The 72,089-nt window shown below is 39.5% G+C and overlaps 3 protein-coding genes and 1 long non-coding RNA gene across 4 annotated transcripts; 1 reads left to right on the forward strand and 3 right to left on the reverse strand.

Annotated features, from left to right (window-relative positions):
* Positions 1 to 15,834: 15,834 nt before the first annotated feature.
* Positions 15,835 to 25,697, reverse strand: LOC308073598 (uncharacterized protein; the record flags this gene model as incomplete). The annotated part of the gene is made up of 7 exons (XM_080412599.1): positions 25,506 to 25,697; positions 25,261 to 25,408; positions 25,001 to 25,110; positions 24,624 to 24,802; positions 22,410 to 22,551; positions 16,781 to 16,887; positions 15,835 to 15,940 (listed from the first exon to the last, which is right to left on the reverse strand). Exons 1-7 carry the CDS (start codon positions 25,671 to 25,673, stop codon positions 15,835 to 15,837), a joined length of 960 nt encoding a protein of 319 aa, XP_080268725.1. The 5' UTR covers positions 25,674 to 25,697.
* Positions 25,698 to 26,840: 1,143 nt separating this feature from the next.
* On the reverse strand, positions 26,841 to 28,848 carry LOC308102782. Its single transcript, XR_013934693.1, has 4 exons — positions 28,741 to 28,848; positions 28,554 to 28,640; positions 27,446 to 27,573; positions 26,841 to 27,039 (listed from the first exon to the last, which is right to left on the reverse strand). It is a non-coding gene; the product is annotated as an uncharacterized lncRNA (long non-coding RNA).
* A 9,502-nt stretch (positions 28,849 to 38,350) lies between these two features.
* Positions 38,351 to 42,685, forward strand: LOC308073800 (uncharacterized protein; the record flags this gene model as incomplete). Its single annotated transcript, XM_080412957.1, has 8 exons — positions 38,351 to 38,363; positions 38,725 to 39,146; positions 39,903 to 40,587; positions 40,686 to 41,146; positions 41,249 to 41,325; positions 41,421 to 41,598; positions 41,904 to 41,980; positions 42,356 to 42,685. The coding sequence occupies 8 exons, from the start codon at positions 38,351 to 38,353 to the stop codon at positions 42,372 to 42,374; spliced, it is 1,932 nt and encodes a 643-aa protein (XP_080269083.1). The 3' UTR covers positions 42,375 to 42,685.
* Positions 42,686 to 45,815: 3,130 nt separating this feature from the next.
* Positions 45,816 to 49,171, reverse strand: LOC308103193 (putative ATP-dependent DNA helicase Q1). Its single transcript, XM_080453090.1, has 3 exons — positions 48,542 to 49,171; positions 47,653 to 47,735; positions 45,816 to 47,336 (listed from the first exon to the last, which is right to left on the reverse strand). The coding sequence occupies exons 1-3, from the start codon at positions 48,988 to 48,990 to the stop codon at positions 46,084 to 46,086; spliced, it is 1,785 nt and encodes a 594-aa protein (XP_080309216.1). The 5' UTR covers positions 48,991 to 49,171; the 3' UTR covers positions 45,816 to 46,083.
* Between the last annotated feature and the right edge of the window lie 22,918 nt (positions 49,172 to 72,089).

The following is a 72,089-nucleotide window of genomic DNA, read 5'->3' on the forward strand; positions in this document are numbered from 1 at the left end:
GTCGCCAAGCAGTTATGTGACTTTTTACATAACAACAAGCTATTTGAAGCTTTTCAGTCAGGATTCAGAGCACACCATAGCACTGAGACGGCATTGGTGAAGGTCACAAATGACCTCCTGATTGCATCCGATAACAACCTTCTCTCTGTACTGGTTTTGTTGGACCTCAGTGCTGCATTTGATACTATTGATCACCATATTTTGTTGCATTAAGGGTGCTGCATTGAACTGGTTTGAGCCTATCTGTCTGACAGATTTCAATTTGTAAGCGTTAACGATACACCTTCATTACGCGAAAAGGTTAAATACGGAGTCCCACAAGGCTCTGTACTTGGACCAATACTATTTACTTTATATATGCTTCCTTTAGGTGAGATAATTAGGAAACACTCTATACATTTCCACTGTTATGCAGATGATACACAATTATATCTATCGATGAAGCCAGATGAAACAGATCAACTGGCTAAACTTCAAGCATGTCTTATAGACATCAAGAGTTGGATGACCCGTAATTACCTACTCCTCAACTCGGACAAAACTGAAGTTATTGTACTTGGCCCTAAGCACCTCAGAGATAAATTAGCCGATGAGAATTTTACCCTAGATGGTATTACCTTGACCTCCAGGGCCACTGTAAAGAATCTGGTTGTCACGTTTGACCAAGATATGTCCTTTCAGTACAAATTTCAATAAATGCCTTTTTTCACCTGCGTAATATTGCAAAAGTTAGGCACATTCTGTCCCAAAATTATGCAGAAAAACTTGTTCACACATTTGTTACTTCTAGGCTGGACTATTGCAACGCTTTATTATCAGGCTGCCCAAGTAAGTCCCTAAATAGCCTGCAGCTAGTCCAGAATGCCGCTGCGCGCATACTGACAGGAACCAGAAGAAGAGATCATATCACTCCTTCATTGGCCTCTTTGCACTGGCTCCCGGTTAAATACAGAATAGAGTTTAAAGTTCTCCTCCTCACATACAAGGCTCTCAATGGACAGGCACCAGTATATCTCAAAGAACTCATCGAGCCCTATAAACCAGCCAGAACACCATTGCGTCCACAGTATGAAAAAATGCTTACGGCTCCAGGAAACCCCAAACAAGTTAGAACAGGAGGCAGAGCATTTAAGTTTCAGGCACCTCAGCTGTGGAACCTTCTCCCAGTCGCAGTCCGTGAAGCAGACACACTCTGTATATTTAAGACTAGATTAAAAACCTTTCTCTATAAAGCCTATAGCCGAAGTGTATAGACTCAGTCACCCTATAGTCATCCTCTCTCCCCTCCCCTCCCCACCTCCCCCCTTTCTCCTCTCTCCTCTCGTCCTCTCTCTTCTCGTCCTCCCTTTGGTTGTGTGGGTTTGTGTCCCATTGGTACAATCGTAATTAACCCTGTACGGATTCACGCTCTAGTAAGGCCTGCCACTAATTCTACAACCGGGGACCCGCTCCCCGGAGTTTCTTTTATTTCCCACGTCGCAGGTCCATGGACTGTCACTACGGACCCCCAGCTGTGGCTCAAGACTGTGACTGCGGACCGGGCCTCTCCATGGAGCACGACCGTGGATTTCTACTACACTACACTATACCACTACACTATACTGTATATTATCTTAACATTCTTATATTATACCATTATATTATATTATCATATACTATCTTACACTATTATATTTGCTACTATTGTTACTGTTACTACTTGCACTGTATCTCTTTCTTTCTCTCCTCTGTCTGTCTCTCCCGCTCTCTCTCTTCTTTCCCCCGACACGGTCGAGGCAGAAGGCCGCCACCCTAGAGTCCAGTACCTTAACCCTATTTTTTAACATTAACGATACGAAGCTGATAATAGCGCCAAATTTTGCATGAGGCTTCTTTAGGACCTACTGATGGATTCTAGCCTTGGGTACCAAACTTTATTTTGAATATTTTCCATACAATTAGCCATTTCAATATCCATAAAAAAAAACAGGCCAATTCACTTTTTGGCCTATAACTCTTGAACCGTAGGTCATAGCACCAAAAATCGTTTGTCACAGTACTCCTTGGCTCATGACGCAACTTCTTAAATAGGTCCCGCCCCTTTTCCGATTTCAAGATTTTCCGCCATTTTGCGTTATCTTCAAAACACATATTTTGCTACTACTCCTACAGATTTTGTCCAAAACTCACACAAATCGGCACACACTCTGTCTTTGGTCATGTGATCAAGATGTGTCAGTCAGATTTTTCATATTCCCTTCGGATTGGCTACGATTGGCTTCTGTAATTTGTGGGAGGGTCCGTTTGCCAAAAAATTGCACAAATCATGAACACAGCGTCCTATCTGTCCCAATTTTTTTATCATTGAGGGGCCACTAATAAACACAGAGCCTATGCGATTTCACTTCCACCCATAGGGGGCGCAACTAATTCTACAAATGTTGCTGTTTTTGCACCAAATTAAGTACAAATGGTCTTGTGAGTCATGTGACAATGACCGTCCAACAGGCTTTTGATATTCCATACTGTTTGCCTGTAATTGGCTTCAAAGAAAAAACATTTGATGATTATGCAGATGACGTTTTCATCCCTTATGCTGAAGCAGCTGTAGGAAACCAAGCGGTTGGATGTTGTATGGGACACATATATCCCAGATAGTTTGAAGGAGTCCACCCGCGAAAGGAGAGGACAAGGTGTTCGCAGGATAGTGTCAGGTCAGACAAAGCTACCAGGCAATTGGATGGATTTTCTTCGTGACCCAACAAATAAGAAGGAGCTGTTTGCCTTTTTGACTTCCAGGACTGAAAAGTTCAACAGGCCACCATCCAAAGCTGTTTATGTGAGGATAATCTGTGTCGTCTTTTGGTTCCATTAGTACTATGACCTGTTGCAATCATGAGGAGGTAGACACCAGGATCCTGGTTCATATACGGCATGCACTGGAGCAAGGAGCAAAAACTATCCTTGTGCGTACTGTGGACACTGATGTCATCGTGATCCTTGCAAAGCTTGTTCCATGATTTAGTTACGATTCAACCTTTGGCTGACATCTGGTCTTGGTGGCTTTTGGCATGGACAAACAGAACAAGTTATTCCTTCCCCACATGAGTATGGATGGATCAAGGAATCTGAGGCATGGGTGCCAGTTTGGATGACAATTCCAGAAGTCTCCAAAGCATGCAGAGAGCTGATCAAATGTTCTTGTAAAGGGGACTGTTCCACCTGCAAATGTGGCAAATCAAATTTGGACTGTTCTCCACTTTGCAATTGCAAATGTTTGACTCATTTGTACTTAATTTGGCGCAAAAACAGTGACATTTGTAGAATTTGTTGCGCCCCCTATGGGTAGAAGTGAAATCGCATTGGCTCTACGTTTATTAATGGCCCCTCAATAATATTAATTTAGGACAAATAGGACGCTGTGTTTATGATTTGTGCCATTTTTTTCCAAACAGACCCTCCCACAAATTTCAGAAGCCAATCGTAGCCAATCCGAAGGGAATATGAAAATTCTGACTGATAAATCTTGATCACATGACCAAAGACAGAGGGTGTGCCGATTTGTGTGAGTTTTGGACAAAATATCCTTGGACTGACAACTATTAAAACCAACAACAAAGGGACAGAGTTCGGAGTCGTTCATAAAAGTGTGCGTGTGCGCGCGCGCGCGCGCGCGTGTGTGTGTGTGTGTGTGTGTGTGTGTGTGTGTGCATGTGCGTGTGTGTGTATCATTACAATTACATGACACTGTAGGTTGCTGACTCTAGATTTCTTGGGCTCCTCATGCTGACTTGTCACACATTACATGTGTGCGTGCGTGTTTTGGTGAGTGTGTGCATGTGTGCACGTGTATGTGCCTGCACCCGTGAATGTGTACATCCATGTGCATGTTTGGGCAGTAACAGAACACATTCTGATTATGCTACAGGATTAGAAATACTGTATTATTGTGATTATAAAGGTGATATTAACTGTATAGCGTGTATATAGTATGTGTGAAAGAAGCAACTGCTTACATCTATCTATCTATCTATCTAGAGATCAACATATTTGTTATGATATTTTCAGATGTATAGATATTAGTGAATGTAATTTAACATGTATTAGAGGTAGGGCCTACTCCGGCGTGCAGGATATTCAGAAATAAATCTCTTTCTTGTCTGAAATTCATACTGTATGTTGGGAGAATAACATGAATGTGTGCGTGCGCGTGTGTTTGTGGCACACACAGGCACGGGCAAGTTGCAGCAGGCCTTTCTGAAGCTGGGGTTCTTCTCAGCTTCACCTTTTAACTAGGAGGAGGAACTCTCCCTCTGTGTGTGTGTGTGTGTGAGAGAGAGAGAGAGAGAGAGAGAGAGAGAGAGAGAGAGAGAGAGAGAGAGAGAGGAGGCTGGAAGAAGAGGATGAGGCTAGGGGGACAGAGCAAGGAATGTGGACTTTTTTCAAATACAGATTCCTCGTTTACTTGACCCCCCCCTCTCTCTCTCTCTCTCTCTCTCTCTCTCTCGTCTCTCTCTCCTTGCTCGCTCGCTCCCTGTCAGTGCCTTGTTCCTGCAGTTCATTGCCTGGCTGATGACAGGGCTGACATGTGCCCCCTACACCCCCACCCCCCCATCCCTGCATTAGCCATGACAGGTGCTCCTGTGTGTGTGTGTGTGTGTGTGTGTGTGTGTGTGTGTGTGTGTGTGTGTGTGTGTGTGTGTGTGTGTTTGTGTGTGTGTGTGTGTGTGTGATACAGAGGAGCAAAGGCCAGATAATGTGCTCAGGTTCTCTCTCTCTCGCTCACACACACACACACACACACACACACACACACACACACACACACACACACACACACACACACACACACCCTCCATAAGTATATATATTTATATTTCCAGCCGTGTATGTTCTAATTGCGTGTCAAGTTCGGTATAGGCCGACTCTCCTGCCACCCTGTTCGTCTCGCGTATCCATTACCGCGCGTTGGATTTAACTCCCTCCCTCCCGGCCCACCCACTCATATTGTCACAACCCACCCCCCCCCCCCACCCCCCATCATTCTATGCTAACTAGCCTCTTTTCGGGGGTACTCTCTCCTGCTGTGGCTGGTTAAGACCGTGCCACCATGCAGTCTTTGGGTGGAGTCAGCCTCTTTGTCGAGACGATGACTCTTCCATCAATACTGCCGACAACGCCAATTCTGAAAGAGCGTAGGTCCAGCCCTATGGAATGTATGAAATGCATGTGCAAATTAAACCATAGGAACTATTAACCCATTGACTGCCGGAGTTAAACACCGTCTATAGCTGCCCTTGCCAGCGATTCCGAGTGTTTTTTACTAACATTTGAAAAATCATAGAATATTTTTCTTCACAAAGATCCACCCGCCGATCGCTTTAAAAGACGTAGCCGAGTCCCATATAGAATCTGAAAAAAACAATTGTGCCGCCGCAATAATCCATTCCATAGTTATGGGCAGTTGAATGTGGCTTGTCTTCACCAAAAAGCAACAGAAAGAGGTGCTCGGGTGGCACAGTGGCAAAGTCACTGCCCACCACTACGGAGGTTGTGTTCGAATCCACCGTGGTGCATCCGGCTTTGTCGAGCGTCTACACGAACACAGTTGTAAAGGCAACAGGTCCAACTGTAAAATAATCACTGGATGAGGGAACGTGTTATGTTTTTGGGGCAGTGAGTCAAATGCAGTGTTTAGTTTTTTATGAGTGCAGTTAAAGTCAGCGTGCTCCGTGGTCAAATAAAAATACCCAGAGCCTAACCTGGGATGTTAAATTCATCACACTATGAAGGGCTACAAATATAACGATTTTGTAGGCAGAAAATATCTATCTCTATGGATACTGACACATATCAGTCACTATTTTTAAGGTGAATAGACGGTAAATCCCTGCCCACAGGGGTAGGTACAGTTGACAAGGCAAGGCAAGTGTATTTGTAGCCTATAGCACACAACTGTCATGCACTAGGGTTTTACATGACAAAAGAAGGGAGTCCACACAAGATGCAAACATTTTAACTTATATTTATTTGACTATAACTTAAGAAATAAAGCAATAAACAAAAGGAATGGAATAAGGTGTGAATAAGTCAGTAGTCAGTTATGTATGCAATGTGTGAATGTGTGGAGTGTGCTGTGTGAGTGTTGTATACATAGGTTTCCGCGCGACGTCATCACAGAGCAGAATGCGCAATCTGCGCATGCCCGGGGTAGAACGAACCCGGAAGTGCCCTTCACTCTGTTGTTGTGTTCGGGAGTTAGATAGGCATAATGCTGCTATTATAGGCATAATAGGCATAATGCTGCTATTGTATACAAATAAAAGACGAACAGATCCAACTTCCGACAAATCATTTTTATTGAGTAAACAAGATATTACAAACTGCATAATTTAATCTACTTTCATAAACCCGGTTGTGACAAATGCACATTATATTTATTATATTTATCTGCTTGATCTATGGGTGTTATTATGTCTGAGTGATATGTAACATCTGATCGAAGTTTATGCATGTTATTATATACGAGTGATATGTGACATGTTGGACACTGAGCTATATGGACATTTCCTATTCACTTGAGGGGTAATGGGGCTGAGTGCTGTGGGTGATTGGAACATTGGTGCCACCCGACTTTACAAATAGAGGGTGTGACACGGGGGGAGGGGAGATCAAACAAACAGCCCGAGCACTAGTGTGAACGGGTGGAAGAGCGGAGCTCCGTGGCGCCAGTGTTACATGGTTAAGTTACAGAATTGACTAAGTGTAAACTGCGGCCTGAAGTTGAGAACTATCGAGCCCAGCGGGAGAGGAACATAACGTTGCTGCTGCGGGACGTCGAGTGCTGGGGTTTTATGAATGAGACGCCGGTCGGTGTTTGGAGACGGGAGGAGCCGCGGCCGGTGAGATAAAACCATTAAACCAAGCGTCCAGTTCTTTTGGATTACAAATACCAGGGGTACCCCGAACTTATTATTATTTTGACCGTCGTCGCGGACGACGCTTGCTTTTCGTTTTGGAGCTAAGGAACTACAGTGCTAGACACTCGGGACCGCGGTAAGAAGTATCCGTTTGGACCTAAATGTGGGACTGTATATTAGCCTATAGCGAGTAAACGCCGTTCTGCTATAACAACCTTTTCTTACGAATTGTTTATTGTTTACGTTTGGACTTGTGAATTGTTTGGGTTGGGAGGAGTGTTTGAAGTGACTATTGAGTGTTGATTATTGAGTGTTGATTATTGAGTGTTGATCCGTTTGGTTGTTTGTTTCATTTGTTAGGGACAGAGTTAGGGACAGAAGCCAATTTAGAAGCCCAAAGTGTATTATTTGATTACCACTTTGTGAGGACATTATTATTTTTGTGGCTTAAATAAATTCACCTAAGTTAAAATCCTGCCGATCCTGTTGTTTTCCTTTTTAGTTAATAATTAACCTTTCAGTTAAAAAGGCCGATTGTTACATGTGGTGGCCCGTACGGGGATCGCAGGTTAAAGGGGAACTTGTTGAGGCCACAATTTAATAATTGTTTCGAAAAGGTAAAGTAAAAAAAAAAAATACACTGTAAAAAACACAACCGGGGAAAAACGGGAAAAAAGAAAGGGAAAATTACAATGGAACAGAATGGAAAAAAAACAAAGCAGGTAGTAGAGGCGGCAGCCTACTTTGAGGGAAGTGAGGGTCCTGATTGCACAGTGCAGCAACAATTGGCCTCAATAGAGGACAAGTTGCAAACCTGCAAAAATGAGGTACAGCAGGTCAGGGGGGATTTTGAAGAAGCAATGGAGAGTGGCATTAATAGGGAACTGAGCCTAAGGGGGTACATAGCTCGCAGGATGCTAGAGATGGAGACTCTCATAAAAACCTCAGTTGATCGACTCCGGAAAGAAGTGGTTGAACATTGTACGAGGAGAGAGGAGAAATGGGGCAAGGAGGTGGCGAAGGTAAAAAGAGCCGGTACATCATCACACCTAAGCTCCCAAGCTCTGCAAAAGCCAGACATTCGTTCCTGTGGAACACGTACTCCTCAAGGTCGACCCACCAGTACTCCCCACAGTCAACCCGCCGGTGCATCTCAGGGGCCACCCGCTGTTGCCTCCCATGGCCGGTCCTCCAGCACCCGCTGGAAGAAGATCAACCGACGAAGTGCCTCACAGCCACCGCCCAACCTGGCGTCGGCGCAGATGTGTGAGGCTGTGCCGGGGTTAACATAGAGGGGCGGTGACGGTGTCACCCTGGGACCCCGATCCCGAAGTGTCCCACCGGAGGTGGAAGGCCTGATCCAGAAGTGGCCGTCGGGGTTAGCCCTTGCGGGCCTAGCCAGGGCTCAGCGTGCAGATCCCAAAGTCCGAGAGCTACGGGGGAACCTAGGCCAGTCCGACCAGTGGACAGACCGCATAGGCTACGAGAAAATTCAAGGAGTCATATACCGAAGGCAGCCGGCCAAAGACCGTGGAGTGAAATATCAGCTGGTGGTGCCCGACAGCCAGGTCCACCGCTTCCTGGAATATTTCCATGACCGCCCCACGAGAGGTCATCCAGGTAGGCTGAGGACACTCCTTCGAATCCTTGAGGTGGCCTGGTGGCCGACGATCCGCAGACAGGTGTGGGAGTACGTCAGTAGCTGTCGCGTTTGTCAGCGGTGCAGGCCGGAGAAACGTAAGCCGTTCGCCCTACTACCGTCCACTAAGGCTGACCAGGCAGGAGAGGACCTGGGGATCGGCTCGGCCAGGCCGTTCCCGAGGGGGAAAAAGAACGCCATGCTGCTGGTCACCATTGACTATAACACCAAGTGGGCCATGGTCAAAAAAGTTGAGCGAAGGGTGGGTGTTTCTCACACCAGGCAAGCCAAATACGACAGTGCCTGGCGGAACACGCGCAGTTCCAGCCAGGCGATTTGGTCTGGACGAGAAAAACATTCACTTTCAAAAGCATCAGAAGCCGGCTCGTCAAAGCTAGTGCCCCCGAAAAGGTCAGGTCCAGCTAGAGAGCGAGTCAGAGAGGCCCTAAAAATTACAGAGTGAAATGGAAAGAGTAAAAAGTGGATACATTCTAATGTGGTCGACCTCGACCCCTCCTTTTTGGAGGACTTGGAAAAATAGCTTCCAGCTGGGGGGGGGGGGGACTGTGACAAATGCACATTATATTTATTATATTTATCTGCTTGATCTATGGGTGTTATTATGTCTGAGTGATATGTAACATCTGATCGAAGTTTATGCATGTTATTATATACGAGTGATATGTGACATGTTGGACACTGAGCTATATGGACATTTCCTATTCACTTGAGGGGTAATGGGGCTGAGTGCTGTGGGTGATTGGAACATTGGTGCCACCCGACTTTACAAATAGAGGGTGTGACACGGGGGGAGGGGAGATCAAACAAACAGCCCGAGCACTAGTGTAAACGGGTGGAAGAGCGGAGCTCCGTGGCGCCAGTGTTACATGGTTAAGTTACAGAATTGACTAAGTGTAAACTGCGGCCTGAAGTTGAGAACTATCGAGCCCAGCGGGAGAGGAACATAACGTTGCTGCTGCGGGACGTCGAGCGCTGGGGTTTTATGAATGAGACGCCGGTCGGTGTTTGGAGACGGGAGGAGCCGCGGCCGGTGAGATAAAACCATTAAACCAAGCGTCCAGTTCTTTTGGATTACAAATACCAGGGGTACCCCAAACTTATTATTATTTTGACCGTCGTCGCGGACGACGCTTGCTTTTCGTTTTGGAGCTAAGGAACTACAGTGCTAGACACTCGGGACCGCGGTAAGAAGTATCCGTTTGGACCTAAATGTGGGACTGTATATTAGCCTATAGCGAGTAAACGCCGTTCTGCTATAACAACCTTTTCTTACGAATTGTTTATTGTTTACGTTTGGACTTGTGAATTGTTTGGGTTGGGAGGAGTGTTTGAAGTGACTATTGAGTGTTGATTATTGAGTGTTGATTATTGAGTGTTGATTATCGAGTGTTGATCTGTTTGGTTGTTTGTTTCATTTGTTAGGGACAGAGTTAGGGACAGAAGCCAATTTAGAAGCCCAAAGTGTATTATTTGATTACCACTTTGTGAGGACATTATTATTTTTGTGGCTTAAATAAAAGGAGAATACCGGACAAATTAAGTGTTGCCTTTGATGTCTCGTTACTTACCGACCGACGTGAAAAGTGGCGTTCTTTTTTTCCATAGATTCCCGTGTCGTCATTTTTTAAACCCCCTCCGTTGTCAGAATGGGAGCGCGTGGGTCAGGGAGATTCGTCTATTGTAACCGAGGCAAAGTTGTTTTTCTCTCTTCTGCTCGTCTTTGTGGAGTCTCATGATAGTCAAACGTGCGTTGAAATGTCCTGCGAGGCCACCGTTAATGGCGAACGAGTTAACACTGGTTGCTTGTTTCCAGAATCTGGCAACACGAGTTGCCAGGTTCTGGAAAGAAACAAGCATCCAGTGTTAAATCTCCCTGACCCACGCGCTCCCATTCTGACAACGGAGGGGGTTTAAAAAATGACGACACGGGAATCTATGGAAAAAAAGAACGCCACTTTTCACGTCGGTCGGTAAGTAACGAGACATCAAAGGCAACACTTAATTTGTCCGGTATTCTCCTTTAAATAAATTCACCTAAGTTAAAATCCTGCCGATCCTGTTGTTTTCCTTTTTAGTTAATAATTAACCTTTCAGTTAAAAAGGCCGATTGTTACACGGTGAAGACTATTTCTTTTATGAATGTAGATTTGACCAGAGCTGCTGCGGGTAATAGCGCCCTCTATAGGCTCACCCCTCCACTGCGCAAGCATATCCTCTCATGTTTACAAACAGGAAACCCGTCTATACACAGAGAAAAATGCTGGGTTGTTTATCTACCCAGATGCTGGGTTATGAAATGGTTGACCCATTATGGGTTATGGCTGACCCATCATGGGTTAACCATAACCCATATGGGTAATTTTGTACAACCCATTGGGTGAGTCAACCCATGTACTCAGTACATGGGTTATGGCTGACCCATGATGGGTTAACTATAACCCATAATGGGTAATTTTGTACAACCCATTGGGTGAGTCAACCCATTTACTCAGTACATGGGTTATGGCTGACCCATCATGGGTTAACCATAACCCATAATGGGTAATTTTGTACAACCCATTGGTTGAGTCAACCCAAGTACTCACTATGGGTTGTTTTAAGACCACACTGTTAACCCAGATTTTGTTTCTACTCAAAAAAAATGTACAATGCACAGACTATTTAAGTTTTATTGCATTAATAAAAATAATAAGTATATTCTACTTAGCATTTAATAGTAATGCAATGTGTAAAAAACCTTTAGTTCAAATGCATTAAAACGTTTGAGTGTAAAGTCTGTCAAACTTAAAATGACGAAGTTGTCAAGACCACACCCCTTTTTGAAGCAATGATTGATGGGAAGAAGACAGCTGTGAAGATTATTGGCAGGTCGCCATTACACATGTTGTTTACAGAGTCTTAGAGAAGTTGGACATAAGCATTTGTTTGTTTCAAGGTCTTAGACATTTTTCATCCGTTCGTGGAGCGTTTCTCACTCGAGGAGGTTCAGTTTGGGAACACGTTGTGTCCCATTTCAACAGACAAGCGGCTGCTTTCTAACGTGCGTCGCCCAACAAACACGAGAGGGGCTGCTACCATCTATTCTGGTGAGTAGTCACTTCAAACAGGGCAATACTAAATATATCTACATTTGGCTAATGAAATAATGTACTGGTAGATATCTCAAAGATACGTACACACTGGGTGCGGATTTTTCAGCACCAATTCTGCTAGTCATGGATCACACGACGCTCGTCAGCGTCATGGCTGAACTTCAACCTGGTTTTTGCACTTTCTCCTTTTACATCTGTACATCTACATAAACGTTCAGATTTCAAATATAAAGTGTTAACCTCATGGCCATGGATGTTACAATTATGTACGGGGCCTCAGAAGTACCCGTATCTTCCGTATTGTTCAATAAAAAGCATTTTAATCCGATCGGTGGCCATTTTCTCCGTATTTTCTCCATGCTTTCAACTATGTGACCCTATCTGTTGGGAGGTGTATTGCACTCTGATACATTATAACTCTTATGAGAAAATGGCCGCCGATCGGATTAAAATGTTTTTTATTGAACAATACGGAAGATATGGGTACTTATACCCGCCCGAAGTGAATTGTAACATCCATGGCCATGGGTTCAGCACTTTATATTTGAGATCTGAACGTTTATGTACATGTAAGTTTCGTCATGACAAAAATAAATTTGGTAGCACTTTAAACGAACGTCCTATTAACAAACATTAATTAACAGTTAATAATCAGCTTATTAACAGTTAATAAACAGCTTATAAGGTAGTTATTAACTTTATTACATGTTTATAAACGTTTATAAAGAATTGAACGTGCTATTAACAAACATTAATTAACAGTTAATAAACAACTCATTAAGTACTTATTAACAGTTAATAAACTACTTGTAAGGTAGTTATTAACCTTATGTGTTTATAAACGTTTAAAAAGAATTGAACGTGCTATTAACTAACATTAATTAACAAGTAATAGACAACTTACTAAATACTTATTAACAGTTAATAAACTACTTTTAAGGAAGTTATTAACCTTATTATGTGTTTATAAACGTTTATAAAGCATTGAACGTCCTATTAATTAACAAATAATAGACAACTTATTGAATACTTATTAACTGTTAATAAACAACTTATGAGATCGTTATTAACCTTATTCTGTGTCTATAGACGTTTATAAAGAATTAAAAATACTATTAACACTACACTTATTGACAATAAATGAACAACTTATAAGATGTTTATAAACCTTAATCTTTGTTTATAAACGTTTATAAACACAGAATAAGGTTAATAATTATCTTATAACTAGTTCATTAAATGTTAATAAGTATTTAATAAGTTGTTTATTAACTGTTAATTAATGTTTGTTAATAGTGGGAACAGTGTCTTATAAACATTAACAAATCCTTACTTAAGTATTTATTAACATTTAAGAAGTGTCTTATAAGTTGCTTACTAACTGTTAATTAATGTTTGTTAATAGGACGTTCGTTTAAAGTGGGAACAGTGTCTTATAAACATTAACAAATCCTTACTTAGGTATTTATTAACATTTAAGAAGTGTCTTATAAGTTGTTTATTAACTGTTAATTAATTTTTGTTAATAGGACGTTCGTTTAAAGTGGGAACAGTGTCTTATAAACATTAACAAATCCTTACTTAAGTATTTATCAACATTTAAGAAGTGTCTTATAAGTTACTTATTAACTGTTAATTAATGTTTGTTAATAGGACGTTCGTTTAAAGTGGGAACAGTGTCTTATAAGCATTAACAAATCCTTACTTAAGTATTTATTAACATTTAAGAAGTGTCTTATAAGTTGCTTATTAACTGTTAATTAATGTTTGTTAATAGGACGTTCGTTTAAAGTGGGAACAGTGTCTTATAAACATTAACAAATCCTTACTTAAGTATTTATTAACATTTAAGAAGTCTTATAAACATCAACAAATCGTTAATAATGCATTATTAACACTTTTTGCAGCTACCTGGTCTAAAGTGGGAACAGTGTGTCTTATAAACGTTATCCAATCCTTAGTTACATATTTATTAACATTTAAACAGTGTCTTATAAACATCAACAAATCGTTAATACTGCATTAATTAACACTTCTTTGCAGCTTCCTGGTCTAAAGTGGGAACAGTGTCTTATAAACATTAACAAATCCTTATTTACATATTTATTAAGATTTAAACAGTGTATTATAAACATCAACAAATCGTTAATAATGCATTTATGAACACTTTGTGCATCTAGCTGGTCTAAAGTGGGAACAGTGTCGTATAAACACTAACAAATCCTTAGTTAAGTATTTATAAACAATTAACCAGTGTCTTACAAACATTAACACATTCTTAACCATGCATTTCTTAACAAATAGGCATTTTGCATCTAGAAATATATGTTTCAGGCCCAGCTGTTCCGTTCGATTGCCTCTTTGTCTCCAAGCGTGTACCTTTACGCTACGCCAGGCTCTTTCGATGTGCTGTGTTTGAGCACCTGTTCTACAAACCACCTTGAATGGTTGACAGTTTGGTGATTGTAGCCCAACTCAGAAAACTCCTACGATATGGACGCCATTCATCGCTCATGATGGTAGAACCTGTCCTCACATGGTGCAGAATCAAAGGGAGACGGTCTTTTCGACCTCTTCTTTCCACAAGCCGCAGCACTGGCTTGGCTCTCTGGTTGTGCTGCACACCAACCATGCCAAACACCCATTTCTTTGCCAGACCCAAGGGGTCGGGCTTACATGAGGCTTTGTATCTGTTTCGTCCATACATGGTATGTCCTCATTTGTCCTCCGGCCCCAGCCAAAAAAAAGTTTGTGACGTCCCCTTTCGTAACGAACTATTCATGACATCATGAACTTCAGTTATAAAGTGGTTTGTAGGTGTGTTACATGCTAGGACTTCATTTTGGGTCTGGCAGAACCAGGTCTCCTGGTCTTGTTCTCTTGCATACTGTTGTGATGACAAAAACAAATAAAGAAAAAGAAAAGAATGAACATCACCAGTCATTTACAACTTCAAGTCAAACATTCTTCAAAAGTGAAATAAAGCCAGAACACAAGATCATGTATTAAAGCTACAACACAACTCAAAAAATGTTGTTAGGTCAAGTTCCAATCTTTGATTTTTGAAAAGAGTGAATGGAGCCAGCCCCCAGTACCATTAGGCTTCTATAGAAGATACTTTTGAACATGTACTCTATCGATTGTTTTACAAATTCAAATACTCTTTAATCTTCGGATATAACCTTATTATCCATAATTAATGTTGGGCTTTACTTTTCCAACCATATGGGTTAGGGTTCTGCCTGATTTATATTTGTCTGCATGCAAAGCTCACAACGCACTGCAGTAGAGGGATGCGTTAAGAAGGTCTTAGAGCCACAATTCTCAATGTGTGACGCTAGCGACCATCCTTTAGACTAGAGCATGGGTCTTCAATAGGGGGTCCAGGTTCTCTAGGGGTCCTCATAGTTACAATTGGGGCCCCCCAAAGTTTTTGTGTGCTAGGAACTTAATTAACCAGTTGAACCCAAGCATCATTATCTTATTATATATAACACAATGTTCTAATTAGAACATTATCAGAAAATAGCCGATCTACAAGCTCACAAGAGCATCCACTGTGATGCGTTGTGAGCTTCAAGATCGGCTATTTCAGGAAAATAAATTTGGCGTAGACTCTAGGCTCTTTTTCTGGAAAAGAGCAGACCAAGTCAAGCGGCACGGTATTGAGGGTTTAAGTGTCAAAATATTGTCCGAATTATTATATTTTAATAGAAAATATGTGGCAACAATCAATTTAATTTACACAACACTGATGATAAGTGGTGTCAAACAAGTTAATGGAGCCATTAATAAAATATATGAAAATGTTTATACTGCAACACAATTTCAGACAATATGTAGTGGGGTCCCTGCCTCATCTCTCTCTCAGCTAAGGGGTCCTTGGCCTGAAAAGGTTGAAGACCCTTGTTTTAGAGAAAGCAAAGAGAAAGACATGTCGACTGTATGTCTTCCAAATGACTGAAACCAGTCGTGGACTCATGGCAACTGAGAACTTAGTCCATCCAAGATACATGTCAAGCCCAGTAGTTGAGTTTACATAATTTTCAATCAGAATGACAGCTTGATTGCAACTCTACACACCTTTCTCCTATGGCGGAAGAGACTTTCATCTATTACGGCAATCTCTCTTCTTCTGCCAATGAGCAGTCCTGTTCGTCGTCTCATCTTTTCCACAGCCCTTCTACAGATCTTCCTCTTTTTTGGACATCATGGACAGGCTTGCACTTCTGGCAGCAATCTTGTCATCCATAATGTCCACCTGTCTGAGAAGGAGGCCCTGTGCGAATCTGTAAAACACATACAGCACATAATACATTTGCAGGTTTAGTTCAATTGATTTCTGAAAAAAACTAAAATTATTTAGCGGTCTAAAATGTTTTAGATGGCTTTCATCCAACGTGCTTTACATAGATTGGGCATTACATTCACACACCGATGGCGGAGGAAACCATGCAAGGCACCAACCTGCTCATCGGGAGCAATTAGGGGTTCAGCGTCTTGCTCAAGGACACTTCGACAGTAACTCTGGGGGAACCCGGGATCGAACTGGGAACCTTGCAGCTTCCAGTTCATTCTACCCGGCCACTCTACTCCTGAGCCACTGCCGCCCCCTACCTAAAATGTACTGCATCCACTGAAAGAGGTTAAGTCTGGACCCTTGGAATAAGGACTTGGGCCTGTTCAATTTTACAATTGCTTTCCCTCTGTGCAGACTTTTGAATAGTTCGTTTATCAGAACATAAGTAAATGTAAGTAGCGGTAGGTGGTAAAAGAAGGCTTTGGAGGTCACCTAAATGAAGGCATCAAATGTTATTCATCAGAGCCTGAGCTTGGCCAATGATAAACTGGTACACACACACACACACACACACACACACACACACACACACACACACACACACACACACACACACACACACACACACACACACACACACACACACACACACACACACACACACACACACACACACACACACACACACACACACTATAGCATGAGACCTGAGAGAGATAAATAAAATGGAATAAAAAAGATGACTTTAACAAGGGGGACAGTGAGGGTTGCTGAGGAGGAGAACAGAGACAAAGCATGAATGAGTGTTTCAATGACCTGATTGAATAACTGTAGGAACTTGGGAATCATAATGTTGAGGGGCCTGTTGAGAGCATCACTGTCCAGCCTGTTGAGAGCATCACTGTCCAGCAGCTCTGACGAAGCCCCGAAAGAGCGCTGAAGGACAGACACATGGACACACATGTGCACATATGTGACACAAACAATTAAACCACAAGCAGTAACAGCGGAGACAAATTTGTCATGTCATACAGTATGGAGTTCAAGGCTGGATTTCACATAAGCATTTGAAAGGCATTGTGCACGTCACTTGTGAGCATGTCTTACCTTGCCGGTATTATAGCGAGTCCTCTGAATTGAGCAGGTTACAGAGCTGGGGCAGAAGCTCGGGCCAGGTTAGCAGCTCTCCTTTGGGTGTAATCATTATGATCAGGATGCCTAGACAGCCAAGAGAGACGGAGGTCACACAGTGTGTGTGCGATAAAAAGAAGAGATTACCCTGTATGTCAATAATCATAGATATGAATTTCATCAGAGACCCCACATTCTTCAGTGCAGTCAGTGTACAGTCAGGGGAATGGAGAGGAGATGAATTTGTAGCAATTGTAGAAATATTAGGCCTTAATTGTCCAATGTCCAAGTGTGTTATAGTGATGTGTACTTTACATTACTTATTATATTTTATTTAATATAGACAATCCAATGTCCAAGCGTGTTCCAATTATCTGTATTTTACATTACTTAAAACCATTATATTTTATTTCATATAATGTAGACAATTTAACATCTAATGTCCCCTCTTCCATGGTGGCCAATTTTCCTGTTACCTTTATATAAAGTAGGCTACAGTATGTGTGTGTGTGTGTGTGTGTGTGTGTGTGTGTGTGTGTGTGTGTGTGTGTGTGTGTGTGTGTATATATATATATATCTATATCTAACTATATATATACACACACACACACACACACACACACACACACACACACACACACACACACAGTCTGCATGATGTGTGTATACACATATACACACACTAACTGCATGTAATGAGTCCAATGCTTTATTTTGCTTTCATGTCACTGGTTAATTTTCTGTAGATTTCTTTAGCACTTAGCATAAGGCACTTTTAGTTTATTTTTGGAAATGTTAAACCACAAGGTGGCTAAGTCATATTACTGATAAATATGGGAAAAAATAAAAGCCTTCCTCTGAATGTGATAATACCTTTGTGCATGTTTTGCTTGATCTTTGAGAAATAAAAAGAGATGCATCATAAGTAATTAATAATGAAGAATTAACATAACACAATGTCAAATTAGCTAGCTTAAAGGAAAATTAAATAAAAAAAATAATAATAAACATACAAATTTAGCTCAGGATTCAGGATCCCATCACAACGTCCACCTGACAAATGCAGCCGATGTAAACGTATTATTAGCTTAGCTTAACTTCTAAGTTAAGTTAGCCTAGAAGCTAACTTATGTCCCACCAACACACAAAGTAGCTTGCATGGACATGTGAGTGTTAAGTCACAATGTTATTTCAACTATATTCCGAAGCTGTACATGTAGATAATAATAATAATATTAATAATAGTTAACTCCATTGCTTTTTCTCCTTAGTAGTTCGTGGAATTCAAATATGGGACCGTTGTAAAGACCGGATGCGTGTTGCCAGATTCTATGAGAGAAATAAGCAACCAGGTCTAGGAAAACGAGCCCAAAAGAAGCGACTATGGGCCACATGAGCACTTTAAACCTACTGTATACATCGGCTATTTGAAAATAGCAGATCTACAAGCTCACAACGCGTTGCATCACGAGTGACGCGTTGTGAGCTTGTAGATCTGCTATTTTCCAATAAAATGTTGGAGTCTAACTTATAATAAAAAAACCTGGATACACTGAATGCAGTACTCGGTCACGTGTTAAGGGACGGCCAATGAGAGCACAGCTGTGGTTGTATTGTTTAGTTTGTTGTTTCCCCAAGCTCAAAGCTAGTACACTGGAAATAAAAGTTCAGGTTGTGGATCAAGCGATGTGGCTGACCCCTGTCCACACGCGCAGTTTAACGTTGATAAAGTTTCGAAGGACACCTATATTTGCTCCAAGGTAAGTTATTTGTTTTTTAGACGATTGAATTAGCCATTTTTTAGTAAAAGATTACGTTAATATTATGCTTTAGTAGCAGAGTGAACGACTGAAACACAACAGAAGCTGGCTTGGTCTGGACGGGCAGTCTAGTATCAAGGCTAGCCAAATATATAGCGTTAATAAGTAATTATTAGAAGAACTGTGGTGTTAACATCACTAGCCTCGCGTTATCCATATGAATAATAAAATATCCACATGGAGCCTATAGGCTGTGGCCATAGTACGATAAATGGAGACAACGACGCTCAGCTAAGTGGCTAATGTTAGCATAACAAAGTGTTCACAGGCCAGACAGATTAAGAATACGCTTAAGATAGATCAATGTTGAGATATTCATTTTTCAAATGTCAGCTGAAGTAGGTCAAATTGATGTAGGACTTAACTTATCCATGCATGTATGTATAACGTTTGGAACATGATTTAAATTAAATAAATAAAGTTAAATGGGGATATATTTTCTGTGTGTATGTTATTCTAGCACTACATTGATGGGAAGCCAACAGCATTACACCCTAACCCAGTTGATGCCGGAGTTTCACACCTTACATGCAGACCATCTCCTAAAAAAAAGGTAACCTTATAACATTGATGCGGATATAAAGCTTAAGCATAAGCAATATAATCATTATGGGTGTACCAGCGATTGTACACAATCAATGAAACATGCTATGCACCAGCTGGTGAATAGCATGTTTCCTTGATTGTGTCTTGTTTATTCAATATATTCTATGCACTTAAATTAGAACTAACAGCATGGATTGACTCATAACATCACTCCTAAAAATACATACACATGCGTGTACACACACGCACACAAACTATGTTTTCTCTGTTTATGATGCCAAGTGCAATATTACTTACCCTGTGGTCCCCCCTTCATTTAATAATTTAATATTATTCAAGACTTTCATAAGATCTATTGTATGTGTTATGGATGTTTTCTTTGACAACAGACTATGATGACTTGAGTATGACTGACTAATAGTTTGACATAATGTTGCACAATGTTTCATACAGCGACAATAAACAGCTTATTAAGTGTACCCTCTAACTATTATTTTCTAATAAATTCTACTCCAGGTTCAAGCCATGTTTGCCAAAGAGGAAGCCTGCCACAGAGCAGGACACCGAGCAGGAACCAGCAGAAATGGGTATGTATGATGTATGTGCAAAAGCAGTTTAAAAATCTGATTGGGGGGGGGGGTAGGGGGTCCGCGGCCAAATACATATCTTTTTGGGGGTACTTGGCCCAATTTATTTTTGTGAACCACTGATTTAGAGGTTTTTTGTTGAATCGGCCTCGGGTCTCAATGTGCAAAAACAGCTTTTAATACTTTTCTGAACATTTCTGCCACACATGAGCATCACTGCCTAAAGTGGCCAACAGATATAGTGTACTAACATACAGTACTAACATCTCATTTCTTGCTAGTAAAATGGTTAACATGGAATTTGTGGAGCTGCACAATCATGTTATTGATAAATGCTGTCTCTGTGCACTCTGTCAAAAAAACACATCTCTTCTTTTGTAAAGCACAAAGTCACAGAATTCTAGGCCACTCACTAGCAGCTGACCTTGAATCTGGTAGTAGCACGGGTGAGTTTTAGAGATGGTCAAGGTCTCGCCCTCTTTTACGATGTAAAAATGTTTTATTGTTTCTACTGCTTGGGCCACCATCATGTCCCTTGCAGCAAAGGGACATTTAATTTCAAGCAACCCACTGCCACCACTGCCATCGCATACAATGCCATCTGGCGTTGCCCCAAGAAAAGGCAGATTTGGTTGCATTAAAAGGCCACAACTGTGCAGGTGCCTTTCAGGAAAGTTAGCACGGTACTTCTGCCTGGCCAAAGACTCGTTCTGTGATCCAGAATTAGTTGCAGTAGATTTGAATGGCTTGGGATAATATATATCCTGTACAAAAGCCTCTGTAATTTCTTTACGTTTGATCACCATTCCAAATTTTGAGGCTGTGATTCTACCCTCCCTCTGTTCATGCCACTCTGGATACGACGCTTGCTTTTTTTTGGTGTCCTGTACTTTGTGGGCATTTTCCAAACTGAAGCTGGTGGTGTTGTGCTCTGGTACGCAGACATCACTGTCAATGGGCAGGGTAAGATTGGTTTTGCCACATAAGGGTGATGTTGCACTTGTGCAAGATGGTGCTGGTGGCTATGCTTTCTCCAAGAATGGTAGCTGGGAAATAATACAAAATAATTACAACCACACAACCTGATGAATACAAAATAACCTATGACGTTGCATTAAAATATTAAGATTTTAACTCAAATGTTACTTTTGTTTTTCTTTTTTAACTAGGTTGCTGTGCCCAGGATCAATCCTGTGCCGATAAAGAATCCCTCGTCGAGAAAGCCCTGGAGCCATGCCATGCTGACTACAACACCCAGGTCCAAGGCCAACCCCAGAGCGAGGAAGAGGATACTGAGAAGGCAGAAGGAACTGCTCAAACTAATTTATCATTTAGAGAGAACTATCAGAAATCAAATTGAAATGACCCCAGAAAGAATTCAGCACCGTACCATTCAACATTTCTTCCAGTATAACACAGGGTTTACCTACGAGCAGTTTAGTAGCCTGTGCACAGTATTCAGCATTCCTAACAGTGACAAAGCTCCCCCACAAATGGCACCCCTAATTTACAAAAGAGTTTAACAGCAAATAACTCTCATGCCCTTGCGTCAGCAGCTCCTCATAGTTTTGATGAAATTACGTCAACATTTTGATCATAAGGAGCTCGCTTTCAAGTTTAACATAAGTCATCTAAGTGTAAGCACTTTGGTAAACTCTTGGATTGATTTTATGTTCACCTCACTTGGGCGACTTCCGATGTGGCCCCACAGAGATATACTCACACAGAAAATGCCACCCACGTACCAGGCTGAATTCCCTACCACATTTGCAATCCTGGACTGCACAGAGATAAAAATTCATCAACCAAGCTCGTTGGCGCTACAGAGCGAAACGTATTCAAATTATAAGTCTACCAGCACACTAAAATCATTGATTATTGTTGACCCAAGAGGCTCTATTATGTTTTGTTCTACCCTATTTACAGGTTGTATATCGTATCGTATCGTATCGTACCTTAAGCAGGGTGATGGGCTTATGGCAGATAAGGGTTTCCTAATAGAGCAAGATGTGGAGGACTTGAGGCTAAAATTGAACATCTCTCCCTTTGTCCGATCCCCAATCAGAATCCCCAATGTCCGCTTGCACAACATAAATGAAATCTGGTATGTTGTGAGCATGCTCTCCAACTTTCAACCAATGTTACTGAAAGGTTAGCACCAGAGTTGAGCAGTAATAATGGAGTAATTTAGTGAGGGCTGTTGAGATCATGTGTTTCTGTGTAAAAATAAATCACTATGCTATATTGTGTGTGTGTGTGTGTGTGTGTGTGTGTGTGTGTGTGTGTGTGTGTGTGTGTGTGTGTGTGTGTGTGTAACTGCATAATGTGATTTTTTCTTTCTTCTCATCCCAAAAGTGCATTTAAACCATTTTACCAGGTAGCTCAGGCCACAGCCCATGGGGTACATTTCCTCTCCAAGAGGTAACAATACAGGAGTTTTCTGGACCAGGTAGCTGACTGGTGTGGTGTCCAGCGACTTTATCTCCTCATAAGTTTCCTCAGACACTGAGAGTTTACTTGAAGAAGAAAAAAGATGTATCAGGTGTACAGCTTTCTGATTAAAGCTAAAATCATAACCATTACCAGGATATGTATAGTTGGTGTGTGTGTGTGTGTGTGTGTGTGTGTGTGTGTGTGTGTGTGTGTGTGTGTGTGTGTGTGTGTGTGTGTTTATTACCTGTTGCATGTGTAAGAGGAAAATACAGGCTTCCTTTGCGCTTCAGTTTAGCCTTTGCCACCACACTGCAAAAAATGGCCATCTAAAAATAAGAAAAAAAAAATGTAATACAAGTGTATTTTGATTGAAATAAGCAATCTAATCTGCCAATGGAACTAGTATACTTTAGCTTGTCAAGATGTCTTGAAATAAGATGTGATATGTGGGCTTTCAAGATAAAAATACATCTTGGAATTAGTAGGAAAAACTAATTGTGAGCTATATTAACTAATATTAAGTTATATAATAGATCAAATATTTCTTGAAGTTAGCTGGAAATACTCAAATTAAACAATTGTTACTAATATTAGGAAATGCTTTTTGTGTCATAATAAGACATTTTGTCCTGTTTGGCAAGCCTATTCATTTCAAATCAAGCATATGCATCTTATTCTAAGCTCTACAAAAGTGATATTGTTCTAGATATAAGACCCATCACCCAGTTTGGCAAGCCTATTCATTTCAATTCAAGCGTATGCATCTTATTCTAAGCTCTACAAAAGTGATTTTGTTCTAGATATAAGACCCATCACCTACTTCAAATAAGACTGAAATAATTAAAACAAGTCTTGCATTAAAGAAATACAATTTATTTTCTATGTATACCTTATATAAAATACAGTACGTGCAGCATCACATGGCAACTTCACAGTATACATACAGTGTGTCTGACTGGAGCACCATTCACCCTTCCCTCCAACCATTGACTGGACTGAGGCCATTCACAACATAAAAAAGAAAACATAAAATAATATTGCACTGGCATTAGATGCTTTCAATACTTTTTGGCTCACAGTGTACTGAATTAAAATAAATACATGTACACACAATATTGAAAATCACAGAACATGTCAAATGTGTATAACATTGAGGTCATACATGACCAATGTCATGTCCCTCAAAACACGTACAAAGTGCTTACTGTATATTTTCACATTCAAATAGGGCATTTCTTTAAAAGGGCAAGAACACAAGGTAGGGTTGCCTTGGCATGATACAACTCCAAGGTGGACAAGAAATCCAAAATAGTCATTAGAAATTGATCAATATGCTCCTCATTGACTTACATTGTACAGTGAAACAGCTCTCAAAGTCTCTCCTTTAGCCCGTACACAAACAGCTGATTCAGACATTATAGAACATCACAAAACCCATGTTTTTCCTTTTTAAATTTAAGATTTCAACTTCCACTTGATTTTACTATTTGAAGATCCGGATGCGGATCCAGTCCAGGTTTTGTTCCTCATAAAAATAGTTTTATAATAAAAAAAGGGGAAAAAAACAGTACTGGGTTTTATGATGTTCCATTTTGTCTTAATCAGCTTTGTTTGCGTTTGTTTACGTGCCAAAAGAGTGACTTTGAGAGCTGTTTCACTATACAATGTAAGCCAATGAGGCAATGGACCAATCATTTTTGATTTCTTGCCTACCTTTGGAGTTGCATCATGGCAAGGTAACTACACAATCCAAACCTCTACCAATATTTCCTCTACCCTGATATTTTAAGATTCAAAATAAAGTTATTGCTTTAACACAAACAGCTGGTTAATATAACACATTCCTCAATATAAAGTGCAGTGTAATAACATTCAAATTAAACGGTTCGGTATTGAACATGTACTGCTCGGCTAACAAGGCTACATAGAATTTAAGGCTGTGGATTGCAGCCTAGAATACTATCTAGGCTGTGGATTATAGCAAGGATGGGGATGGGGGTACTTCAGTCCACATCTGACCATAAGCTTTAGTGGCCGATGAAAGCTTTCCAATCGGCCATGAATTTCTTGTAAGATGGAGTGAGGTCTCCCTCATGGATTTCGTCCATGAGGACCTCCGTTTGTATGACAGAAGGCGGCTACACACTTGGGGTACCTAAGGTGTAGGGCATAATAGTAGGCCATAAGGTACAAAACACCCTCTGCTACCTCACATTTTGGGAGTGTATGTATGGGCTCATCTCCTATAGCCAGGAGGAAGCCGGACTCACTCACAATCAGCACAGGAGAGGATAGAGGACGCTTCTTCAAGTACACATTGGGGTCTTCTTTTTCCTTTAACACAAAACACACACATCCGTCTATCAAGTAATGCACTTTTGTTTCAATGATCATTTCATTTGTTAAACCTGAGCCAGCTAAATCCTGATTATATTATTATATGCAGGACCTTCAGCTATAACTATTTCAACACATCAGATTGTGTTGCTTTTGACAAGTGAATATTATACTGTAATGTTGTACACAGCTCACCTCCAGGACATGCACCAGAGCCTCACTCGCGTCTCCTAGCCTCTTTGGAGCAGCAGTCGTAGAGGGGAACAGTGATGGCAGTGCACGGAGGACCATGAGAGCCTGTTGAACTGTTGAGGAAAAGATTCATTACATTTATACTTAGATAAAAATGCACAATCAATGATCTACAATAGATATCTCTATATATATTTAAGACAAAAAGAGAGATAGAGACTTGCACATCAACGTGATATATCCACCCAACATCAAGTGCTTACTTTTGGTCATTCCCATTGGAGGTTTCATCATCTTTTTCGACACGCCATAAAACTGCAGCTTCTGGCAGAAGTCGTGCCATCTTCCTTTCAGTTCATCAATGTAGTCGATGTTATTCTTGTCCAGGATGAGGCGAAGTTCCTCCATCACCTATGAAATATTCAATATATAAACACGTTTGAATGCATCATCTAGGAGGAAATTGGCAAAACATTGGTAGATGTTTTGAATTATGCCTTTCACTTACATGTGCAATGAAATGGAAGCACGGATATCCCTCTATAATTTTGTTGTATTTGTCCTCATCGCGAACGGAATCTGAATCGATGAATGCTCTTCTGGCTTTGAATTCCAAATCCTGGAGCTGAGAAACAGACTTGTGGTTTGCCTGTAGGGTTTTGTGGAGCTTGGCCATGGTTGCTGGACTGTCGGACTCGGAATCAGGACTGTCGATATCTGCCGGCTTGTTAGCTAGAAGACACAAAAATACATCATTAAAGTCAAGTAGCTCTATATTCTGATAATAATCATAGTGTGTTTGTTCATTAACAGGGTTCTCCTGTCTCTCTACTAAACATAAAATGCATTTTCAGTTTGGGATACCAATTTTATCAAATCAGAAGAGAGAACTCATAAAGGATAAACACGTGAAATTGGAATTGATGACACAAAGTAGTGAGGAGACAAAATGTGTGAACTAGGACACTATAAAATTCTAGCTGAAATGGGTACCCTCTCCTGATTGCCTAAAATTGGCAACACAACTGTTAAATGTATGTTCTGTTTATTAAAGAGCTGGAGAGACACGGTTGTGTTATGCAAACACAACATAAAATAAATACATAACATTTGATATGAATGAGTGATTATAAAGTAAAGTAGTTGCTGCACATGATATTGGATGATTCAGGTCTCTAATAACAGTCAAAGCAGAATGCACATTTGCCAATACTAACCCTTCTACTTTATTTTACGAGTGCATCATGAAAACCAAATTGTGATATGGGTTAATTAGACCTGTAAACATCACAAAAATATGAACCCCTACACGGGTAAATGTGTAAATATAAATTTGAAGGTCACCTCTTTCTGGGATCGTATTCTCCTCTGAGGAGCAGTCTAGAATGATGGTCGAGTCACTCGAAGAATCGATTTCCTCTGTGTCAGTTGGCTGCTCCAGACGGGGCATCATCGGCTGCGGGCGGTGCTTCTTTGAAGGTCTCCCATCTGGAAAGATCTTTTGGGGGGATCTCAGGTTCTGCAATCGTTTGAATAGCTGTCCATACACAGTGACCTGCACAAGACAAAAGTAAAGCAGTCTAAACTCCACTTAAAATGCCAACACTGTAGTCATGAACTGGATACATTTCACTTACCCATGTAGTGTTATTGTTCAGGTCCTGCAGCATGGGGTAGTACAGGACTATTCTTTTTGCCATATCTGTGACTTCTGGTTGTGATGGGTATCGGTCAGATTCAGCATCCCCCTTTGCCCTCAGGATTGCGATCATACTGGTCATGGTGTTACGGATGAGCCGGCATCTAAGGTCCTTGGACATTTCACAGTTCCGCTCTTCACCCCTCTTCGCCAACACAAAGTATCGTTTTCGGACGTGCTCAAGTTTGCTGTCTGTGTATACGTAGCCTGGGATGGATATCTTCACAACCTTTTCAGGGGTTGTGTAGTTTGCAGCTGGACATCCTCCAACAGGTGTTGAAGTCTGTGGCAGTGGTGACTTGTTAGCAGAAGTAGAACCGCCTGAGTCTTCTCGGCCAGATTCCTATAAAATAAAAGATTATGAAGTACTGGCAAAACCAACATTTCCTTTTTACTGTGTTGTTAAACTGCACTGACAACATAGCACAAGAATGTTTAATGCGCCAGCTAACCGAACACCAATGAATATCTGAACCAGAGGATATTGGAGAAATTAATTAACAATTGTTGATCATGGTTTGCATTATTACTCTGTTAAGCAGAACAATAAACAGTTTTGTGGTATAATAAATCAATAAAAGGTAGGCTTGGAGAATGCCTAATGGTGTTACAGCCTAAACAAGTACCAATGCAACAAAGTTAACTTAAAGTTAGTCCATTTAAAAATAATTTAACAACTGAACACTTCTATAAGCCATCATGACTTATATAGGTTGCTACTTAATGCTGTGTTATTGTTAGAAACTGACCTCGACATCAACATGACCTGAAGACTGCCAGACTGCTCTTCTCCTCAAGAAGTTTTCTGGGCCTGGTAAAAGATCCCGCAAGTCTGAACGAGTCAGGGTGCGCATCATTGCCTCACTGATGCTTGCAGCTATAGGAAAATAGGTAATAAAAACAATATCAAATATTGCCAACTGGAGTCTGGGGACTGGAGCTGCAAATATTATTAAGTATTCTAATATTTTTTAGAAGTGTTTTTATAATATTAATTAAACTGATTTGATCCAGGGGGTCGTCAGCTAAATGACTGATAATTAGGAACCAAATGGACCCTTACCGGTCCATTTGTACACAGTTACACAGGTTAACAGGTCTGTAACCCTCTGAGTTACTGCTGCATCCATAAATACAATAACAAGCACATAGGTGGCTTTATATCTAACCATCTATATAAAATTCGAAATAATAGCCCTACAAAAAAGGTATATAAAAATAATGTTTAACTAGAACTTTGTCACTAGACAAAATTACAGGTTAATGAGAGTAAATACAATTATTTTTGTATACTAGCCTGCATGTTCCAGTTATCCAAAGGGTTTGGCATATGCACAATGTCCCATTTCACAAGTTTCCAAATGAATAAAAACCTTTGAAAATAGCAGATCTACAAGCTCACAACGCGTCACAAATGTGAGCTTGTAGATTGGCTATTTTCAAATAACCAAAGCATCTAGGTCTGAATTGGTATGTTTTACAAAGTAACTTGAAACTAAAGTTCTCAAATAATTGTAGTAGAGTAAAAGCATAACATTTGACTCGGATGTAGTGGAGTAGAAATAAAGTTTTGAAAATTGGAAATACTCCAAATAAAAGTACTTCAAAATACCTCAGAATTGTGCTTAAATACAGTACTTGAGTAAATGTACTTGAGTTACTTTCCACCACTGCTTTTACTTAAGTAAAAAAATGTAGTACTTTTTCCACCACTGGTCATTTCTCACATCTATAACAAATCAAACTTCATTAAAAGCGTCAGAATAGGTACAATATGATGGACATGCCAAAAAATTACAGATTTACAAGCTCACAAGTATCTGACATTATGTTTAAAAATATTTGCATGCATATTACCCCTTAAAGTCGACACAGTGAAGTCATCCATGTTGTTATGGCAGCTAGCTGGTTAGCCACTTAGCCCAGCTTCTTGGCTGCATTCTGCTAGTGTGTGCAAACAAACAGATGCATTTCAGACATAAATAACATTCACCGTTAATGTAATCAACTTCAAAAGTAAAATCTAATGTTGTATGTAACTTACCAGCAATAACGTGTGGTTTCAAATCAGGTTCGTTGGTAAACTTTGATAAAGTTGCAGAAAAATAAGACGGTGTTCTCATCATCACCTGGGAGCTGTAATCAAGCTCAGCGCACAGCTGTGTGTGTGAAACTGACGTCAAAGGAGCCGCCCATGGGTCGCTACCATTTCCAAAAGGAGGGGGGATTTGTGACACTAATTCATTCATGAATCAATTTAAAACGCATAGTTTCTTAATTGATGAGGGGTTTATAACATATGTGTACGTAAACATTAGTTTTTGTTCCCTACATTTTGTGCAGTGGAATTAAAATGAAAATATAAGATAACTGAAATATAACTATACCCTACATAGTCTGGTATATTATGGACCGGCAGTGGTGGAAAAAATGACTAATTTTTTTTACTTAAGTAAAAGTATCAATACTGCAATGTAGAAAGATATACTCTGTTAAAAGTAAAAGTCTGGAATTCAAAATTTACTTGAGTAAAAGTACAAAAGTATTGGTATAACAATGTACTTAATGTACCAAAGTAAAAGTAGTCATTATGCAGAATTTCCCTTTTCACAAGTTTTCAAATGTATAAAATGTATACAAAATCTTTTGAAAATAGCAGATCTACAAGCTCCGCACTGTGAGCTTGTAGATCTGCTATTTTCAAATGGCCTAAATGTATATAGGGTTGAAGGAATACAAGTCAGGTGGCCTGAGGTGGGCATCAGGGCACCCATAGAGTTATAATATATCACCATATTTTTGGGACAACTGGGCACCAAAACCATCTGAGCACTAGGGACATGTGGGCACCTGGACGAGTGGGCACTTAGGGGTGGAGACATGTGGGCACTAGGGACCTGTGGGCACCTGGACAACTGGGCACTAGGGACATGTGGGCATTTGGGCAACTGGGCACTAGGGACAAGTGGGCACTAAGAACATGTGGGCACCTTCACAACTGGGCACTAGGGACATTTGGGCAGCTGGACAACTGGGCACCAAAACCATCTGGGCACTAGGGACATGTGGGCACCTAGACGAGTGGGCACTTAGGGGTGGAGACATCTGGGCACTAGGGACATGTGGGCACTAGGAACATGTGGGCACCTGGTCAACTGGGCACTAGGGACATGTGGACAACTGAGGGGGTCCCTGTTTCATCTCTCTCTCAGCTAAGGGGGCCATGCTTTATCTCTCTCTCTCTCAGTTAAGGGGGTCCCTGTCTCATCTCTGTCTCAGCTAAGAGGGCCCAGATGGTTTTGGTGCCCAGTTACCATCTGAGCACTAGGGACATGTGGGCATTTGGGCAACTGGGCACTAGGGACAAGTGGGCACTAAGGACATGTGGGCACCTTCACAACTGGGCACTAGGGACATTTGGGCAGCTGGACAACTGGGCACCAAAACCATCTGGGCACTAGGGACATGTGGGCACCTACACGAGTGGGCACTTAGGGGTGGAGACATGCTGTTTCATCTCTCTCTCAGCTAAGGGGGCCCTGCTTTATCTCTCTCTCAGTTAAGGGGGTCCCTGTCTCATCTCTGTCTCAGCTAAGAGGGCCCAGATGGTTTTGGTGCCCAGTTATCCCTAGTGTCCAGATGGTTTTGGTGCCCACATGACCAGTTACCATTTTTTGAAAGTCATCAGTGGTTTGATTGATTGATTGATTGAATATTGTATTAGGCAAACAAATGTAAAACAGCACAATTACATTTAAAATACTTTGACTAAAAGGTCCGTCCAAAAAAGTCCTTGCGGTCTAGTTTCCATTGAGGTCCTTGGTATTCAATTCATAGTCATATATAGTAGCACCAAACAGTTCAAATATCAACAAAACAAAAAAATGCAGAGTTTGGTCTTATGAAAAACATTTATATTGTAAATTCATCATTGTATTGTTTTGAATGCCAACCTCTCTCTACAGTTGGGTGGAATGATCAGTATTTAGTGTATGAGGTAGAAGTTCCTTACCAGGCTCAAGCCAATATTTTTGTTGATCCTGGAAATCTTGTTGATTATATGCCATACTACTATGTGACATTAAATAATAGAAAGTACATGCCGATTAGGTATAAGCTCACAGACGTCATTGCACATGCTTAATGTTGTGTGGGGAAGAAAGAAAACTGACTTTTCCAATAAAGATGTCTTTTCTGGAAATAAACTAAGTCTATGTCTTGATATGAGAGGATACATCTTTTACAAATAACACAACGCCTTAAAAAATGTGTGATATGCCAAAAAAGCTTGTTTTATCCAAGACATGACTCAATACCAGATAATTTCAAGATGTTATCACTCACCAAGACATTCAAGTTACACTGTATGAAAACAAGCCCCTATATCTCACAGAAATAAGACTGGTTAGATGATTGTACCTTATATTAAGTGTGATGAGGCATTTTGAATAGAAATAAGCCAGATGTACTTCATAAGATTTTGATTTTTTGCAGTGCACAACTTTAGTGACCGGCTGTGCCTCCAACTTCTTCCCTCTCGGCTTGTGCCACTGCTGTGGAAGACTTGTGGAACAAACCTCCACCTCTGCATTCTTAGAATGCTGCAGGTCCAGGTATTGAAACAAACCCACAATGTGGGAGCAGTAACACACTCCCCTGAAGAATTATAGTGAGAGAAGATTTGTTATAAATATACCTGTGATTGTGTTTAGCTGGGTTTGAACTTTAACATTGCATCTTTATTCACTGGGCCTATAGAGTGATAAGTTAGAGGGGCATATACTGTACTGTATGCTGCAATGGGAGTATTCACTTAGGTAATGACAATAATAGGTTGATTATGACATTGTAAAGGTACAAATGAAAAGTCAACAATGATACAATATTACAGTGTTGTGTTGATGTTACTTGGGCATCCTGAATCAATCTGAATTAGATTAATTTGCATGGTAACACATTTTTGATAGTAAAAATCTGAGTAAAAGTTACAATGCTGAGAAACGTGCAGTTGCCTTTTTGTATTTTGATGCCATATGTGAAGGTACAAATCATGAGACTAACAAAATGTTCTTTTTGCATCCTGAATCAATCTATTAGATTGCATGTTAATATAAACACTTTTGATAGAAGTAAGGTAAACAACACAAGTTAATGCTCAATGATACTAATACTGATATTGACATCGTCACCAGTGTAACTAAGTACATGTACTCAAGTACAGTACTTGAGTACATGTACCACCAGTGGTTGAATGTAACTAAGTACATGTACTCAAGTACAGTACTTGAGTACATGTACTTAGTTACATTCCACCACTGGTTACTGGAGAACTGAATCACTCATTTTTTGATTATTGAGCATGTTGGGAAACATGTGCAGTTTCAGCCTTTTTTTTTTTTACCTTTTAAGTAGTGTATTTGTGATAGACTATATCTGGGACTTCCAAAATAAATCACGATGTAAGCAAGCATGCTTGGCAGAACGTTTTGGTCACTAGGTCATAAGTTCAACACACCACCAGGGAATCATGTAGCAATGTACCACTTGTTAAATTATGTCCTCATTATGCTTGTCTATTAACTAAGTACTTATTAGTTGTTTACTTACCCTGCGATACATGAACACTCCTGTCCGGTGCTACTGTTGTCAACATAGTTAATAACTAAAAGATGAGGTTTCTCCCTCTTTCTTTGTGAGTGATACACCTTTGCCTCTATTTTGTTGTTTGAAACATGATTGTGTATTCCTCCACTGCATATTGCTGGCCTTGATGGTGAGATTTAGAAGAGATTTTGGAGCTCTTCCTCAAAAAATCATCTCCATTAACAGGATATTTATAGTTGCTGACCCCCCCCCCCCCCCCCATATGTCCATATAAGGGCACACCCACATATGCACATATACTGATAACATCAGGATCTCCATATATAGGCATAAAAGGGACAAGGACAGACAGATATAGAGATCTCCATGGGCAGAAAAGGGATACAAGCAGACAGACAGATACATGGTCTTCAGAACTGTATGGAGCATATGGGTTGATGCATTATAATGAGGGCAATCTTTTCCTCTCTTATTTTTACTAAATATTTTTCTCCACGTCCATCCTTCTGCACTCACGCTCACTGAATAGTAGTAATGTAGACCACCATTTGTACTGTAGTAATTAGGGTTGTAGTCGAGACCACCTAAAGCGAGTCCAAGTCAGTACCAAGTCCGAGGGGGGGCGAGTCCGAGTCAAGACCGAGTCCGAGAGGCCAGGGAGGGGGTCGAGTCCGAGTCAAGACCGAGTCCGACGGGAGGCGAGACCGAGTCGAGGCCGAGACCGACCGGAGGCGAGACCGAGTCGAGACCGAGACCAGATTTTTTTTTTATTTTTATTTTTTATAGAAAATGTTCAAATCAGCCTCATGGTGGCGCTATGACAGGCCACAGGAAACTTTGCACACTCCCTAGAGGCCAAGGAAAAACCCTTGCCCTGCATTTTTCACATCTGCCTGTTAGAGCGCCACCAGGAGGCTGACTTTTGTAAAACAAATTTGTTGCTATTAGTCCTTCAGATTCTATCCAAAAATCACGCAAATCAGTACACAGTATCTCTATAGTCATGTGATCAAGACGGATGTGTCCGATATTTCATATTGCATCCTAATTTGCTAACATTAGCTTCCAAAGTTTGCAGGATAGATCAGTTTGGAACAAAATGCCTCAAATCATAAACGCAGCATGCGATTTCCGTGAAATTTTCCACACACATTCCCACTAGAGAGGAAGAAATGCCGCCCTTTTCACATTGGCCTGTTATAGTGCCACCAGGAAGCAACAATAACCTACCTGACCTGGCGGAGACCTGTGCTCCGAGGAGCACTTTTTCTAGTTTTGTTTTGTTTTTATTTTGACATTTAAAACATTCTTTGCATCTTTTAATGAATGGCAGAGCAATTAGCTATTTAGTTATTTTTACTGAATTAATTACATCTCAATGGTAAACCTAGACCAAACAACAATGACCAAATTGACCAATGAGCCATTATCATCATTACACATTAATGTTCCTTACAGACAGAACAATGAAAACTACTCCCCTTTAATGACAAGGAGCCATCATTACATAGCACATCGATATGTGCTACTTTAATGACTGAATTACATGTGAATGGTAAAGTTATTGACCAACCAAGTCTCACACCCCAGCAATGAATCAGTGTTTCAAACACTGGTGAGACATTCGATTTAAACGCACTGTCATTCAATATGCGTTTGCATCTTCAGTTTTAAAATATGTAAACGTCATAATAACAGGCTACAGTAGTTATATATATATATATTTTTTAAAGCAGATCTACAAGCTCACAATGCGTCCCATGATGCATTGTGACCAGGCCTGGAATTTCATCATTTTAGGCCAGGGGCAAGGCCACTTGGCCTTTTGTCATTTTCTAGGGCACAAAGGCCAAATGCCAGGGCATTTTTTTTAAAGTCCACGGACATAATGAATTTAATTTGAAGGTTAAGGATGATTTTATTTTAATATAGTACAAGAATAGTATAACTATCTGTGTAATATAACCCATATTGGCAAATGACCAATATTTGTACTAAGTTATATTGGTCTCAATATTTGTCACATTCAGCCCTGGACTTCACTGACTGAAGTAGGGGTCATATGAATCACATTAGATTCACAGATTTTATGTATTTTCCCCACAAATTGTTTTCATTCAAATTAAATGTGATTGAACTTGCACTAACAATGACTTTAGTTGATTTTGCACTATTTAAAATATAATATTTCTTAATTATTAATAATTGAAGCTTGTAGATTGGCTATTTTCACCAGTTTTTAAATAATAATAAAAAAAAAAAACATACAAGGTTTCCACCCAACAGCGACGTTACTGTATCAGTACATGAGTCAGTTTTAGCATATTTCATTCTAATTGGCTACGATGACTGCCTATGAATTTCATGGCCTGGGTAGGTAAACCTGGCCTGGCGGAGATATGCCCTGTTGCGCACAGCAGAACAACAGGTGAAGGCAATGAACTTAAACAAGGACTGTCACATAGCTGAAATAAACTTTCCATTTAGATCATTGTTGACAAACAAACAGAACATGGATGTTGTTTGCAAAAGGATTATTTATTTCTTGTCCATTTGTTTGTGAGATGAGATCACAGCTTCTCTCTACTTTTGTGTGATATTGATAGCCTATAACTTTGAATTTGTTTGCAGTTCATTTCTATTGCTTACTGGATATTAAGACTAATAATTTTGGGATTTCGCTGTATTTTGTCAAATGTATTAATCTATATTTTTCTGTTGATCAAGCCTCGGGTTTTGTGATTAGATGCGCACACGCGCTGTCAGCCACTGGCAATCAATAATGTGCGCAAGGAAACCTTACTGAAAGCCGTCTCTAATCATCTTTAGAGAATCTCGTTTATTAAAACAACCACAGGCTACACAGTGAACACACAATAAATAAATAAATAAACACCTGGAAAGCTTGCGCTGTTAGTGGAAATAATTTAAAAATAAAATAAACTAGAGGGACATGGCAGAGTGTGTTCTGCTGCTGCTGCGCTGTCAACCACGAGATGATGCGCTCCAAATATAAAAGGATAAAGGATGGGCAGTTTCCCTCGCCCTGGCCTGGAAACGGATGGGCTGAGAAAAAAATAGTGTGGGCAAACTCTTCTTTTACTTTTCAGTTTTTATTTATACAAATTCTATTTTCTCCACTTCCACCCTTCTGCATTCGCTCTCACTGAATGGCAGTAATAGACCATCATTTATTATTGTTAATATTATTATTATTACTATTATTGTACTTCTTTTACCTTGAACAGAACAGTTTTTTGATTAAAATAAATGTAGGCTAATTGGTTAATAATAGATGTCACCACAGGTGTTACTTAATGTGTTTGTGAATTCAGTTAATGTTCAAAAGGGTGTTCCTAAATAATGTTTTATGTCTTCTAATGATTATTTCGGTTTGGTTCAATTTTATTCCAGCTGATCGATGTTGCATTATATTTGACCAATTTGTTACTGTTTTATTTAAGTCTGCTAACTACTGTAACTGTAGTGATGTGGATTTGTTTGCATGTTTGAATGTATTTATATGTCTATGTTAAGTTAGTCTATGCATGGGTAATTTGAAGCTTGATTCAAACTTGAGTGTTATACTGCAAATAAACAACCTTACCAAACTGGTTCGGGGATAATGTAGAAAAACAAGTTTCATTCATCCTCTAAGACTATCATTAGAAATGGTGTCTCTATATTTGGAAATAATCAGAATCTTTATTTAAAATGTTTTACTTTGAAGGCAGATAAAAAAAGGATGTTAAGTTGATTTCCTGTTATTTAACACAGCTGTGCCGTATCAGTAATAATCACTCATCATCATCATCAACTCCAGGAGACGACAACCTCAACCTGTGAAAAGTTTTAATCAAAGATCGTAATACAACAATGGACGAAGAACCAGAAAATCTTTCTACAACAGCAAAAGACGATGAAGTCGTCTTAGTCTCACGACAGACGAAACCACGCACCACTCGGGGTGGTAAAAAACCCGTTAAAAGGAAGAATGTTGTTGAGAGTTTCGGTAAGTTTTGAAGCAGGCTAGTTAGTCGTTAGCCACCACCAGCTAGCTAGCTACCACACTTTTCATGCAGAATGACTCATTTCACAAATTTTTAAATTTTGGGCTACTATTGAAAAGATGTAAAAATCACTGCAATCTTGCCATCAACTGGCAAAGGTGCTGCTGAATTAAAATAATGTATGAGCTACTGGATATCTATACAGTTAGTTGTACATTAATCACGTCTGTAACAAATTCTATAAGCCATATTTATTGTCTGTTAAATTAAGCGTTCTAATGCTACAATCATTGATATTGACAGTTAGTGTTTGAGCTTAAGAAATTTTAATCTAGAAGCTGATAAATGGGCAATACTAGGCTCTTATTCACAGCATCCACATTGGAAAGGCCCAATTTCTTTCCAGTATGGCTGCTGTGCATATAGCCTGTTGGCAACTAAGGCTGCAACTACGAGTAGATTAAATAAAAAGAAATAGATCACTACATTTGTTCCCAACGAATTTGGTTATCGATTTTCACCCTCAACGAATCTCCGGTATTTTTTTAATCAACTGCTGCTGTTTTTCCACTTGGAAACACTATTTTGTACAGTGCTAGCCGTAGCTATGCTATGGAATGAACCTTCTCTGTTCCCTTCCAATCTGATGCATGGGCATGACCACTAAGCAAAACAAAAACAATGGCGGCACGCATACAATTTACCGAGAGCTTTTCACCAACAACGTCGTAAAGAAAATGATTACTCTGCACTTGTTTTGCATGGTAGTAAGTCCACAGTGTAATGCGTGACCATTTCAAGAGCAGGCACGTTGCATTATTCAGTAGATCGCCTCGTTGTGCCCTCGTTAGCTTGTTAGCTAGGCGCTAGCCAGGCGAGCTGCCTTTGGACACCGGGTCTCAGTAGCGGGGGACCATTACATTATTATGAATAGTATAAACCACACCACACAAAGCCCAGTAAGGGGGGAACTTAAGCAAAAAATAGCCGATCTACAAGCTGCTACGCGTTGTGAGCTTGTAGATCTGCTATTGCGGTAACTAGACGCCCATTAAACTACTTTTAACTGTGTAGGCTACTAGGTATATCTGGGCACCGTGATGTATAAATGTCTATTTAGTCCAAAATGTAAACAAATAATATACTTTGTAAATGTTTTTAAGTAGAGTATACATGATTCGAACATGCTTAAACATTATGGAATTAAGGTATAATATTTATACAATTGCTACAAAACCCTTTTATCCTGTCCTTTTGGGGCATAAACTATAAATTGACGGATAAAATTAAGTCTGATAATGATGTACTGTGCATGTCACTTCATGTATACTTTACAGTACTTAAAAGCCTAGTGCCCAGTGGCCACCTGGCAGCGGTGGCCTAGTGGTTAGAGGGGCGGCCTTGATACCGGAAGGTCCCTAGTTCGATTCCCCAATTCATCACATCAATCATGAATCACCGCTGAATAGCCCTTGAGCAAGGCTTCCATGCAGGGCCTGGCTGTAAATAAGTGTTAACTTAGTCCAACACCCTGGGTAAACAACAAACTTTGCTTTGCTTTGCTTTGCTTTGCTTTACCTATCCTGTATCCCATGCAATCCTGCATATGACCAGGACCAAAAATATGGCTGAAATGTAATAAAAAATATATATATATTGAAAAGAAAATGGTACTGTTACCCTTGAGCCTATGTTTTTTTTTTATAAATCAGAAAGATGGTGTAACATGTACTTTTTAATTAAATATTCATCTTTGTCTTTATTGTTATTTGTTACCTTTGGCCATTTTCCTTTTTTGTTTAGTGTTTTACCTGATTCTCCATAACTTCATGAGACCTTCATTGAGTTCCACCTGTATGGTACATTAACAATATGTACTGCGATTTCATTGCCAGCTGCAGACAATCAGGAGATGGATCTCCCTGCTGCCAGCTGTGCCAAGTTAGCCTGGCGTTGACAGACTATATCACTGCGTGGATATGAGTCTGGTGCTTCTATGAGGAATTTTTTTTTCCAAGGGGCGGGTTCTAAACACGGAAGATGGACGCTATTGGTTAGACCTACAGCCAATCAGAGCCGCACAGCCTGCTACGTCACGCACAAGCGCCGGTGGTGAAAAAGTAAATAAAGATTAAAGAGCAGAACATAGTTAACTTTGTCTGGACTCGACGTAAAAACTTATTGAAGAACAACAGAGAAAGAGAGAGAAATGGATGCTGTTAATGATTATTGTCGCTTTTGCAATCATCGTTTACGCAATGAAAGTGGACAAATTCATCACTCTAAACTAATCTTTGATAGAAAAAAGACGGAGAAGGACAAAAATATTTTCGTGCGACTTCGCGATTTAGGCTTGTCTCTGTCTGACTGTCGGGACAAATCCTCCCGATCCTGTGTTAAGTGTGATACCTTAGTAAAAAGGTTAGAAAGTGCATTGCCGGCTTTCAGAAAATGGAAAGAGGACGAAAAAGTATCTGGTTCGAATCCAGCAGCGTCGGCCGCCAAGACATCAACATCTAGCCACGGTTTGAATGTAGCAGTTTCGTCCACCACCTCCGCCTCTCCAACACCATCAACATCTATCCACGGTTTGAATCTAGGAGTTTCGTCCACCACCTCTGCCTCTCCAACACCATCAACATCTAGCCTTGGTTTTAATCTAGCAACGTTGGCTACCTCCGCCTCCCCAACACCGTCTAGCCATGGGTCATCATCTTCTGATAAAAGGCCCCGAGTGACACCATCGAAAACGCCAAGGACTTTGAAGAAAATACGTCCAAATCCGCCAAGTCCTGCTCGTACCACACCAACCTCCGCCCGGCGAAGTATAACTGAGGTAGGAATCTTTTAAAGTGGCGTGAAACAATTATATTCTTACTTCATAAACGTGAAATAATTATAATTTGAGAATAATATACTTGCATTTTTAGGCTAACAGGCACAATGTTCATATTTAAGCTTGGAATTATTTATCTATTCTGCCTAAACGAACAAGCTGCCCCTTGACCAGCAAATACTAATGCACTTTTCTATTATTCTTTGTTATTGTCAACATGTATGCTTACCCTAGGAGTTGCATAGAAAATAACAAAGAGAACCATGTTACTACAGTGCCCAACCAACACACAGTACCTAGGCTTTAGCTGTGTCTTTCATCTTGTACAGAGATTAAGGTTGTGCTTCATTGTTACATCTTGTGTACATGTACATAAGAGTAAACACATTTGTTTGGCTTTCTTCAGACAATTCAGCTGCATAGATAATAACAATAATAATGTTATGAGTGAGTGCAAAACAGATAAAAAATAAAGAAAACATCAGTGTATGTACACATGCATTTCATCTTGGTATAATATATGTATACACCAACAGCATTTTTAAAGTAGCTGCCACCAAACTTCATGCAAACAACTCCACAGTAAATTCTATATACAGCAGATTTAGATAGGAAGAGTTCAAGCATAATAGTGTAAGAAAAGGAGGGTTGGGTAGTCACTTGAGACTGCTTTGATGTTAATTTTAAAGGGAATCAGGGCAGTGGACTTTGTGATACTGGGATGATGACTGATGGAATATTTCATTTATGTTTCAGGTGATCACCAAATTCCCCTCCAAAACTGTTGCCAAGGTCAGCCAGCCAGAAGAGGCTGGGATTGTGACCAACATCACCAATCAGAACTGGAAGACGGCTGCAGCCAAAATTCTGAAGCACAAGGACCTAGCAGAAGAGGTCAAGATAAAGATTCTGGATGTGATTGAGAGTGAATGTAAAACCCTCTGTAACCGTGACAATGGTTGCATGCTGTGGAGGTCAGCACCTGGGGATCTGAAGTCTTTCACTTTTGAACACTTAGAGTCAGATCTCAGACGTCTATCGCCATTCTTGCTCTCCATAGTGTCCACTATCACTAAAGATTCTGTGCCTGCCACTTGTGCTGCAGCCGCTATTGCTTTGAGAGGAAGAGAGCCGCGCATGTCAGCTTTTGCATATTACATAGACTGCATACTACAGTATGGCGGGGCAAAGAAGGCTGTCTTTGAAAGGCTGTCCAAAATGGCCATCACAACAACTCATAATAATGCTGTAGGGAAGCAAAAGGAGTTGGCTCACACATGTGGAGAGGCTGTTCAAGGCTTGAAGCTGGAAAATGAGGAGTACCTGAAGCAGCCGGTAGCAGCTGGTGTTGAAGAAAAGGACTCGGAGACGGGCTCTGTGCCAGAGATGGAGCAGGAGCTGGCCAACCTCAATGAAAGCATGGAAGAGCTAAACATTTTGGGTGAGATTTCAGCTTTCACATCTGTTTTTATTAGGTTAAATTGAAAAAGCAAACTAAAAAGTAAAATGTTCTAAATGTTTTTTGTATTTATCCAACAGACTCGAATGAGGGTGGCGAAGACACACTAAGCATGCTTGACCGTGGTGAAGCTGTTTTACCATTCAGTGACCTCACTAACGAAGAAATGATGGTGACTGTCAGACCGCCCCCACCAACCTATTCTATTATTTTCGATAACCTGGACTTTTTTATAAGAACACATCATCAGTCCTTACAAAAAAGCAACCTCTCTATGCACTGGATCCACCACATTGCTGTACGAGACAGAATCCCCATCTATCAGCTGAGCAATAGAAGACCAATCCAAGACCTCCTTCAATATGATGTTGGTAACTCTCTCCCCTCAATCAAAACGCAAGAACACATGCGGAATGAGTTCATTGTCATTGGGAGTCGAATGCTCACCAAGCACCTGGCTGCTTTCAAGCCTTTGGAAAAGGTCGTAGTGCATCACATCCCACACCAGTACTCTGATGAAATGGCACAGCGCTCCACAGATGTAAGTACTGTGACCTACATGTATGTCATATATGCCTTAATATTATGTATAATCCACTAGCATGCTTATAAGACTAAAATGTCTGTCTGTCTTTGTTCACAGTATCCCCTGGGTCTTATTTTCAAAAATGAAAATATAACTGCGGATTTGACAGATGTACTGTTCCAGCTTCAGAACAAGTAAGTATTTAATCAGCCTCCACTGTCACTTTTGGGCAAGCGGGGAATGACCGTTGATTAAGTTTTGAGCCCTCATTTTTGTGTATTCTCTTTAGGTATGTGCCAAAACAACCGGGAGGGTTGTCTCCAGTGTTCTTCGGCGGTGACCGGCTGAGTGAGGCAAACTCCCGAAATATCCAGTGGGCCTTCAACCAGGGAGAGACCCCGGAGAAAAGACTGGAGGGCATGCACTTCAAGTTTGAAGACTGGCATGCCATTAGAAATCTATTTGAAGTGAGTGTCATTAAAGAGAGGATATGTTATTTTAACTGTATTGTGATAAATGGTAACACATATATCTATATATATTATAAACATTTTAAATAAATGATCTAACTACTTTATGGTGCAAAACAATATAGTGTGTTTTATTATTCAAACTATATTGTCCTCACTAAAGGAAAAAACCTTCACCGCAACTGTAGTAAATAGCATCTTTCTACGAAGGGACATACAGAACTCTTTACTACAGTTGGTGTACAGGTAATACCATAGTAAGTTATAACGGTAACTCTAATTGAAAAAATATGTCATTTCAGATCCATCATAAGATTTTCTACAAGGAAGCGTCGGCAAAAGAACATGGTACTCTTATTGCTAATATGAACATGTTAAAGTAAGTTGCAATGCATTTACCTTTTTAAGAACCATTTAAGAAAGTTACAAGAATTCCAGTGGTTTAAGTATTGTCTCTACACCTTAAGGCTACCCATCTACCCACAGGAACCCTAGCATCACTATTCTGGGAGTGGCATACATGTGTACTAAGATAGTCTACCATTCTCCCAGAAAATCTAACTCAAACATTTTGCACTGTCATGAGTTGTGAGCTTGTAGATCTGCTTTTTTCGCCACCAATAACATGGTTGGGCAGAAAAGGTCTATACAGACGCCTGGAGGACTATGTAGGCTAGGGTATAGTGATTACTTGTGAAATGTCTTGTATGTAGTATAAGTGATGTCACACATTCTCTAATTGTTTTGTTCACAGTGGTTTGTCACCAGAATGAATTGTTGTACTGCAAACTGGGATGGGAAATGCAGTGCTGTCAACATGAAATTGCCCTAGTGTTGCCTGGGGAGGTATGGATAGCACATATGTGGGCAGTTGTGACTTTGTGTAGAACACATTGAGGCCACAGATTACAGGGTTGTTTCATACTGAGGGCTTATGTCCCCATATGCCATAGAATCTCAGACACTTATTAAAATAAAATGGAACAAAACTTGATATGCTTAAGGCCACTGACCCTCAAGAGTTGTTAAAGTAGAAGTTAAAATTAATAATTTCCTGGGCAAACCCGGAAGTAGCATGCCATGAAGTAACCCTCTGTGTCTCTAGACTACACTTGCAGAAAGCCATAGTGGACTGCATGTAAAGTGCTTCAGTGAATGAAGTCTGCACAATGGAATCAACTGCCCCTGTGTTATTAATTTTCTAAAAACACTGTGTGTGAGAGAGAGAGAGAGAGAGAGAGTGAAGGAGACAGAGGGGATGCAAAGAACTATGTATGTGTTTATGTGTGTGAGAGAGAGTGAGGTGAGGGAGACGGAGGGATGCGAAGAACTATGTATGTGTTTGTGCGTGACAGAGTGTGAGGTGAGTGAGGGTGACCGAAGGATGAAAAGAACTATGTATGCGTTTATGTGTGTGAGTGAGACCGGGAGATATTTTGTAATGAAATTAAAATCCCAATTTCTGATTGACAGGTGCAGCAATGCTAAGCAGGGACCACACAAGGCATACAATGCCTACAAAGAATTCGTTTCTAAAGACACAACTGCACTGTTCCTGGCAGCTGCAATGGAACACCTTGGGTTGGCAGATGTAACAGGTATATTAGACACTACATACTATACAATCTCTCAGCAGTAACCTAAGTGCAACTATGCTAGATTTAATATTTGTTTTCAATATGTATTAGACCTTTTGTGATGCTTATTTTGTAAATAACACTGTTGTTTTTGTCAACCATTTCTTTAATATTTCAACAGAAATCCCAGCTGATTTCATTCCACCTGCGGTTCTTGCTGGAACTCGAGAGGAGCAGAGGACGTGGCTCTCTGACATGGTAGCTGACGTTGTAGACAGATTTGTCAAGTTCAACGATGACCCCCGCTCAACGCCACTCCAACGGGACCACAAAACGGAGCACACTGAAGCAAGACTTAGCTTTGGTTTTTTTCTCCTAAACATGTTGGATGCCGTGAAAGAGGGAGATGGTGAAAGGCTGATGAGACTGTACCTACTGGCACTGAAGTTGTACAGGGCATATGGACACACACAGTATGCGTACAGTACATTTCTTATGACTGTACAGCTCAAAGCCACACTTGCGCCCCGCTTGGCTCACAGTCTGACATGGAACAGATTCTGGAATGGTAGGGGGGGCAACGGGAAAAACATCTCTCTTGACTTGCACCTAGAACACCTGAACAATTTTCTAAAGTCTTTTTTGAAGGGTCTGGGGCCTAATATTTCAGAGCAGTCAGCATCAAGGATCAGCCAGTCCATAGGTGTCCTCAAGGAGATGATGGACAACACGGACAGAGAGCTAAAGTTGTCCAGGCCAACTGGCATTCACCATGCAGTTAGACAGACAGAAGATGTTCTGACCCTGGTTAATGTTTTTAGGGAGGCAGAGCTATTCAGACCTCAAAACGGAAGACAGTTCCTTGCATTCCCAAAGTTCAGTAGGGATTTGTTCTCAAATCTTCACTATGATAACTATTGTCAGTGGATGAGGAACAAGCTTAGAGAGTGGAGGAAACTCCAGATTTAAACTGTACTGTGGATGTAATGTAAATATGTGGTAGACAGAAATTATACCTAGGGCTGTGAGAGGAGAGACATACACGTCTTCTGAGTTTCAGTTTTCAGCATGCACCTTATGTTGATTCAACATTGCAATTTTCAAATATTGCTGCAATTATGTTTGTTGACTATTGCACATTTGCTGCTCTTATATATATTTTATTCCTTTGCACTAAACCAAAAATTGTATAGTGTCTGAATATCTGGCCATGCCAAGCCACCTTTGCACATCGAAGGCTGCTGCTCTTCATTACATGTATACCTTAATTAACATTGTGATTTTGAAAAATGTGAAATTATAAGCTTTTGTACCTGTCAAAGACAAGATTAATAAAACCTCCTTGATTAAATTCCCTGAATGTATTAATTTCATGCATAATCGTGATGCAACATTGGATTCCTCATTTAAATTTTAAGGCATTTAATGTAGTCATTGTTCTTCAACAGATCAAAAAACGGCTGTAATAAATTCACTCAAATTTAGTTTATATAGCATAACTGTATTTAGGGTTACTTTGTAGTCACATGCCCTAATCATATATTAATGACAGTATTTATTTTAAAAATGATATTCTGAGTTCACCCTTGGCTCCTTTAAATGCATTTTTGCTAGGCTTATATTGGAAACATTTTAACTTCATTGTTGTTTAATGAGATGGTTAAGCATGGATTACACATGTCAATAGAAAATACAGGATTTTTAATCCACACCTTAAATTTAACTTGTATACACATTGTCTAGTTCTTATATGTTGTGTATACAGTCTTTCACATTAGAATAAGAGGTTCCATGAGGGTTGGGGTCACCCTGGAAGATGTCCTGTCCTTTCATCAATGTTTGTACATGGTAATGTCTCACTGCCTGCTTCCTGCATTCCTGCATCCTGCTGGTGTGACCAAGAGGCCACTATCTGATCAGACTGTCTCCAAGTGAACAATAGAATTCTCATTACAATTTACACCCCTGTGCTCTAAGCTATCAGCCATCTCTTCTTTAGACAATTGGTCAAGATTAACATAGTGTATCTGATTACCTCAGAGATGAAGACAGCCATATTCATGCCTGTATGTAAACATGGACTTTAGTAAAGTCATAGTATAGTCATGGTTTTAGATTTAGCTTGTAATGTCTGATAAATAAGCAGCTTGTGGTCCATAATATATGATAAAACCAAAATGAAATCTCAAGACTAAACAGTTTTGTTTGGCCTACTCCCAATGTGACTTGTGAAGCAGCGTTGATCATTGAACAGCATTGTCTGGAGGTGAGCGGCAGGAAGGGGACCCCCATTTTAGAGCTAGAGCAGTGATTCTGAACCATTTTAAAACCCTCAGGACCCTCCGTTTGACATGCATTACACAGACCCTTATTTGATAACATTTTTGATATTTGAAACCACAATTTACACAGTAAAATCTGCTTCAATTTAACTCTGAGTGTATAAATGGAACCAAATGGACCATTTGGTTCCATTTACACACAAGAGTTACAGACCTATGGGTCCTCGTTTAGCTGGGTGTCCCCAGACCCCACTTTGAGAACCACTGCCATAATACACTTCCATAGAAAACATGCTAATGACTGAAATCAATGCATTTTCAAACATTTGGTCAACTTTATTTATGTTTTGGCAATACAGGTGATACATTTTTTAGATACTTATCCATGTTTTTGCTAAAAAATATAACTTACATGTTTATATACTTATCATATTGTCTTTGTCTGTTGAAAACCATGAAAAATAACCTGTGTTCAACTAATACAATGTAGTTATCATTTATTCACAAGCTCCTGTTATCTTTAAGGCTTCTGAAGTAATACAATTTCAACTAACATTCTGCACGATAGCTATGAACAAATCTGGGAACAATACTTTGGTCTGACACTAACAATAAAATATTTTTCAGTCAGAGGAATGCAGTGATGCCAATCCTGACATTACAGACATTGCAGATTCTGAGCTGCTGAGTGGTGTTTGCAACTGGTCAACATCATCTGGTGCATCAAAGTGACCAGTGTAATACATGTCTGGCTGGTCAAAACAAGAAGAGTCTCTGATCTCCGACTCCAAGTGACTGGTCTCCAAGCCGTCAATGTCCTGAAATACCTCACCAATAACTTTCAGAATTAGAATAGCATGGCGCTGAAAGAATACTGGGATATTGCGCTTTATGTATGCCAAGTCAAATATATTGTGACTGTGTTCTACAACAGCATCAATAAGTTCTATGCCAAATCCAGTGCTACCTTTCTCGGTGGTGAACAGATGTGCATTTTCAGGCACCAAACTGTCCTGGTATACATTCAGCTTCTCCCTGATTAACCATTTATGTTCTGGTAGTACCTGCCTACATCTAGTAGAAACCTCGTCTTGCAACAACTCAAAATTAGGTGTCAACTCTCCACAACCTTCAGTGGTGCAAGAACACAAAGAGTGGCAATAGGTGCAACAGAGATGTCCTGGCTCAACCCTTGTTGTATGTTCTTCAAAGTTACTGTATAGGGCCTTTCGAAAACAGCCAATTTTGCATTGGTGTAGCAACTCTTTAACTCCCTCATCAGTCCTTCTATGCTGTTTAACAACATACAATGCAGCATGTGACTGTGAGCCATCTCTGCCTGCCCGGCCTGCCTGCTGAACAATTGATTCAACATCATCTGGTACCCCATACATTATCACATGAGATACATTTCGAAAATTTAAGCCCAACCCAAGAGCTGTTGTTGCAACAACAACTCTGCAACTCCCCTCTCCACCTAGAGATGACAGCAATCGGCTTTTGTCTTCTGCATGTGTGTGGCTGTGAAACATTCCTATCAGCAGGTTTTCTGACTTTTGTTCAGGGTCCCTTTCAACCCACGCATCTTCATCTAGCTCTCCTTTGAAATAATTAAAAACTCTACCAACTGTCTTTAAGGAGCGGCAGTAAATAAGGATGTGAGACATGGAAAGCCCCTTCTCTTTAACCTCCCTCACAACCCAGTCCAGGCATTCCAGCGTTTCGTCAGAAACTGACATCAGTCCAAGTCTGATGTTTGTCCGGTTGGGGCTAACTGTCACAGTTTTTGTATTGACATTGTCCATGAGCAGCTGTTTCTTCACCCTGGCTCTGGAAGCAATATCAGCTGATGCGGTCAGTGCCAACACAGGTGTACCTGAAAAGACAAACAAATGCACTAATGTTAGCTTGTATTGTAACACAAATTTGTTTAGAAAAAAAAATCTATTTTTTAAAACTCACAACTGGTTTAAATTCATGAACTACCCCTGCTGTATAAATCATCATTTCCTATTCTATCATAATCATACTGTCACAATACATTTCTACTATTAAAAAAGCCAATCTTTAAGCTCAGAGCACATGAGCTGTGAGAGTGTAGATCTGCTGTTTACACTAAAATAGGAATAGTAGGGTTCAAGTGGTTATGAAAATATTACATTTGTTGTCGTTTTATATATATATATACTGACCCTCCTTGACGATCGATCTCAAATCTCCCAACTTCGAGAAGCTCTCTCTGAAGGCTGCGACCTCCCCCTTTTTGGCCTGTCCCCTGGGAAGGATAAATGAACATTAGAATGTTTTATAGAAATGTATATTTTAATTGCTGTAATATACAGATTAGTGTAAACAGAAAATGCACAGAGCAAAGATCAGATGAAATAAACTGTAGACAAAGTACAAAAAAAAATTGTGTTTAAATGTCTAAAAGCACATTAACATGAATGTGTAAATAAACAGGAAACAGTATAAATTAACACATGTGTTCACATCAGTATTAATTGCTTTGTGGGTTGGTTTTCAACTAACATATTAATAGAAAATAATATGTTAAAACAAACTAGAAAGAACATTTAATTAAACACTGCAGTACAAATGTCTTTGTAGCTTTGTTTATACTGATATGTATGGCTATCTCTACAAGTACTATCCAATAAATGTACCCTAAGGATCCAAGTATGCTTGGACAGATTTAAACTTTATTTAAGAATAATGACCATTGAAAATGTAGTTCTTGGACGGATTTAGGTCAGTGATATTTGACGGTCCCAGCCCAACACAACAATAGAAATTATGGTTTACAGGACAAGCCACGGCAACTTGAACGTTTTAATGCTCATTCCCTGCCGATGTCCTTTTGAGGAAAGTTTTATCAAATACCAAATGTTAATGATCGAAGTGTATCAGAGGCTCTTGCTTTGTTTAATGGCGTTGTTCCAGCTCAGCTGCTAGCAGGCGAGTGTCAGCCTAGCCATGCTAAGCATCCACATGTTTGTTGTTTGTAACAATATTAGTGGCTTCTAGTTCTACACAATACACAGACGTTAGGCATGAGAGTATTTAGCAACCAACACTTACCATTTGTACGTTAGGTGAACCTCATCTACGACAATCCCCATTAAATTGTCCTTGAAAACAGCCGAGGATAACATGCCTCTCCACTTATCATTCAGCAGCCATAGTTCTGGGCTACCGAATATAACTTGTCCACGTCCACTGAGGATTTCAGCGTCGTCGTGGACTCCGAGCTGAAAGGCGGTGAGTCCAAAATTAGTAGCTTCTCTGATCTGATCCTCCATCAAAGCGTTCAACGGGGATACTACTATAACTACTGGGTTTTCACTCAGTCCCAACTTCTTTGCGACGAGCGGAGCCAGTTGATAAATTAAACTTTTCCCGAATCCAGTAGGCAGTACGGCAAACACATCTTTCTTTTCAACGAAAGCTTTAAGAGCAATTGTTTGTTCGTCTTTTAGATACGATATAGTTTCCAATTCGTCTACTACGGAGGCTATAGCGGCATCCATGTTTGTTGTGATTCTGAAAAACTACAGTCCCTTGCGTAGTACGTCATTTCCTATAAAGGGGAAAAACCCGCCCATATTTGGATTCTGGGCCCTGATTGGATACCCACGTCTTCTGGAGCAGGAAATGGATTCTCTATGGAGCGGTGCCAGACCCAAATCGCAGAGTGCATTTTTTTTTTGCACTCGCAGATTCGTCTGGTCCCAGGCTAGTGCCAAGTGCCTCGTGCTCGAATCCATGCTTACAGACATTACGGAGGAGGAGAGATTACTTTAAAAAACTAAATGAACAGTGTAAGTCAAGAATTAATATTTTCCACTGACATGTGTACTCATTGATCTGCTGTCTTTGATTGAATACTGTATTAACAATTTTTTAAATAGTACAGCAAGTACATTTATACTTGTAAATGTTAAAAGGATGACAAAAAAGCATGAGGGCTTTCCATTGTTTATATATTCAAGTCAACATGACATGTAAGACATACAATACAGTGCAGCATATCATCAATGTAGGCAAAAAAAAAAAAAAAAAAAAAAATACAGACTGCTAAGACTTATTCATGACCTATTGTAAGTAGCTGACAGGTGCTCTTTTATGGTTCTTTTGAAAGAGGGTAGGGAGTCACTTTTTAATGTGTGATGGTAGGTTGTTCTACACAATGGCAGAAGAATGGTAAAAGGCCTTTCACGTTGTTCTCATGTTTGAGAAAAATTGAGGAATGATCAGTGGAGCTCCTTCTGGTGTTGTACCCATGAGTGTCATTCAGATTGATCATTTCAATAAACTTGCTGTGGAAATGCATGTGGACCACCCATCTGACCACTTAACTCATCAGCTGACAAACTGCCAACCTAAGTTGTCAGATGGGTGGGCCGCAAAAGTTTCTGAAACTTTCAAGTAGGCCCTGATCTGAAAAACCTTGCGAACCATTGCTCTAATGAGCTTCTTTTGGGATGTCTGTAGTTTAGTTTTTAATGAGTTGTAGGTGACCGCAAGGTACATGCATAGTCAAAATAACATGGTCTAAATCAACTAATGACGTTGTCTGTTTGTTTAAGTGTCTTTAACTGTCTACTGTGGTTCATATTTCATTGTTTTTATACAGTACAAACGGCCAAGGAGACAGTTGCCATATCCACTTCAACTGAAGGATCGGACCCTCAGTACCTCGCTCACTCAACTTCCGAGTCCAGCAGCTCATCTTCGGATGAGAAAAAGAAGAAGAAGAAGAAGAAGACAAAGAGGAAGAAGATGTGGTCCAAATATCAGTCATCATCCACATCATCTTCCTCGTCCTCATCATCATCATCATCATCATCATCATCATCATCATCATGATGATGATGATGATGATGATGATGATGATGATGATGATGATGATAAGAAGAAGAAGAAAAGGTCCAGGTCCAACAAGAAGTCAAAGTCCAAGAAGAAGGCCAAAAAACAGAAGGGGAAAACTGAGCCGAGATGTGTGACGAGAGGTAATTCATATTAGAACTTTAAAAATTAACATTCCATATTTAATGGCCAATAGTTCAACACAAATTATATCACTTGAAAAGAAACACAAGCCCTGAACGTTCCCTATTCTGTTTGTTGGCTGTTTTACTTCTTCGCTCTTGCTCTCTTCACAGATGAAGTGTGTCCTATTGTTAACCAATGGAATGCTTTGTTAGGCCTAGCACCAACACAGAATAGAATGTTTGAACTTCAAAACGAGCACTTTACAAAAATAGTGGTTTGGAAATGGGGAAAACGTAATGGAAATCTGTTTACTGTCGACACTGAAAATGGCTTGTTGATCGGCTCCTTCCACTATTTTTGCTCACCATCATTGTAAAACTGTTAATTTTGTTATTGTTCCTAAATATCAGTTTCAATGTATTTCAAGTTAATTGACCAGCCCTACAAACAATCACTGTTGAAGATAGTTTGGGCTATGGCTGATGAATGATGATGCTGTTTAATTAGGTTTTTACCTCGCAACAGTGGTATTTAAATTACAAACTTTCTCACTGTGGCTAACATCGAGTTTGTCTTCTTCAATATCCTTAGCACGTGGACCAGATGAGGTCGTGGCCAGGTATAAGCGGGTCCTGAAGGCCTACCGGAAGAAGAAGTCGATGAGTCAGGCGTGTAAAGTTGTGGGTGTTGACCGAAACACAATAATATTAAACGCTCCAATTGCGGAGCTCGCAATTGGTGCCCCTGAAAAATTTAAGGAGCTCATGGCCTTGCACACACAACGCGAGAAACTGAAAGATTTTGCTCAACGGTGCCACGGGGCAATTAAGGGCACTTCTGATATAGAAGCAACAGTAGTGGCCATGAAAAAGGCAGGGACACTGTTGCCTGTGGGAAAGGGGAACTTTTGATTACTTTACTTATTGTAAAGTAATACATTGGATCATAACACAACTCCCCTAGGCCCTGCCTAGCCATTTGTGCCGGACTAGATTTCCTGCCATTTTGCGTTTTCTTCAAAACACACATTTTGTCCAAAACTCACAAATCGTTACACATTACTCCGGCATGTGATCAAGATGTATCAGTTTGTGGCCCCAGCCTGGCGGAGACCTGCACTCCAAGGAGCACATTTTTCTAGTTATTTGTCAGTCGCTCTAGGTCTACTGTAGGTTATACAGTGAAAGGACCAACACCAAATGGTACAGAGAGCAAAGGCCGCAAAGATGTTTGTGTGAGACTTGGTGTCCTCTTGCTAATAGATGCACTATCATGTATCGTGCACTTTCTCAGTCAAATATAACAAGCCTTGTGGTGAGACATTAATGTCATCGCTAGGCAACTCATTCATAAACAGAACTCTCATTACTACACAGTCCACTCTCTTTTTGTTACAGTGAATGTGTCGTACTCTTGCTAACATATCAAATGTCAGTACAAGACAAATGTCTAACAAGATAAACTGGACATTGTTGAACTATGACCATTTGCCAGTGAAATGTGATTGGAGACTGAATCCCAGTGGGAAGACAGGCGGTGCTGTCTGCATCTGTTTGCTCTGTTTTGGACAGATCTACGTAATGGGGGTATAATTAGAAAGCTGGCTCACCATACAATGCAAAGCTGCACACAAAGAACATCTCTGCTTCTGTACACATGGCCCCTACAATCACTAATATGATTTACTTTGCAGCCTCAGGAGCACTAGAATGTAATTTATGGCTTCCCAACATCACCATACATTCTCTTTGTCGTAATTCTCAGTTTCTGCATGGTATATTTTCATGGTAACATCTTGACCAGTGAGCACCATGAGTTCTGCCTTGCAGAATACAATAGTGTTGGTAATAGGGAACATCCTATTGAATAACTTCCTCTCTATGTTCCTGGAAGGTCAGCGTTTGCATAGTCATTTCATGGTTCTACAATATGAAAACTACCATGGTTCAGCCAGGTGAGCATGTACTGTGTTTCTTTTACGTTTTGGGCCCATTCCACGTTACTCAAAGTGGTATGGCTAGTATCAGTGGGGTTTGGCAGCTTAAATTAGTAGACATTGAGGAGAGAGCTAAGTGGACAATGCTACCTAATTTTATATTGGTTCTCTGCCAAATGTAACAAAAAATACTAATATACAGCACACTGAATAGCACTGAATGTGAATCTATACTGACACTAACCCTCACATGCCAAGCAAATTTATAATCTTGCCTGAATTATGTTTTCATGTAAACTTATTGTTATTACTCAATGCAGTTTTGTCTGCTTTGTTATTATTATTTTTTGTATAGCTATAATTGTATTTTTGTAAAATTTTACTTTTGTATTGCTACTGACGTTTTATTAAAAGTTTTGTAAACCTAATATTTTGACTACGTCTGTGGAATTGAGGTTTGAAAATGTTAAAAAATATTCCTACCTGTTCAATGTGAGTGAAGCGACCTCAGAGGTTTTACATTTCTTCTTTAAAGATAATCGATATATATATTTTTTTTTTGTTGAATTTTTGCACTTGAAGTACTAAAAAAACTCTACCTCAGTCTGAATTGTTTTTGTGTTAAAATGTTTTATTTACATTTGAACATCCTTTACACCTGTGGTTCTCAAACATGTTATGTGACTGTACTGAGCCAACTGTACTGGACATCTCCGAAATCTCCATGTAAGCACTGGTTATGGTTTGATAGCAACTTAAGCATTGCAGTAACAGTACGCTATATTAAACATGCATTTGTTATTTTGGATAAATGATATACAAGTTAACGTTTTACTTATAACAAAACTATAGCTAGACACCTGTGTCATACCTCAATCAGCTAAATAAGAGTGAGGAATAATCACTCCAAAACAGCAGGTGGCACTGATGTGTCGTTAACACTGACAACAACAATAACGGAAGTGATCATACTTGTATGACATTTGGAGGGAAATACGAGCTCTGTTACATTCTTCTGCTGCTCTGCTCGTAGAAATGTCGTTGAAAGACAAATTACGCAAATATGTATTTGAAGGTGAATCCACAAAAAAAACCTTAAAGTTGATTAAATATCTTACAAAAATACAACTTCTAAAGGAACACATGAAATGTCGTCTTTGCAGACAGAAGATGACTCTCAAAACGTAGAGGAAAAGACCATTTCAGTTGGTAAGTATTTATTCAATAGAAAGTATTTTGCCAGTACGCCTTTTAATTCAATTAAGCATACAAACGGCACCGTTGAACAGGCAGTTTGTTTGCCTTTTTAATCAGGCTAGGCATATGCTAGTGGTTCTCACCATTTTTCATTTAAATAACCCATTTGAGACATGGACCACCATTTGATGAGATTTAACATCTCAGACACAAAACTTCGAATATTTTATTTTTGGATATGAATTTGTCCACAATTTTGTGCTGTATTGATGTGTTAAGAGATAACAGGACAATGTTGATCAAAATAATTATTCTATATTCCCTACATATAAGGGTAAAGCTCATTATATATTAAGACTGGGGGTTCCCGGGACACTGGCGGTGCGGTCTCGAAATTAGTTGGTCATAAAAAATATTTTACCAAAAAAAAAGAATGAAATACAATCTAAAATTATTACAAATAGTACATTTTACCCATCACATTAGCAGTGTTGGGTAACGTGCGTTAGTAACGTAACGCCGTTACGTAACATAATATTATCGAATTGCGGTAACGGGTAATATAACGCATTAGGCTACTACGACGAGAAGCTGTAATAAATAATTAAAATGACACAACCTTACTACGTTACTTTGTGCGTTACCCACCAAAGTGAAGTGGAATATAAAGTGATGACCTCATGGCCACGGATGTTACAATTATGTACGTTCGCTCAGAAGTACCCGAATATTCTGAATTGTTAAATAAAAAGCATTTTAATCCGATTGGTGGCCATTTCCCCCGTATTTACTCCATATGCTTTCAACTACGTGACCCTATCTGTTGGGAGGTGTATTGCACTCTGATACATTATAACTCTATGAGAAAATGGCCACCAATCGGATTAAAATGCTTTTTATTGAACAATATGGAAGATACAGGAACTTTTGAGGGCCCGAACATAATTGTAACATCCGTGGCCATGGGGTCAGCACTTTATATTTTAAATGTGAACGTTTATGTAGATGTATGGAGCAAAAAGTGAGCAAGTGCAAACACCAGGTTGAAGTTCATCCATGACGGTCGTAACAGACAACCGTGATGGCTATGGCGCTTGACTTGTATACACTCTCATAGAACCACATGGCTAATTTGCATGCACGTTAATGTATTGACGTACATGCTACGTTCTGTGGACTTAAATTACAAAAAAGAAATAGGCTTGTGTCTTGTCATGTCATTAGGCTAGGTAGGCTATATGTCTATTTATGAATTGATTAATTTAAGTAAATAAATTGATTCGTTAATGTTAATGTTCATAATCCTATCTTATAATGTAAATGCCTGCTCATCTGCCATCTCTCTGTCCCAAAAAAAATGTGTGGGCTAATAATAATAATAATAATACAAAATCAAGATTATTTAATTGTTCAATTTTTTTTTTTTTTTTTTATAAACTAAAAAGTTATATGTAAAATTAATATATTACTGTTGCTCAGACAGTAATATGTAACAAAATGTAATAAAAGGAAGGTAATAAGTTATAGTAATATATTAATATTAAGTAACTTACCCAACAATGCTCATTAGGTACCGTAAATTAAATATTAACAGTACAAGTAGTCCTACAGTCAAAAGTCATACTAAAATACATTAGAATTGCAGACCGAACGTGCACGATTATGTGCATGAATTACATCCAGGGCTAGGTGAGGTCTTGAGTCAATGGCTGCTTTATTTTGGGGTCGTGGGCTGAAGATTTTGGGAACCCATTAAGTAATGCAGTTGTTAAACAATTTAACTATTGAGAGTGTAAAATGAAACGGGTCCATTTGGTTTCATTTTACACGAGTTACAGACATAAGGGTCCATTGAATACCCTCAAGGAGAACAGGTGGTCTCCGGACCACTGGTTGAGAACCACTGACATATGCCTTTGTCAAAGCAGCTGAGAATAGTGAACCAGTGGCCAGCAATTAATGACAATAGCAATTTCTGCTTGATCAGACTTACTAAAATTACGTTTTTATCTTTTCATTGGTGTAACTGTATTCTACATACAACTTCTTTTTGTATCTACAATCTCTTTAAAAACTACACTTTTCTTTGCTTTTTCTAAGGAAATGCCAGCGAAAAGTTCACAGAGGGACAACACCTGTGAAGTCCATCAGGCACAAGTCCTTGTTCCAAGGGTCCAGACTTACACTGTTTCAGTGGATGCAGTACATTTATCGGTAAAAAAAATTAGACAGTTACATGATTTTAGGTTTTTCCTTTTTTTATAAGATACATTTAGTGAACTACACCTGCAAATGTATTATGTGCTGTATGTGTTTTACAGATTTGCACAGGGCCTCCGTCTCAGGCAGGTGGACATGATGGAGGACAATATTGCAGCCAGCAGTGCAAGCCTGTCGATGATGTCGAAAAAAATGAGGAAGATTTGTAGAAGGGCTGTGGAGAAGATGAGGCGAAGAACAGGACAGCTCATTGGCGGAAGAAGAGAGATTGCCGTAATAGATGAAAGTCTCTTCCGCCATAGGAGAAAGGTGTGTAGAGTTGCAATCAAGCTGTCATTCTGATTGAAAAATATGTAAACTCAACTACTGGCCTTGACATGTATCTTGGATGGACTAAGTTCTCAGTTGCCATGAGTCCACGACTGGTTTCAGTCATTTGGATGACATACAGTCGACATGTCTTTCTCTTTGCTTTCTCTAAAACAAGGGTCTTCAAGCTTTTCAGGCCAAGGACCCCTTAGCTGAGAGAGAGATGAGGCAGGGACCCCACTACATATTGTCTGAAATTGTGTTGCAGTATAAACATTTTCATATATTTCATTAATGGCTCCATTAACTTGTTTGACAACACTTATCATCAGTGTTGTGTAAATGAAATTGTTTGTTGCCACATATTTTCTTTAAAAATATAAAAAATATGAATTCGGACAATATTTTGACACTTAAACCCTCAATACCGTGCCACTTTACTTGGTCTGCTCTTTTCCAGAAAAAGAGCCTAGAGTCTACGCCAAATTTATTTTCCTGAAATATTTTCCGATCTTGAAGGTCACAACGCATCACAGTGGACGCTCTTGTGAGCTTGTAGATCGGCTATTTTCGAATAATGTTCAAATTAGAACATGATGTTATATATAATAAGATAATGATGCTTGGGTTCAACTGGTTAATTAAGTTCATAGCACACAAAGACCTGGGGGGGGGGGGCAATAGTAAATATGAGGACCCCTAGAGAACCTGGACCCCCTATTGAAGACCCATGCTCTAGTCTAAAGGATGGTCGCTAGCGTCACACATTGAGAATTGTGGCTCTAAGACCTTCTTAACGCATCCCTCTACTGCAGTGCGTTGTGAGCTTTGCATGCAGACAAATATAAATCAGGCAGAACCCTAACCCATGTGGTTGGAAAAGTAAAGCCCAACATTAATTATGGATAATAAGGTTATATCCGAATATTAAAGAGTATTTGAATTTGTAAAACAGTCGATAGAGTACATGTTCAAAAGTATCTTCTATAGAAGCCTAATGGTACTGGGGGCTGGCTCCATTCACTCTTTTCAAAAATCAAAGATTGGAACTTGACCTAACAACATTTTTTGAGTTGTGTTGTAGCTTTAATACATGATCTTGTGTTCTGTCTTTATTTTACTTATGAAGCATGTTTGTCTTGAAGTTGTAAATGACCGGAGATGTTCATTCTTTTCTTTTTTACGGGGCCAGAGCTCAGCTCTGGACCTGTTTTATTATTCCCTTTATTCTGTTTCTTCTGCCACTTTTCGCAGTTCTGGGTGAACCGTGCTGTCGCTTTTTACGAAACTCGGCCATATGGTAGATGGTCATGAAAAACTATCAAGAAATAAATCTCACAATCTTTCGTCAAAAGGTGGCGCTATAGCACTCAATTGAAAATGCTAACTTTGAACAGGTACAACTCATGCCCTGTTTGACCTACAGCCATAAAACTTCAATACACACATGCGTCTACTCATGATGAACAACTTTAACCCTCTGACTTTTGACCTCTGACCTTTAGATCTCCCACCATTTTGAATTATATGAAAAACAGTTCAAACCTATCTCCTCCTGGGATTTTTGAGTAATCTGCACGAAACGTTTTACACATGAACTTTGTACCTATGCCGACAAACAAGCAGCAAGATTTTTCCATAAGTGAAAAAATGAAGCTTTAATGAGCCAATGAATATTGCAGTTTTATGACAATTATTCATCTGCCCCTAACACATACATGCAGACTCACATTTCTTTGAAACTTTGCGTTAATGTTGAGGGTCATTCCAAATATTACTGAAACCAATCTTACTCCAATTGGTCAAAGGGGGGCGCTATAGCGATTTTTTGAAAGTGCAAACTTTAAACAGGCAAAAGTCATGCCTCGTTTGGCCGACAGCCATTAAACCTGCTTACACATGTGCCTTGACTCTTGAGGAACACATGTATCACGTTGACCAGTAAGCTCCGCCCTTAGATTGTCCGCAATTTTGAGCAGTTTGAAAAACACTTAAACCCAGGATTTTTCAGCTATTTGCGTGAAACTGTATCATCTGTGTGATCTCCTTTTTCACAAGTTCTTGTCTGTTGGTCCAATAGCTTCTCCCTTAAACGTGTGCCTCACAACCTGAAGGTTGCCAGTTCAAGCCTCACTTGATGCGGACTTCATTAAAGTTGCATTGCACACAACATGATTGTGTCAATTAATACATGTGCAATTGTTAAACATAACCTGAAATACTTATTTGAGAGGGTATGTTTTTGCAATGTATGACATACTTCATTCTGAAAATAGCCGATCTACAATCTCAAAACTTTTCAGATAGCAACGTGTTTCTGAGCTTGTAGATCGGCTGCTTTCACTGGTTCAGTTTTATCTTCAACAGACAACCTCAGCCTGGTCAAAGCTATAGCACTATAGGTAGTGTTGCAGCCTGTCAATCCAAAGGTTGAGGGTTCGATTCCTGTTAATGGCAATAGGTTGACACGTCCAATCAATCCATTCTGCTTCCATCTTTCTCTCTCTTCAATCTATTGTTTCCATGTCTCTCTCTCTTCAATCTATTCCGTTTCCATGTCTCTCTCTCCGCCCTTAGATTGTCCGCAATTTTGAGCAGTTTGAAAAACACTTAAACCCAGGATTTTTCAGTTATTTGCGTGAAATGGTATCATCTGTCTGACCTCCGTTTTCACTGGATTAGGTCTGTTGGTCCAATGGCTTCCCGCTTAAGTGAATGTTTCATAACATCAAGGTTGGCGGTTCAAGCCTCACTTGGTGGAGACTTCATTTAAAGTGCATTGCAAACAACAAGACTGTATTAATGAATACATATGCAATTGATAAAGATAACATTAAATGCTTATCTGCGAAGGTCTGTTTTTGCAATGTATGACATACTTCATTCTGAAAATAGCCAATCTACAATCTCAAAACTTTTCAGATAGCAACGTGTTTCTGAGCTTGTAGATCGGCTGCTTTCACTGGTTCAGTTTTATCTTCAACAGACAACCTCAGCCTGGTCAAAGCTATAGCACTATAGGTAGTGTTGCAGCCTGTCAATCCGAAGGTTGAGGGTTCGATTCCTGTTAATGGCAATAGGTTGAGATGTCCAATCAATCCATTCTGCTTCCATCTCTCTCTCTCTTCAATCTATTATGTCTCTCTCTCTCAATTAATGCATGTGCAACTGTTAAAGGTAACATGAAATGCTTCTTGGAGAGAGTATGTTTTTGCAATGTATGACAAACTTCATTGTGAAAATAGCCGATCTACAATCTCACAACTTTTCAGATAGCAACGTTTTGTGAGCTTGTAGATCGGCTACTTTCACTAGTTTTCGTTCCGAGGAGACACAAAAATGCCTTTATTGGTAAATGGTTTGTGAACCAGTGATCTAGAGTAGTTCGGGACACAGAGGCTTGGTTCATAATGGACGGAAATACTTATAAATATCAACAGACACTACCAGTAATTGTGTCAATTAATACATAATGCAATTGATAAAGATAACCTGAAATGCTTATTTGAGAGGGTATGAAGTCATCATTCTGAAAATAGCCGATCTACAATCTCAAAACCTTTCAGATAGCAACGTTCTTTCTGAGCTTGTAGATCGGCTGCTTTCACTGGTTCACTTTTATCTTCAACAGACAACCTCAGCCTGGACAAAGCAATAGCACTATAGGTAGTGTTGCAGCCTGTCAATTCGAAGGTTGATGGTTCGATTCCTGTTAATGGCAATAGGTTGAGATGTCCAATCAATCCATTCTGCTTCTCTCTCTTCAATCTATTATGTTTCCGTGTCTCTCTCTCTTCAATCTATTCCGTTTCCATGTCTCTCTCTCTATCTCTCTTCAATCTATTCCGTTTCCATGTCTCTCTCTGTCTTCAATCTATTCCTTTTCCAAGTCTCTCTCTCTCTTTCTCTTCAATCTATTCAGTTTCTCTCTCTCTCTCTTTCTCTTCAATCTATTCCGTTTCTCTCTCTCTCTCTCTCTTTCTCTTCAATCTATTCCGTTTCTCTCTCTCTCTTTCTCTTCAATCTATTCCGTTTCTCTCTCTCTCTCTTTCTCTTCAATCTATTCCGTTTCTCTCTCTCTCTCTTTCTCTTCAATCTATTCCGTTTCTCTCTCTCTCTCTTTCTCTTCAATCTATTCCGTTTCTCTCTCTCTCTCTTTCTCTTCAATCTATTCCGTTTCTCTCTCTCTCTCTTTCTCTTCAATCTATTCCGTTTATATCTCTCTCTCTATTCAATCTATTCCGTTTATATCTCTCTCTCTATTCAATCTATTCCGTTTATCTCTCTCTCTCTTCAATCTATTCCGTCTCTCTCTCTCTCTCTCTCTCTCTCTCTCTCTCTCTCTCTCTCTCTCTCTCTCTCTCTCTCTCTCTCTCTCTCTCTCTCTTAATTATGTTCTTTTAGAAAGTGAGCAACAGCAACAGTCCACCTGGCCTATTCCCATGGATTGGATCTACCCACCTCACCTGCTGTCATTCCCTCTCAAACCATAATCACACCTGCCCTCACTCACTCCTCATTAGTCTCTCTCTCTCTCTCTCTCTCTCTCTCTCTCTCTCTCTCTCTCTCTCTCCCCCCCCCCCCCCCCCCCCTGGCCCCGCTTATCGCTGCTTGCAGCTATATTCTTTATTTGTTTTTGTCATCACAACAGTATGCAAGAGGAAGGGTCGGTGAGACTTGGAGGAGGAAGAAATGGGTGTTCGGCATGGTTGGTGTGCAGCAGAGCCAGAGAGCCAAGCCAGTGCTGCGGCTTGTGGAAAGAAGAGGGAGAAAAGACCTTCTCCCTTTAATTCTTCACCACGTGAGGATCGGTTCGACCATCATGAGTGATGAATGGCGTCCATACCGTACACTGTCTGAGTTGGGCTACAACCACCAGACAGTGAACCATTCACGGTGGTTTGTAGATCCCCGAACAGGTGCTCACACCCAGCACATCGAGAGAGCCTGGCGTAGCGTGAAGGAACACGTTTGGCGACAAAGAGGCAATCGCACAGAGCGCTTGCTGTCTGACCACCTCTGTCTTGTTGAGTGGACGGAATGGCTGGGCCTGAAGCACAAAGACGGCCCTCTTGGTAGGCTGCTCCATGACATAGCTAAGCGTTACAGAGTGTAGGTCTCAGTCGCCAGGACTGTTTGTTGTGGAAAACAGTGGTGGAAAAGTAACTAAGTACATTTACTTAAGTACTGTACTTAAGTACACTTTTGAGGATGTTTTACTTTACTGTAGTGTTCCCAATTTTCAGTACTTATACTTGTACTACACTACATCTGTTTTTTCACTTTTTTTTTTTCCATTTGGCCTTTCGTGGTTCAGCCACTCCACTACATCTCAGAGTCAAATATTATACTTTTACTCCAATACAATTATTTGACAGCTTTAATTAATACTTACTTTGTAGATTTTCATTATTATTATAAAGCATACATTAACTACTTCAGCCGTATATACATTTCGGTCAATTGAAAATAGCCGATTTACAAGCTCACTATGTGCTGCGATGCGACGCATTGTGGGCTTGTAGATCTGCTATATTCAACAAAAAATATATATATACATTTTGAACTTGTGAAATGGGACATTCTGGACAATGGGTACTTTTACTTGTGTCAAAATAAAAAAAAAAGATCTTAAAGATCCATCTTATAGTGTCTTTTGTCTTTCACCTATTGTAAAAAAATTATTTAAATCTATTTGTTTTAGCTTTTATGGTCTATTCATTTAAAGTCATACTCTTTATCAATTATAGCACAATAACCATTCCCTTCATCGACAGAAACCGGATTGTGAGAGTGAGTTTGTGGTAATGCAACGATTATGGATGTCAATACATGCACACACCATTCCTGTATACACTCTAGGCCCAGACAGGATCAGCAACCTGCATAGGCTGAAAAACATATACAGTATGTGAAATGTCTTTAAAAATACAATAATTTAGTAGACCAGGTAGCTTCAAAAAGTGTTAATAATGCATTATTAACGATTTGTTGATGTTTATAAGACACTTCTTAAAAGTTAAATACTTAAGTAAGGATTTGTTAATGTTTATAAGACACTGTTCCCACTTTAAACGAACGTCCTATTAACAAACATTAATTAACAGTTAATAAGCAACTTAAAATACACTTCTTAAATGTTAATAAATACTTAAGTAAGGATTTGTTAATGTTTATAAGACACTGTTCCCACTTTAAACGAACGTCCTATTAACAAACATTAATTAACAGTTAATACACAACTTATAAGACACTTCTTAAATGTTAATAAATACCTAAGTAAGGATTTGTTAATGTTTATAAGACACTGTTCCCACTTTAAACGAACGTCCTATTAACAAAAACATAATTAACAGTTAGTAAGCAGCTTATAAGACACTTCTTAAATGTTAATAAATACTTAAGTAAGGATTTGTTAATGTTTATAAGACACTGTTCCCACTATTAACAAACATTAATTAACAGTTAATAAACAACTTATTAAATACTTAACATTTAATGAACTAGTTATAACATAATTATTAACCTTATTCTGTGTTTATAAACGTTTATAAACAAAGATTAAGGTTTATAAACATCTTATAAGTTGTTCATTTATTGTCAATAAGTGTAGTGTTAATAGTATTTTTAATTCTTTATAAACGTTTATAGACACAGAATAAGGTTAATAACGATCTCATAAGTTGTTTATTAACAGTTAATAAGTATTTAATAAGTTGTATATTATTTGTTAATTAATAGGACGTTCAATGCTTTATAAACATTTATAAACACATAATAAGGTTAATAACTACCTTACAAGTAGTTTATTAACTGTTAATAAGTACTTAACAAGTTGTTTATTAACTGTTAATTAATGTTTGTTAATAGCACATTCAATTCTTTATAAACGTTTATAAACACATAATAAAGGTAATAACTACCTTATAAGCTGTTTATTAACTGTTAATAAGTACTTAATAAGTTGTTTATTAACTGTTAATTAATGTTTGTTAATAGGACGTTCAATTCTTTATAAACGTTTATAAACACATAATAAAGTTAATAACTACCTTATAAGCTGTTTATTAACTGTTAATAAGTACTTAACAAGTTGTTTATTAACTGTTAATTAATGTTTGTTAATAGCACATTCAATTCTTTATAAACGTTTATAAACACATAAAGTTAATAACTACCTTATAAGCTGTTTATTAACTGTTAATAAGTACTTAATAAGTTGTTTATTAACTGTTAATTAATGTTTGTTAATAGGACGTTCGTTTAAAGTGCTACCATAAATTTGATGTGCAAATCCTTTGAAAATAGCAGATCCACAAGCTCACAACGCCTCCCAATGTGAGTTTGTAGATCAGCTATTTTCAAATAGCCATGGCTGAAGTGGTGGTTAATGTATGTTTCACAATCTAGTAACTAAAGTTTTAAAATAATTGTTGTGGAGTAAAAGTACAATATTTGCCTTTGAAATGTAGTGGAGTATTGGAAATTGGAAATACTCAAGTACAAATACCTCAACATTCTTCTTAAGGGCGCGCTCTCACCAAAAGTTGGCTGGCCGCTGTTAAGCGCAGGTTGTGCGCGGCCACAGTTTTTTGCAGCCAGCGGATTCTAAAAAAACGCTGTCACTCACATTCAAGACCATCCCCGTAGCCCGCACCGCCTTCTGCCTTGACGTTGCCAGGCAACCACTGACGCACATCAGCATCTGTCACTTGCTTTCAAGCCCCTCCCTCCCCGTTGCGTTGCCCGTAGACATCTTCAACTAAAGACCTCTACACAGACCCTACCTCAACAACAGGTTCAGGATCCTCCTGACTATCCTGCCAGTCCTGGGACTGGCTGCTGTTTGGGTCCACTGATGCCTGAGAGAAGTTGGATGTCGTGGGCCTGTCCAGCAAATGTGGCTCCAAAAAACTAAGAATAGCCTTGTGGCACCACTCCTTCTTCGTCCCTCCTTCTGACCCACTCTTTTTGTTCTCCTCCTCATTTCTTATTTTATTATAGTGGTCTCGCAGATATTTCCATTTCTCTTTGCATTCCTTAACTAAACAAGATAAAATAATTGTAGTTGACTGCTCTCTAATAAAAAAATCTAAAACTATATATTACCATTACTATGAATTAACATATATAATATAACAGGATATAACAGCTAGGATGTGTGCAGTTTAACATTACCGTATTAAAGGCAACTACAAACGACAGGCTAGTTACTGTTATATGCAGTATTACACTAGACAAAAAATTGTCTTTGCACTTTCACACTTGGGGTCCGTACATCTACACGTTCTGATTTAACATATAAAGTACTTACATACCCCATGGCCACGGATGTTACAATTATGTACGGGCCCTCAGAAGTATCCGTATCTTCCGTATTGTTCAATAAAAAGCATTGTGTGCAAATCTTTAAATATCTGTTTTTCCATACCGAACATTTGTAATTCTGTTACAACTTCTGGGGGGTCCCTGGAACAAAATATTTTGAGATGGGGGTCCGCAGCCAAAATTCATGCATATTTTTTTCCCCCAAAAAAATAGGATTTAGAAGACATTTGTAGAATCCCCAGAAGCAAAGATTTGAGTTACAAATGTTTGCTTTAAAAAAAAAAAAAATATATATATATATATATATATATATATATATATATATATATATATATATATATATATATATATATATATATATATTCAAAGATTTGCTCTAATTTTCACGATTAAAAAAAAATAGCAGATCAGATGAGAAGCTCATAGCATGGCACATTATCTGCTATTGTTGAATATCCAAAGAAATCTTAAAATGACACAGATGTGTTCTCGGTCTTAAAGGGTTAAAACCTGTCTGGGGTGCTCCCAAAAGCCTGAGTAGACGATAAAATTACCCATATTTTTTTTTGAAAGTTAAATATCCCTTTAAGTACAGTACTTGAGTACTTATTTACTTTCCACAACTGTTAAATACAGAATACATATTTTACAGAATGTACCATATCAGACGAGCGGGCTGTACAACTGAAAGAGTGGTTGAGAAGTAATTCTCAACCGTTATGCCAAGTTGCGACCTACATGCAGGACACGGCGGTGTACAGGGCGAAGTGGATCAAGGACAACACCAGAGATCAGATTCTCTCTGTGTGGGTGTGGCACGCACAGCACACACTTTCAGGTACCCCAGGGTTTTCCTCTTCTCAGGTAGTGTCACATTCAAATACCAGTGGGCACACCCCTTCCTCCTATAGCCTCGTCTAGACCAGGGTTTCTCAAAGTTGATTCCAGGGACTCTCTGGGTTACTTTCGTGGGGTCTAAATTGATCCTTACAAGTCTGTAACTGTGACAGTGTTACAAATGGAAACAAATGGACCCCAACCTGAGTCCTGCACGGGTCCAATTTTGAGAACCCGCGCCCGCCCTGCCCGTCAATTCTCAGATCCGTAGACCGACCCGTCACCCGTGATTATTTCAAAATACGAACCAGACCCGCCCCGCCCGTCAAATAAACGACCCGTTGTCCGCCCGTTTACCCGTGTAAAATGTAAATCCTATTCAAAAGTGTGTTGAAAAAGATAGCAGCCTTCAACAACAGCGCTACATTCAAATTCTTTATTAATGTCCCAAAAGGGAAAATAGGTTTACAACAAGAGTTAACAAACATATTACATACATTAAACATATCTCTCGCTGCGGTGTGGTCAGGTTTGTACAGAAATCAAGTGAAGACGGAGGAGCGAGCTTAAGCCACGCGCGAACGCGCATCTACGCAGCACACATGTGTCGTTGTTTACGTCAGCAGATAGTTTTAATTTGAAGGTTTAACAGGATGTTCAATGTGTTTTTGTGAGTTAAGATAACTGACCAGCATGAGCATGCTCCATGCAGTTGTGCTGTGTTAAGTTACACAAGTGACGTTGTTTGGGCGGAAACAGTGCTCTCTGATTTTCACAATAAAATGATACCCGCCCGCGATTAGTTCAGTACCGCCCGTGCCCGTACCCGTGATCTTATCAAAGTAAAATTTTAGCATAGGTTACATTCTTGTTGGCTATTGAATGACAAAATAAAGGATATGCCGTTCCACCTCGTATTGATACCTATGTCTTCCTGCAGATGGCATTGGGGGTCTCGCCCTGCAGCAGTTGCCAGCCTTGCTCTCCCCAACTCCATACAAAGTTGGACGTGGCCGTGGCAGTAAAACGGTGCGCCACACCATTGCTGAGTGCAAGAAGGCCTTCATCCATCATCAGCCTTTAAGTCCACCAGCACATCTAAAGGGAAACTTTCCATTTTATTTTAACATAACCTGTTGTATAATTAATGAGTTTGTGTAAGTATTGAGTGTGTGTAATCTACAAAGCATATACAGCACACAGCAGGAGGACAAGAACACAGTAGGGCATTCACAACTACGGCGTTTCACTTGTCGACGAGTAATGCTAAAAAGTTGACAAATAGTTGACTATCTAGATATGACGTCACCCCACCCGAAACAATAACATTGATTAATTCTTGTCAAAATGTCTCTGAAATAGGCTAACTACTGCTCTTTGCCAGTTTAACATATTGCTTTACAAATACAGGTATAACAGGACAAGCTTATTCCTTCTGTTAATATACCTCCCGGTTTATCTAATAAGGCAGGGGTTTTCAACTGATTATGAGCCAGGGACCACCACCCTCACTAAGAATCAACCTAGGGACCACTGTTGTGCTGCGAGGGGGATATAAGTTAACGCTTTATATGCATTCTATGTCTATACAGTACATCTCTCACTGTTTCTCAACCAATGGACCACCAGTAGATGAGATTTAGCCTATCGGAGACAAAACTAAAGAACATTTTGTCCACAATACCATGCTGTGTTGATGTTTGTACCATAGTAGTGATAAGATGCAAAATGAATATGTTTAACAATAAGTTAACTCTTGTAATGTAAAATGAAAACAAATGGACCCTTGACACCTTTTATTATTATTTTATTATTTTATTATACACTTTTAATTCTATACTTCGTAGACATTTGGTCCTTACTCACTCTGTTTTTCAGCCTGGAACCAACATGGTGGAGTATCTCCAAGCAGCCAAGAACTCCCAAACTGAACCCTACGTCCTGACATTGGGCAACAACTCTCAGCAACCATCTCAGGTCTTTGCGATTATAGATGGACAGGATTTGGAACAGGAGAAACTTCTTCAGGCCATCGACGTCTGCTTCAAGGCCTACTACATCTTTGACATGGAGTACCCCAAAAAGTGTCAACTTGTGTGGGACTTCCTACAGAGTGTTATCTACGAAATTTCACTACAAGAGTCCAAGAAAATGGTTGAGTTTCTGCACACTAGAATTCTGGCTTGCCAGTAGAGCTCACACACACACCCCCCAACACTTACCCACCCAATCAACCCACGTACCCACCCAATCAACCCACGTACCCGTTAGTCATTGAGGGCAGCCTTGTTGGCCAGGTGGCCATTGAGCGGCTACTGCTTCTGCTTTTAGACAAACACTCAGTCTTCATCGTGCTCTCTGGGGGAACACAAAGAATCTGGCGTGTTTCTATAGGAACGTCATATTTAGTAAACAGTGCCATGTTGGTCCCTGTTACGTAATAATGTCACCCTGATTTGTGTTCTCTGTAAGGAGTAACAACCTCATTATGTCCTGATACGTGTTCTCTGTGGGGTGGAACGACCTCAATGGTCCCAAAACTCTTTACTTTTACACCATTCTAATTTAAAAAGCATCAAAAATAGCAGATCTACAAGCTCGAAAACAAGCTTCTTGCTCTTGTAGATCTGCTGTTTTTGATGCTGTAGTGATCAAAGTAGGGGTTAATAGAACTCAAAAATATTTGCTGTTAATGTTTAAATGTTGTTCATTAATTTTCCATGCTTGTCATGCTTTCTTCTATAAAATGACATGACTAAAAGAATCCAGCATGGTTTGTGTTTATTGCATTATGCTTTGCATGACCAAATCTAGCATGTATTTTGTTATACTGTAGGTTTGTAGTTAAACTGTAGTTTAACCATAAAGTAACACATATATTGTGGTTGAATAAACCCATAATTGTTTTATTTAACTCATGATTTGGATAAAACAACCCAGAATGGTACATAATTTGACCCACAATTGGGTTGAGTATATAATAAATAAGGGTTGAATTTACTCAGATGTACAGTTAATTTAACCCAGGATTGGGTCGAATATATAATAAATACTATGGGTTGCATTTACTCAGATGTACAGTTAATTTAACCCAGAAATGGGTAGAATATATAAGAAATGATATGGGTTGCATTTACTCAGACGTAGAGTTAATTTAACCCAGAAATGGGTAGAATATTTTAACTCATCCACTGGGTTAAAACGGTCCAACCCATCTTGCTGGGTAAAATTAACTACTGCTGGGTCGGTGCTATAACTACCCAGGGGATGGGCTTTGTTTCTAACCCAGTGTTTTTCTCTGTGTAGAAAGGTGCACAACTAAACAAAAGGGCTAAACCCACTCCGGCCAGGTGGCACCCAAGACAGGCTCTGGAGAGGATATAGAGAGACTGTATAGTTTCAAGGAGAGGACATTATATACTCCCCCAAACCCATAACCCCAGGTGTAGCAAGTTGGCCTGACGGCCTGCTCCACTCCGGCAATCACCACTGACGGCCTGCTCCACTCCGGCAATCACCAAGGCTGCCGGCTAGCCAACAGAGAGGCAGGGCCGCCACACAACAAAAAGCTAATTTGATTTGCTTTACACAAAACATCAATCAAAAGAAACACATTATGAAAGGACATTACGATACCATAAAAACTAAACATAACAAATAAGTGAGTCAAATGTAGTGTTTAGTTTTTTACTGTGGAGCTGTCTGCAGCAGTGATTCTCCAACAAACAAACAAAAAGATACAATAATAATGTATATATATATTTTTTTAAAGCAAACATTTGTAATCTGAGTTACAAATGTTCCCTTTAAAAATATATACATATTCAAATATTTGCACAAAGATAAAAAGAAAATAGCAGAGCTATGAGCTTGTATGATCTGCTATTTTTGAATAGCCAAAGTAAAACATATGGATAAAGTGATTACACAGAAGCGTTCCCGGTCTTAACAGGTTAAACATGTTCTTACATTTCATTGTATTATATTATATTTTCTATTAATATGTTGGATGCATTTAACCACTTAATCTGTCAATACTTGATAAACTTGCCATTGGCTCTGTACATGGTCTGGTCTTTTTTCCCCTCTACACCAAAACACTTACAGTAACTGAAAATAGACAATCTAGATAAGCTTATAGATTGTCTATTTTCGGCGAATGTTCCCCCCACAGGGTAGGGCTATTATTGAAAGAAATCAATAAAATAAAGTCCTTATCACACAAAGATTTGGCATGACTCTTGAGGACCCCTAGGGGTCACGGAGCCCCTGTTGAAGACCCAAGGCCAAAAGTGGACGTTGCTTGATAAAAATTGAGTTAAACTACTGGAGAACTTGCTTAAAGAAAATACATTCTGAAGTATGAAAAAGTCCATGCTTTTACAAAGTGTATGTCTAATATCAATGCAATAATAAAACATATATAATATGAAATTAATACAATTGTGAAATTAGCCGATCTACAAGCTCAAAACGCCTTGTGCTGCAACATGTTGTGCTCAAGTAAAAAAAACAAGATCTTAGTTGCAGTACTCAAGTAAATGTAACTTTGTTAAAATGGTTGTCAGAAGTGTTCTGAAGCGTTGGCAGGCTAACAACACTCTCTCTGGAGTATCCACAGGGAGGAGCTTTGTTGAACTTTGTTGAAACAATTGAATGAACAAAAAGCTGAAAAACATAACACTGAAAAATCAATTTGTAAAGGACAGCGCCCGTTACATATAACTCATGACTCTGTATGAGTGCAGTTAAAGTCAGTTGTTGTCAAATCAGAACACCCGGACCTGGGATGTTAACCCATTAAGACCGGGAACGCATCCGTGTCATTTTATGTTTCGTTGGCTATTCAAAAATAGCAGATCTACAAGCTCATAGCGTGGCACCGAGTGCCGCGCTATGATCTTGTAGATCTGCTATTTTTGTAAAAATTGGGAACATTTGTGCAAATCTTTGAAAATCTTTGGGTTGATATTAATGGTCTTAACTCAAAATGTCACAAAGCTTAGATATTTTGATTAGGGTAAGTGATTTTCTTTGGTTAAAATAAGTGTTAAATAGCTCTATATTCTGATAGTACTCATTGCTATAGACTCTATAGCAATACAATACAAGGAAACTCCTTTTACTGAACAAACACTCTATAGTATAGAGTGTTTGTTCAGTAAAAGGAGTTTCCTTGTCTCTCCAGCTCTTTATAAAACAGAAAATGCATTTTCGTTTCAGTTTCAGTTTCCTTTCCAATTGTATCCAATCAGGATAGAGAATATTTAATATAGATTAAACAAGTGAAATTGGAAGTGATGACTCTAAGAAATGAGCAGGCAAAATTGGAACTGGAACTCTATTAAAAATGAAGCTTAAAAATGGGTACTTTCTCCTGATTGGCTGAGATTTTGACACCTACCGGAAAATGTATTTTCTGTTTATTAGCTGGAGAGACATGGAGACTCCTGTTACTGAACAAACACTCTATATCAATGGTTACTCTCAGAATATAGTGCTTTAACCTTTTAACAAAATACTTTTTGTTTTAACCAAAAAATATCACTTAGCCTACCCTATCTTTAAATCGGAGTGTGAAGTAAAAAAAATCTGGGGGAATGAAGTACGTCATACATTGAAAATAACTACTCTCAAACCCTTTCATGTCATATTTAACAATTGCACATTTATTCATTGATACAGTCATGTTGTGTGCAAGGCAATTGAGATGAAGTCTGCATGAGGTGGGACTCAGGGATCGAATCAGCGACCTATGGATTCACAGGCTGCCTCTCTTCTCATTGAGCTAGAGATATGGCCTCCCTGATGGTGTCTGTTGATATCTATAGGTTTTTCCGTCCGTTATGAACCAAGCCTCTGTTTCGCTAACTACTCTAGATCACTGGTTCACAAAACATTTACCAATAAATATTTTTTTGTCTCCTTTTCACAAGAAAGTATGTCATACATAAAAAACTACTACTCTCAAAAAAGCATTTCATGTATTGTTTAAAAATTGCACATGTCTGAATTAACAGGGTCATGTTTTGTACAATGCAATTTAAATGTAAATTGTAATGAGTGGGTTTTGAACCGGAAACCTTCGGCTCAAGAGGCTAACATGTACTGATTGAGCTATGCATTCCACAGCCTTTCTCAGTGAGAAAGGAGAATCCAACAACACAAAACAAAAGGGGGAATGAAGTATGTCGTACATTGAAAATAACTACCCTCAAATAAGCGATTCATGTTATATTTTACAATTGCACATTTATTCATTGATACAGTCATGTTGTGTGCAATGCAAGTGAGATGCAGTCTGCATGAGGTGGGACTCAAACCGGCGACCCTGTGATTGCAAGGCATATGGTTTACCGATCAGCCATTGGACCAACAGACCTGAACTGGTGAAAAAGGAGTTCACACAGATGACACAGTTTCACGCAAATTGCTCAGAAATCCTGGGTTTAGATGTTTTTCAAACTGCTCAAAATTGCAGACAATCTAAGGGCGGAGCTTACTGGTCAAAGTGATAGATGTGTTCCTCATGAGTCAAGGCACATGTGTAAGCAAGTTTCACGGCTGTCGGCCAAACGAGGCATGACTTATGCCTGTTTAAAGTTAGCATTTTCCAAAAATTTCTATAGCACCCCCCTTTGGCCAATTGGAGTAAGATTGGTTTCAGTGATATTTGGAATGACCCTCTACATTACTGTAAAGTTTCAAACAGATGTGAGTCTGCATGTATATGTTAGGGGCAGACGAATAATTGTCATAAAACTGCAATATTCATTGGCTCGTAAAAACGTAATGTTTTCATTTATG

The sequence above is a fragment of the Gymnoscopelus braueri genome (genome assembly GCF_963280865.1).
Source record: "Gymnoscopelus braueri genome assembly, chromosome: 2".
In the NCBI taxonomy this organism is placed as follows: domain Eukaryota; kingdom Metazoa; phylum Chordata; class Actinopteri; order Myctophiformes; family Myctophidae; genus Gymnoscopelus; species Gymnoscopelus braueri.

What these genes read in the sequence shown, in the direction of transcription:
- LOC308103193 (XM_080453090.1), bottom strand. Translation starts at nt 48,990, where the DNA reads ATGGATGCCGCTATAGCCTCCGTAGTAGACGAATTGGAAACTATATCG. An exon ending in GTTCACCTAACGTACAAATG is followed by an intron (nt 47,736 to 48,541) that starts GTAAGTGTTGGT and finishes TATCCTTCCCAG; the next exon opens with GGGACAGGCCAAAAAGGGGG. An exon ending in GAGATCGATCGTCAAGGAGG is followed by an intron (nt 47,337 to 47,652) that starts GTCAGTATATAT and finishes TTGTCTTTTCAG; the next exon opens with GTACACCTGTGTTGGCACTG.